Raw genomic sequence first — 60,948 nt, forward strand, 5'->3', positions numbered from 1 at the left:
ATTGATCACTTACTCTCAAAAATGTCCTCTAATCTATGTCTCCTCCCTTTCGGTTTCACCCCATTGCTTCTAGTCTTTCCTTGTGCAAATGAGAATAGGGCTGATCCCTCTGTACTGTTACAACCATTCAGATACTTGTAGGCCACTATTAAGCCTCCTCTCAGTCTTCTTTTTTAAAGGCTAAACATTCCCAGGATCTTTATTTGTTCCTCATAGGACATGATTTGCAGACCGCACACTATGCTGGTAGCTTTTATCTGAACTTGCTCCAATTTGTCTATGTCTTTTTTAATTTGGGGTGCCTAGAACTGGACACAGTACTCTAGAGGAGGTCTGACTAAAGAAGTGTAGAGGAGGATAATTAGCTCACGTGATCTAGACTCTATGCTTCTATTAATACATCCCAGAATTGTGTTTACCTTTTTTTTGCTACTGCATCACACTGTTGACTCATGTTCAGTCTGTCATCTATTACTATATCCAAGTTTTTTTTCACAAGTGCTGTTGTTTATGTTTAAACTATTTTATTAGTATTAGGTAGCATAGTAATACAACGTATGGTTCAAAGATTTATCTTGCTATGCACGAATACAATGCCTGTATACACTGAACACAGAACATCGGGTATCCTTATATGATGAGATATCAGTCAAGACTGAAAACTTAGGAGGAAGTCATTAAGGATTCCTTGTTTTTTCATGTAATAGATATTAACACAAACATCGTATCCATAGTAACTGCAATCTTATGTTTGTCAGTATAGCATTAAAAAATATAACCTTTAACAAACATTAGATAATAATCAATCTCTTAAAAAAGGAAAAATGGAAGACGTAATAGACTCAAAAGAAAAAGCAAAGAAAGAAAGTAAAAGAAAAAAAATGAGGGGGTGAAAGGGGATAGGGGGAAGATGGAGGTGAGAGGTTCCAGGCGAAGGGGTAGTAAAGAGGAGGTGCTAGGATAAAACGTATCCTGTCTGGTTGTGCTCATTTAACTCAATATTTGAGAAGTGCTGCTGCTCAGCCCAATTCCTCCCATTCTGTATGTGCTTTTTTCATTTTTCTTGCCCAGATGTAGGACTTTGCATTTCTCCCTGTAAATACCATTCTGTTAGTCGCTGCCCACTGTGCAAGCTTGTCTAAATCTTTTTGAATCCTCTCTGTCTTCTCTACTCTTCCTAGCTTTGTGTCGTCGGCAAATCTGATCAGATTCCCCTCAATTCCCTACTCTAGATCTATTATAAAATCCTGAACAACACTGGGCCCAGGACAGAGCCTTGTAGTACCCCCCTTGACACATTCTTCTAATTGGATGTGCAGCCATTTTTGACCATTCTTTGTGTATGATCACGTAGCCAGTTCCCCTCAATCCTAGCTGCTCTGGGAGCCTGTGTTCTGGTTGCCCAATCCCAATAAGCTAACTTTATTTCACAGGAGGCCCAATATAGGGTACACAGCATATTGTTACTGTTAACTTGATAGGGCAACTTGTTTGAGCAGAACTTGGCAAGGTACCTTTGGTTGGCAAACTAATTCTCACTATTCACAACAGCAGTAGTTCCCGTAAACCCCTTAGCCCATTTATCTAGGTGTGTAATAAGCATTCTGAATTATTATAAAGCAGGTAAAAAATAAATACAATTTTAATTTTTTTGCACAAATATGTCACTTTCATGACAGTTTTCTGTGTTTCAAGCAGGGAAAACTGGGGAGATGCACCCCAAATTTTATTGTACTAGTTCTTCTGTGTTCAGCAATACCCCCATTGTAGCCCCAGTCTACCTACTGGACACATGGCTAGGCCTATAATGAAGGGAATACCCATTGGCTTTCAGGGCAAACCTGAATAAATTCCAGTAGGTCATGTTACACCATTGGATAACAGTGATCACATGACCAAGGACCACTCACCGGAGACTCCAGTCACTGCTCCAGGCTCTCTGCTACGTTTAGTAGCCAGGAGCAAGGAGATTTTAAATTTCCCAGGCCCTCCCTAGCTTCTGTGCTTGCGTCCACAATTTTGCCGGCGGGTGCATGTGCAGACGCCAGTTAAAGGTCACTGGATAGAGATTCCGTTAGGGAACATCGTCAAAGGCATTATGGAAGTAGTTTCATCTTGAAGATGAAACGTTAACTTTTACATGACAAGATGTCAGAGGAAGAGGAGATCGTTTTCACAACACACACAGACATCCTCCACACCCAGATATATCCATCTGACTTGAAGATGCAGTTGCATGATTCGTCATCACTCCATAAAATGTTCTTCCATTGCTCAACTGTCTGATGACTACGCTTTTTCCACAGTTGTAAATAGGTTGATGTATCATGTTTTTTGCTTGGGTGCCCAATTACTTTTGGTAGTATATTGTATGTAGTTTGGTCAGTACAAAAGGTAGACTACCTTGTAAGTTCGATTGCACGAAAACCCCTGAGCGCAGATATGAAAGTAGCCATAGGGTGGTCTCACATCTATGGCAGAGATTCTGCTTTCCTGCTCCGTTCTGGGAGCAGGAAAGGGGAACCATCGAGGTCAAGTAGGTCTGTCTCTGAGCGGAACCAAATTGCGCCGGATGAACACCATGGTCTACGATGGGATCCACCCAGCTTTTGGACAGAAGAAAAAGTGCTGCATGCAGTGCTTTTTCTTTCAGTATTTTCGCCGTCTGGAGGTTCCGATGCAGATGTGTTTCTTGTTAGTTGTCCTTGACTATGCATACTTACACTCCCTTTTGTTAGGGGTTGGGTAACAGTTTCTGTTTCTTTTGGCTTTTCACCTCGTTAATTCTAGGTATGGGATGCAGTTGTAGCTGGTGCTTTTTATGACAGTACTTGCTCTATGACTATTTTTAGACCCCCATCTAATGTAAGGGTTGGGGTATTTGTAAGAAGCTCCATGATCTCCAGGCATCCTCCTTGCAGGCCTGCTGCAGCCGCCCTGTCTTGAGCAGCTCCCTTTGCTTGCTGCTGTGACGTGCTGAGCGCATAGGGAAGTGAAAATGAAATTGCCTTTTTCCGAGAATGGCTGGGCAGGAGGGCGGTCTCACCAATGAGAAGGCTGCAGTCAGCAGCAGATCCTCCTCCTCCCCGTCCTTGTGCTGAGCAAACATGAAACAAACAAATCCTGGGAGGGGGCACTCTTCTGCCTGAGCTCTCTCACTTTCCTCTCCTTGTTTTGCTTTCGATCTGGAGCCATCACTTTTAGTTTTGATCCTGCGATCATTTACTACTGGTATGTAACTTGCATTTTAAAAGCGCCTCTGAGCTCTGATCAGCAGGGCTTCCATCGGGGAAGACCACAAAAGAACACTGTGATCTCTCCCAGCTCTTTTAAGCTTAACTAGCAACGTCTACATTCTACTACCAACACAGGAAGCGGGCAGTTAGGAAATAAACCCTCTTTAGGAAGCTTTAGAATGTAGGGCTGGAAGAAGGTGAAGTTTTAATTTCGCTTTTGGATTGAAGCTTTGCTGTAACTGCTGGGCTGGATCTCCATGAATGTCCTCTCCAGAATAGGAAGTATGGACTGCTGCAGGTAATCGGCTGCTTCGGGATTAGCTGCACGCTTTGTGTGTGCGCTCGGAGGAACCAAGGGGCAGCGATTGTACAGTGTGAGCAGGACTGCTGGCCACATTTGTGAGCAGCTGACAGCCTGCTATTCTATGACATGATGTAAAAGCTGCCAAAATAGCTGTGATCTCAGAAAAGGCACACAGTAGGGAGACGTGGTAGCCGCATAAGGGGGGATGCAGTGGTGTGGTTATGTATGTCATTATGCCATATGTATCTAATGTAGAACATAGAGCTATTCCATAATGTGGCATTGCATCTCATTTGATCTACCAGCATTAGCCATGTTTGCAGTGCGGTGACAGTGCCTGAAATAAATGCATTTCAGATCATGCCTCCCCCATAGGATCCTCATATGCACTTGTCATTTTCCTAGCTATTTGCAATCAACTGGATTGGCTGAAACTTTTTGTCCAGGCTATACCCTATTATTACATTTTATGCACCTGCATATATGATTGTACACAGATCTCTTATGTTGTGGATGTAAGAAGCAGCCAATGTGTATTGGTTGTAAACACAGCTGGGCAAGGGATGCAGCTCCCAGGCCTGGGCACTAGTCTTATTAGCTGCATGCTCCTCGCACTTCTAGGACCCTACTTGGATTCTGCTCAAGCACTTGCTTAATGTCGCCTTCTTCTTGTCACTGCATAGAGTTAAAACTGCCAGGGGCTGAAGTGGTTAAAAAGCTCAAAAGCTTCTTCTCTCCTTTCAGTCAAGTAAGTTTGTTGATGGATGTCTCCCGTGGCCAATGGGATTGCAGGGCTGGGAGCAGATCAACCAATCCCTGCACTTGGTAACATGTCAGAGGGAAGGAAGGTCTGTGTGCTGGTAACTTGGAATAAGCAGCGGGGGAAGGGACCTGCAGGCCCAGACTGGCTGATTGTGGCACCATTGCTTCTATCTGACACAGTTCCCTTGTCATCACCGAATATCCGAAGCCAGAAATATATTCATGTGTGTTATGCTTTAAGAGTAATACAGGGCAGGTTCTCAGGGTCTAGTGTCATATTTACTGAACTTGGCTGTGTTAATTCGGCTCGTTCACATCAGCATTTTGCTTTATGTTTTTAATGGATTTGTTTTGCTGAAAATGAAAAGAATAGCTGTCATAACTCGTTGTGACCAGTGTGATACCATGGCGTCGTCCACTGCCTACGTGATCCACACGCCAGCGCGTGCTCAGTGACATGCAAGTGTTGGACACTGACATGAGGTTTTCTCTGCTGGTGTGTGGATGGAGTAGTTGGCTGGGAGGTGTGTGTCTCGGCCGGCGAATCAAAGCATATCTGTGCACATTTGTTTCGGCTCCTCCTCATGATGGATGCCGGTTATTCTTCTAGCCCGAAGGTGTTTCTGATCTTGTCAGCGTCTCCTGTTCTGTTCCGCTGTCAGATCAGTCTGTGTGGTGTTAGGGATATTTGGGGTGTTGAAATATTGTCAGGATAAAGATGTTACATCTGCTTCATTGCATGTTAACATATAAACTGCATGTATTTATTGTAGCAAACATTTTTCATTGTTTTCAACTAGGGACAGTCGGTATTAGTGTATCTTGATGCCACCGGAAGACATATTTGGCACCGGAAGGCCTCAAGTTCGGCACTAAGGAGCAATTCCAGCAACCTCATTGGTTCTGATTCACAATTCCAACAACCTGATTCGTTATTTGGGTTCCCTGATTCAACCTGATTGGTTGTTAGTGCCGAACTTGAGTGTATTATAGATATATGCCACCAGAAGCTAGGAGTTTGACAGGAGGAACGCCCCTCTTGCACCCCTAGCTCCCGATTGGTCCAAAAATACCAGGTCCTGGAAGGTACTTGTTATGCATTGTTGTCAGCCAGTGCCGCTATCTGTCGGCTATCCCCAGCGTCAGTCAGCAGCGCTGCAATGGACTGCGGGCTGTGGCCGGTGCCTTCGATGGCACAGCTCCAGTCACTCCAGCGCCGTTCACCATATCCTTCAGCAATGCAGGCCACCGCTGCTGACCATCTTCTCCCTGCAATGCAGGCCACCGCCGCTCCCCATGTCCTCCACCATGCAGGGCAGCGAGCAGCGCATAGATGTGCCGAACGCCGGCTGTGTGTGCTGCGTTGCATGAGGAGGCGCACCGCCGACAGTGGGGCACATCCAAGGAGCGCAGGTGCAACCGCAGAAGGGAGGCTAACTAGCATGGGTGAGGCCCCGGGATGTGGAAATTCACATCTGCCGAGCCATGACAGAGTGACGGCAGCAGCAAGGACCTTAATTCTGGGCCGGGATCCAGGAGTAGAGGGGCAACATCTGCATGAAAGTGACCTGCCAGGACCTTCAGGTGTAACGATCTGTACAGGCAATCAGGTACAGGGGTCGTCAACAAGCTGTCACTCTTGACTCCACCAGGACTTCTTCGTGGCGTCAAGATACACTAATATCGGGACAGTCTGGGTCACCCTAGGTTCCTGACGTGGGGTTGCCCTCATGAGGGTGAGTGCTCCACTTTTAGGTAGGGTCACATTAGAAGGTTAAAGTCAGATTCCCACTCCAACCACAAACACTTTTTGGTGTTTTCCATGTTAGTATATGGTGTGTATATCTATCCTAAACTAGGACACTAAAATGTTCGAGCTGGACGAGGTGTTTTTGCTTCCAGCTCAGATGTAATAAAAGCGAAAAGGAACCAGATGGAGTTTTTTTGTTTTCTTTTTACTGATCCAGTAGACAGATCTGTCAAAAAAACCAGATCATTTCTATGAGTTTGTTTCTGTTTCGTTCTGTTTACATCTGTGTTTATTGGTACCATTTCATCACTAGAGGATGACCTTGTCTTTCTTTCCTTCTGCACATGCTCATTTAACAAACAGACCCATTAAATGGACAACAAAAAATGAAAAGTCCACAGCATTTTAACAAGGTTTAACCATCTGGTACGGAAAAGACATGCAGTGCGGATTTTAAATCCACAGCATGTCTACTTAAGGGGCTGACTTTAAGGCAAGGATTACACGGCCGTATGAGGAATCCGATGCCACCCGCAGCCGATTTCAGATGTGAGTACACCCCCGTGACCCTGCGTAAGGTCGCATAATTATATTGCCCATGTCGTTGCTTAGTGATGATGCAGGCACCCACAGCCCGTGCACAATGTAATTGCATATGGGCTGTAGGTATATCCGTGATGAAATAGAACGTGCTGCGTTCTGTTTTCCACTAGTGGATTACTCAATTTCGATATGCTAATGTGAGCATAATTGTGTAATCCAATGCATTTGACTGAACAGCATATTTCCGTGGATCAAACGCTTGCGGAATCCGTAATTCGAATCTGGTCATGTAAAAGTGGATTTTATCTTTTGCATCACAATCCGCATGGAACACGTGGAGATTTTGACACTAATCTCCACCAAAATTCACAGTGGATTTTCTGCTACGTGTGAACATACCCACGGGCATTGGTCACACGGTGCGAAGTTTCAATGAAAATTCAAGTCTGAAATCCATGCAGTGAACATACAGTGCGGATTCTAATTAATGCCAATAAGATAAGAAAGAGATGTGGATTTCATCAAGGGATTTGCGTCAAAAGAATAGTGTGTGAACTGGGCCTTAGGCCAAATGTCCACGGGCACGCACAGATCCATGTGCTGAATCCCGCAGTGAAATCCAGCTGTGCCCGCAGACATAGACAGGAAAATACATTTTCTTACCTGTCCAGATCCAGCGCAGGTTTCCTTCGTGCCAGCCGGATCTTCTTTCTTAAGCACGGCGGATGCGTCTGGATGCTCCGGCGATGTGCCGGACATGTGCAGTGCAAACTCTCTTGCTTTTCCGCAGATCCGTGAAACGTCCACAGTGACAGAGGGGATTATAATACGGAGTTAATGTGAATCTATAGGACTAATCGTATGGCTGTATTTTTTTACAGTCACTTTTTGAAAATAGCAGCATGATCTATTTCTTCCATATCTGCCTCTGTATTTGTATTCTTTTCTATTGGGCAAAAATGGATCCATATTTGCCCTAAAGAACATAACAGAAATACGGAGGCAAATACTGACTGTAATTGGTCAAATGTAGTTGAAACGCTTCTGTTTTCCTTTTTTTTTTTTTTTGTGGGATAGACTGACCTAGCACACCACTTGCTTTAAGGGCGCATGGTCCAATCTATTTTTCATTTCCTCATATGTTTTTATCTCCAGTTCCCATTATTTAGCATTGATGCCCATGTAGATAGCATCAGCTCTATAGAATAATGGTCAGCCAATGTTATTGCATAGACTGACAATATTGAACTGGGGAATAGTTATCAAATGCGTGAGTGGTCTTCTATAGCTCACTAGTAAACAAGTGGTTAATATAGTCTAAAGTTCACCATGTTTCTGTAGCATCAGCAACACCCACTCTTTATCTATTCGGGATGTATGTGTCATGGCCTATCTTTTTGCTTGTAGTTTGGATATTGCTTTTATCAATGAGCTCAGCTGTGATGAAGGTTCCTGAAATGCTCAGATAAAGAACTGAAGTTGAAAAAAGCTGAAGAATGTGAGCCTGAATGGGTTACTGTTGAGCGCCGCACTCTTGGAGAACTGGTCTGACAACTGAAAGTCCTGAGTGTATAATTTCACTTGGGTCCAACAAAAGCCCTGAAACAGCCCGAGCGGAGAACACAATAATAGGCCTTCAGCTTCTAAGTTCTCTTTTTCCCAATTCTAGACGTATTTGGGGTGTATGGACTTCCCTCCTGTGTTGTAGGCAGTCAGTAGGGTTGTACTCCATAGGCTGTATTCACATGGGTGGTTTCTTTTCTTCTTTTTTTTTTTTGTCCAAAATGGACAGAATTTGCATGGGAAAAGAACCTATTTATTGGAATGGGTTGATTCACATGGGCAATTTTTTGCTCTGACCAATAGTGCTAGTTAGAAAAATTGCTGCTTTCCCTATTTTTGTACAGTTTAAAATCGCCCATTATGTTCTACGGGAGTGTTAAAAAAAACTACATCGCAATCACCTGCTATTTGCATGCAAATGCGATGCGTTTTTAATGTATGTTACTATGGGGACCATGTAGAAAAAATAACCATAAAGCGCAGAGCAGAGAAAATTGCAGAAAAATGCGCATGGTAAGCGGTTAGTTTTTCACTTGCTAAGATCGCACTTGCCCACATGAATACAGCTTAAGGGCGCATTTACACAGGCATTTTGTTACCGCATATAACGCAGGCGTATTTCCTGTGCATAATAGGTGGGGAATGGAGGCAATGAAAATCTATGGACTTTCATTCTTCCATTCACACCAGCGTGTGGACACAATGTATCGATGCACAAGAGAAATAGTCGCACCATGCTCTATTTCTCCATATATCAAACGCAGCCCTTTAATGTGATACATATAAAACACTGTCCATACACATGCATTAAAAGGCAGAGTGGGAGATTTGAAAAATTTAGTCCGGTGACCCTGCATGCAGCAGGTAACTGTATTGCGTATGAGTCCAGTGGCACACAGGCATTCATATACAGTATCGGTTTTTTGTTTGTATTTTCTGCACCGCCGCTTGGCGATGACACAGGTACCTGCAGCCCATACCCAATGCTAGTCGCGTATGGGCTGCAGCTTGCACGCCTCTATTGACATCACTTAAGATCATGCGCGCAGAATACGCAATTCGTATCTACAAGTGTAAAGTAAAATTAGAAAATACGTGCGTTTCAATGCCCACGGTTTACCATGGATTGATTGCGCGAACGACGATCGCGGAATCTGCATTTCAAATTCGATCATGTGAGACCGGCCTAAGCCTGACCGGTAGTGAAATGATGAGTGGTTGTTTGGAAGTATACTATGCTATACTTGAGCATGACACAGTTACAATGCATTACCACGTATACTGAGGCTATATTCACGCCTGCGAGTGCATGTTGGTCAGTGAAAAGCTTTCATGCGTGCGAAAAAAGGTGTGTTGTTCACTGCTCTGTGCTTTCGGGTTCTGTTTTTTTTTTTGTTTTTTTTTCTCATTTGGTCCCTATAGTGACCTGCGTTAAAAACAGTCGCATGCAAATCGCATGGCATGCATTTTTCTTTTATGCTCCTGTAGGGAATAATAGGCAGTTCACACAATCACACGAACGTACGACATGCAGCAATGTTTTTTCAAACTCAGTCAGTCCAGGTGAAAAATCACTTGTGCAAATTAATCTATTCAAATGTTTGGGTTCTTTTCCTGTCCGGGTCCCATCCATCAGAATCAGACAAAACTCGCATTGGAGAATTGCCTTAAGGGCTTATTAACACGAGCGTAAATCGGACGCCGTTTTCACGGTTGGCCGATATATATATCCTGCCATCTGGTGCATTGGATTCCAATGCATCAGATCACGTATTCCCGCAGCGTAAAAGCGCCCAGCCGGCCAATGAAGTTCTGGAACTGTCTTTATGCCGAAATACGTCGGCCGCTGCATAGACTCCTATGGGAGCCAATGACAGTGGCCAGAGAAGGGAGGTGGGAGGAAGTTTAGCAGCGTGACTGCTAAACTTCTTCCCCCTTCTGTTCTCCTCTCTTCTCCCCTCTGGCTGTTTGCAATGGGAGGGGGTGGGATGGGGATGGAGCTAAGCTACGCCCTGATCCGCCCCCTCCTATTGCTGGCTGCGGACAATGGGTGGGGAGAGAGGGGCAGAGCTAAGCTGTCTCTCCCTGCTCAAGGGCATTGTCGCCTCGGTGTATATGTGCCAGGCCTGGGCCGTCTGAACGGGCGCACAAACATTAAATTTGTGCGCCCGTTCACACTTTTTTATGGCACAGCTGGGTGCATGTGAAAATGCCTACGGCCATATGAAGGAGCCCTAAGCCCCATTTACACACAGATGATTGATCAAAATTTGTGAGAAACTAACAGTTTTGAGTGATCATTTTGCATTAGCTACATTTGCTTGTATTTAGAGAACAGTGTGTGGTCTGTTCTCTAAACACATCACTATTGTTCTCCAGCAGGACAGCAGCTGAAAGAATGTTATCGGCGCTGCCCGCGAGAACTCAGCGTGCGGTTCCTCTCATCAGGGATGACAGATTTTAAGCTGAGCTGAACTCGGCGATGGACGAAAAGTGCACGATGGGCATACATTACACACAACGATTATCGCTTAAAAGATGGGTTTTTGAGCGATAATCGTTGTGTGTAAAAGGGCCTTAAAGGGGTTGTCCCGTGATAGCAAGTGGTGTTAAGCACTTCTGTATGGCCATATTAATGCACTTTGTAATATACATCGTGCATTAAATATTGGCCATACAGAAGTTATACACTTACCCCTCCGCTGCTGGCGTCCCCGTCTCCATGGCGCCGACTAAAGCTGCCTTCTGCCGGAATTAGACGCGCTTGCGCTGTCTGCCCTCTTCTGTCCGGCTCCGGCGTGCTCGCGCTGCAGAGGTCTTCTCGGCAGAAGGCTGCTTTAGTCAACGCCATGGAGACGGGGACGATTTATATTACAAAGTGCATTAATATGGCCATACAGAAGTGCTTAACACCACTTGCTATCACGGGACAACCCCTTTAAGTGAATACAGCCTTAACGAATGGTTATGACACACAATATAGTGACATGTGCACAGAGATGACATCTACAAAGGTTGGGTAAATACCTGCTCGCTTTGGGAGTTTTTTGAACTTATCTCTTTGCTCTACTGTGTGGGCACAAAAGGTTGTCTGATTCAGATTTAGGCCGGGCTCACACGAGTGTATGATAAAACTCTAAATGCGTAATACAGGATTTTACCGCAGTGTGAGCCGGAGTATGGCAGTAGTCCTCTCTCTCTCCCCTTTCTTCTTGTATATTGTGCGCGTAGTACACAATGGAGTTGTGCTTGTGTGAGTTAGGCTTTAGTTTGACTTATTTATTTAAACCGTTCCTGATCCTGGGCTTAGGAGTCCAGTGGGCGGTCCTATCAGTGATTGACTGATCCCTGTTTCCATCTTCCTGCAGAAGGCTGTCAGTCGCTGAAAAGACCGTCCACTGCACTCTTCAGGGCCCTTCTACACCGAATGATTATCATTCAGATTATTGATGGATCTGAACGATAATCATTCGGTGTAGACACTGCCAGCGACTGAACGACAAACGATAATTTGTTCACTTATCATTTGCCATTCAGTTTAAGCAGGCATACAAATCAAATGATGATCGGCCTGTGTAAACAGGCAGTTGTTCATCTATCTGCCTGTTTACTGGGAATGGAGTTGGACAGTTGGAAGAGATCTGCGGCCACTGTGCTCCAACTCGCTGAGCGAGCATTGCTCCTGTGTAAAAGCACTTGAGGAAATAATCGCTGGGATGACTGTTGGTCACTTGAGCCTCCGGCAATCATGTAAAGATCCCTAAGCCTAGAATAAGCAGGGATTTACATTAATTACTAGTTATACGAAATTCTTTCCCATGAATATGTGTATCAAGCCGCTCGGCTCCTCCTGCTATATGACATACAGCCCCCAAATTGGACTGCCTTTTAAATGTGATGGGTTCCTTTAAATACGTTTCGTTATTTATTGCATGCCACCAGTGAATGTCAGTGGAAATCCTCCATTCATGATTAATGCAGCCTGCCCCAAGATCAAATCTGAAGTAACACCTAAAAAAATATAGTTCGGGCACTTGCTACCCACTCATTTTCTTTTATTTGCAGTGAATTGGCAGGAAATGACATTTTGGAGGAGCAGTTATACAGGATGACTTCATCCTCTAAGTGTAGATTATCATCACACATCTTATAGCCTCATTTCAGTTTCTAGAAGACCATATACAGTTGGGAGTTTGTTGGTAGATTTTAGTATATTCATGAGTCGTCTCTAGGTGGAAATGAGATCAAGAACCTTATATATCAAGCCAATAATAGTTTGTCAAGTTAGGGTGGCTATACACAGGATGATTGTGCTTTTACACAAGAGGGATAGTCGCTCAGTGAATGAAAGTGGAGGTTGCCAGAGATCTCTTCCGGCCGCCTCCATTCAGAGTAAACAGGCAGTCGTCCATAGATAAACAACTGCCTGTTTACAGAGGCCGGCAGTCGCTTGGATTTTAGATGAGCTTAAAACCAAGTGACTCCCAACAAGCAAGCGATCCTTCCTGACTTGTCCTGTCGGGTCCCTTGTTTACCTGGGATGACACTCGCCCATAATCGCTCTTTTGAGTGATTACTCAGGTGACTATCAGCCCATGTAAAGCCACCCTTATTGGTATTAGTAGATGTCTACTGTCAGATATTTCTAGATACAGTTATGATTGAAATGTTATGAAGACGTGTTGAAGGGGTATTACCAAAATAGACTTATCACATATCCATGGGATTGATGATAAATGTCTGATTACTGGGGGTCTCGCCGCTGAAACCCCCACCTATCCCAAGAATCAGGGTCCCGTCTTTCCCTCTTCTTGCCACTGCAGGCTAGCTACACCCATCTGCAGTGATGTTGAGATGGAATGGAGCAGCGGTTGCGCATACATGGTGCCCCTCCATTTGTTTCATGGAATCTTAGGCTACAAATATCTTTTATCTTACCAAGAAAATAACATACACAAAGTCTGACCCTGGATTAAAAGGCCGCGGCATTTATTTAAACTGGGTTAAAACATATTAAATATCATAAAATGTAGACTCAGTCCGTCCACCTCAAGTCTACCAAATATAATAAAATCAAATATAATATAACCTGTAGACTTAGTCTTGCATACTGCAGTCTACAGCACCAAAGTCCTTTTAATAACCTTTCTGTCCACCCGCAGGAGGCGGGCGACATCCCCCATTTAAATTGCCGCGACAAAGCATTCACATCACGAAAAAAAAAGCATTGGGCGGGTGGGCGGGGCAACCCTAAATGCTGTGAGGAAAACTGTGACAGGATTCTGCAGCTTGACTTAAAGGGGTTGTCTCGCGGCAAATCTCAAAATGTTACCTTACCCCATTCCCCCTGTCACCCCCCTGGCATAAAATAGCAAATTAAAGCGGTTTTTAAACCGCTTGCTACAAACCGATCCAACGAAATAAGGACTTTAAAAAATCTTCTCCCAAAGATGGCCGCCGGTCCTTTCCCAGGGATGCACTGCGGTTTTCTTCCATGGTGCACTGCGGGTCTTCTCCCATGGTGCACCATGGGCTCTGTGCGTTCCATTGCCGATTCCAGCCTCCTGATTGGCTGGAATCGGCACACGTGACGGGGCGGAGCTACGATGACGACGCGGTGACCAGCTCTCCGGCACGAGCTGCCCCATTCACCAGGCAGAAGACCGCACAGCGCAAGCGCGTCTAAAAAAGCAAGAAGACATCAGAATTAGACGGATCCATGGCAACGGGGACGCCAGCAACGGAGCAGGTAAGTGAATAACTTCTGTATGGCTCATATTTAATGCACAATGTATATTACAAAGTGCATTAATATGGCCATACAGAAGTGTATAACCCCTTTTAATGATACCTCCATCTTCTTCCTGCTCAAACCTCCACCAATCACAGCCTGTTGCTAGGCCTTTGCCTCACAGAGACCTTCTCTCCTGATAGGTCACCGCCATTATCCTCTCGCCCAATCATTCTCTGTCGCCAGGCTTCCCAGCTTCCATAGCAGACTCCTCATATTATAGCTGAGCCTAGAGTGACTTAATAAAAAACAGATTAGAACCCCCCCCCCAATACAAACCATTTCCATCTACCTTTTATTAAAGTTATTAACCCTTTCCGCCCCCAGATTCCATGGGGCCTCAGTCCCCTAGCGTACTTCTGCCGTACAATGGTTCTGATGGAAGTAGCTGACTACAAGTGCTCGACTATCTCCAGCAGTGCCGTTGAAGATGAATGCTTGACTGCTGCTCCATCCTAGCTCCTCCCTGTGGGCAGGTGCAGTGGACTGTGGAAACGGCACCCCATTTTTTGGGATCTGAGGTGGTCTAGGTGATAAAAAGTCAATCTTAGTCACCGAGATAAGGTTTGGGTGATCCCACGCTTTTTCATCCAAATGTTGTTTGTTTATTTTGTTTATAATCTTGAAAGACCCTGAACAGGGCGATGCAGCGGGGCGCCGATCCGTAGTGTCTTGTATTGTTGAAAAACATTTTTAATTCTGTTGGGAAGGACAGAAAAATATGATGGTCTCCGATCGCCTGTACTGATGAAAAACTGATCCGGATATACACGTGACAGAGGGAGGTTTCATCGGGATTAGCATGCAAGAATGCAACCAAATCCGGAGCAGTAGAATTCTACACCAAATCCGCAGGTCTAACTGTGAATTTTCATGTAAATGCAGGCTTGTTTTAAGCTATTTTGATTGCCCGTTAACAAGCTGACTGTTTTCAGTGTTGTAGCGCACTGTTTGCCATGTTTTACACATTTGTTATGTGGTCCAAATAGTAACATAGAGTAAGGCGAGGCTCACACGAGCGTATTTGACATGTATAATACACATTACATCGCTGCATTCAGATACATTGGTTCTCGCTGTTACACCCGCACTAGCATTTTTAATTGCGTTTAATACGCGAGTAAAAAAGAACGCACCATGTTCTATTTTAATGCGTGTTACGCTCAAAAGATGTCTATTGTTCTCTATGGGTGCGCACAAAACACTGTGCATACGCAATTGCAGTGCGTATATGTGGTGTTTATTTGCTACATCGCTGCGTGACAGCTGGAAAATTAAAAAAAAACAAACCATGAAGCCATGCGCAGACAAAACCCCCTGCCATGTGCGGCTATACGCGGGTCCACACCATGGTAATATGCTGCGTTCTATACACAGCATTTTATCACATGCACGTGTGAGCCTGCCCTGTGGGTGGTTTCACACTTGCGCTGGGAATTCCGCTTTCCTCCTCCATTAAGGTAGCAGTAAAGGAGACTCCCCACAGCCAAACGGTTCTATCTCTGGATGGAACTGAACCGCGGCAGGCAGACGTCATTAACTATAATGCGGTCCACCCAGTTTTGCGACGGAAGAAAAAGTGCTGCATGCAGTCATTTTTATTCCAGTATTTGCAGCCGGACCTGCAATGAAACCTCCAACTGGAGGTCCGACACAGATGTGAAACCCTCCTAGCTAAACACTTACATTGGCTAGCAATATTGTAGCTTAAACTGCAGTATTAAAGGGGTTTTGGGGCACAAAACGGAATGTTGAAATCTAGAGTTACAACTAAGTAGTGACAGCCTGGATCCTCGTTGTCATCCTGGGCAGCCGCCCGTCTGCCGCTGAGTTTACATGCATCACTTCCACAGTACACCCAGCAACAATCTGTTACCTACAACTTCCAGCATGTATAGAGCTTGTTCACTGGCCAGTACTGTAGCTCCGCCCACAGCTCGCAGGTCCTACAACTTATGTCCCATTTAGACAGTACGATAGTCGTGACTTCACCGCTAAGGCTATAATCACCAGTGCAGAGCGTTTAGACAGGCAGAGTTCACTACTGGATCGCGGGCTATCGGACCATTAATGCTCAATTTAATTTGTTTGAAAGAACTTCGAGTGATAATTGTCCCGTGTACATGGCCCTTTAGGCTGGGCTCACCGTAAGTGTAAAACACGTTATACTGCTGCGGAGCCGGCCTATCGCTGCGTGACATCATGCAGTGCTCACAGGATGTTGGAGGTTTCGGCGGGGAAAAGTGGCAATTTGTACATCACTGGCACCGTGTTTGGGTGGTTTTTGGCCACATGCGGTCACCACTGACCACAAGAGTATATTCACATACATTGGCGTGCGGTTGAAAACTGCATCTGAAAAACATTGAGGGGTTTTTTAATTTTTTTTTTTTTTTTTAAATGGTTTGCGGATGTGGTAATTGGCGGTTTTGATGTGGTTTTAACTGGGGATAAATTTTATTGGTACATTTGCAGAAAATGTTTATTAAAACCAACAGCAAAACACTTCCAATAACTTGCCATAAGGCCTTAGGAAAAGGGTTGCCTATAGCGAAACGCCCATTTAAAGTACTTGATATACAGGAAATATCTGTAATAGTGCCCTTCAGGCATACATCTTATTCTCAGGTTTTTTTTTCTAGTACAGAATATCATAATCTTATTGTTAGACTCTTAAGAAGGAAGTACAGGAAGGAAGTTAAAAAATTTTTAACTTTTGAACAGTACACTATATCTGCTCGTTACATGCTATGGAAAATCGCTTCTTCCTGCACATTAGCGGAATCGAATTGCGATTTCCACGAGTGGAAGAAAAAATCGCAGCATGTTCTATTTTACTGCGGATTCTGCACGGATGGCTTCCATTGAAGTCAATGGAAGCCGTCCGACATGCGGCCCTTCTGCAATTGACAGACAGCATGGCGATTCGCCGCAACCATCCGCAGTACAGATAAAGAGAAGAAAATACAGGTACGTATGGATGCCGGCTGCTGTCGGGGTTGGATTCTGTTGCGGGCTCCCGCATGCGGAATCCAACTCGTTCATGTGCATCCGGCTTTAGTCAGGTGTGGAAAAAATAGAATTGTAAGGCTGTGTTCATATGGGGCGGAAGTGCTGCGTGAACTTTCCGCATGGAAATTCTGCAATCTTATCCACACACTGCGGACCAGCCGCGCTGAAACTAACATGCCACGAATTCAAAGCCGCAGCATGTCAATTGTATTGCCGTTTCCGCTGTGTGGTGTCTTTTCTCTGTGGGGAGAGATGGACGCAGCGGAATAAACCTCTTTCAAAACCCGCGCCAAATGTCCCGGGACTTTAGCTGCGGATATCTTGTGGAATGTCCGTGCAATCCCACTGCGGACATTCTGCAGGATTTCCCCTCGTGTGAACCCAGCCTTAATAGTTTATTTTTGTCAGTTAACAAAATGCAAAGTGACTGAACAAAAGAGAAATCTAAATCAAATCAATATTTGGTGGGATCACACTTTTGTCTTCAAAACAACATCAAATTTTCTAGATACACTTGCACACAGTTTTTAAAGGAACTCAGCAGGGAGGCACAGATCTTTTATGGATGTAGACTTGCTCAAATCCTTCTGTCTCTCTATGTAATCCCAGACAGACTGAATGTTAAGATCAGGGCTCTGTAGAAAATAGAACATGCAGCGCATTTTTTTCCACAAATTAAATGGATGTGCAAAATATGCGCACTTTGAAATCAAAGGGCTCCATTTACTGCGTGTGACGTATGCAAAATGTGCACGCAGAATACGCAGCGCAAATACGCCCATAGCTGTAGCCCTAATATGTACTAGTAGTTGTGATCCTCCTGTTCATTCTTGCGTCATCCGTTTCTGTGTTTAACACATTTTCCATAAAAGCCTATGTCTTATGCTAGTTTTGTTTTTTCTTTCTTTGGCAGAGTTGTTGAAAACGAAACTAGTTATTTTCAGCCTTGGAGTCCATGTGACAGGAAAAGGGTTAAAGTGGCAGTTTCAGAATCTGCTGTGCGCAGTCGGTGTGTTGGGACTTGTACTGAGGTTTCACTAGAGGCTGCAAGTCCTGACAGCGCTGAGATACATCTGTGTGCAGTGGGAACAGTGGGGCATTCATGACACAAAAAACACATTTTATCTTTGTTTCTCTGTTGGCAAAAATGATGCCATTTCACTGGATGTGTGGCATAGTCCAAAACATGGCACATGTATGATGTAGAACCTGGGGTGGTGTGCACCAGCTACAAGTGGCCACAGAAGTGTAAGGGACTGAGTAGTGGTCCCTACCTTGTGTTCACCAGCCCAGCGAGCTCTGAAAGGCGTACGCTCTTTTTTTATTTATATATTATGCCACTTATAGCAAAACTAGGAAAAGGGGTCTTGTTGCCCATAGCAAAATCACTGATGTACGTATTTACCTGTGCGGGTCTTCTGCGTCCCATCCGGATCTTCTTTCTTTTGCACTGCAGATGTGTGCGGAAGCGCAGTACGTTTTTCTTTTTGCACTCCTGCTTTCTCGCGGTATCTGCGGCCCATCCACAATTTAATTGCGAATGAGCCGTGGATCGGATGGCTTCAATGGAAGCCGTCCTTGCGGGATCTGCAATAAAATTGTGCATGCCGCGATTTGTTTTGCGGACCTTTTCGCATGCTTCAATACATTTGCGGAAGCCAATGTATCCCTGTGGGTGGCTTGATTTGCGGATCTTCCCCGCAGCTTCTGCAAATCAAATCTGCCTGTGCACATGAGGCCTTAGACAAACAGACAGCTCATGTACTGCACATGGTTGTCATCAGAGCGCTGTCCTTTCTTCTGCTTGTGTTCCTTTTTTTTTTCTTCTTCTTTGTACCCCCATTGACTTGAATAGGCGAGACTCCTCTGTGAATCGTATCAGAATAGTGCATGCTGATGGTTATTTTTCTCTTGATTCATGTTACTGTATGAAAGTAAGTGTCTTGCAAGATGAGCCAATCACAGCCACTCAGTGATTTTATTCACTGAGTGGCTGTGATTGGCTCATCGAGCGCTGGCTGTGATTAGCTGCTGGCGCTCGATGAGCCAATCACAGTGCTTGCTTTGCTGGAGGCTGGGTATTCAAAGCCCCGTGACCAGGAAAGCTGAGATGGCAGACGGGGAGGACTCTGCAGCTTGCCGCAGCGCCGCCGGAGACCACCGGCAAGCCACGGACCAGGTGAGTATAAGCTCCCCCTTCCCTCCTGAAAATAAGACACTATGCCTCTTTTGGGGCAAAAAAAAATAATAAGACAGTGTCTTATTTTCAGGGAAACACGGTATACATCCATGATGAAGAGGTTAACTTTGTCTTGCTCTAAAGCCAGTTTCACATCTGCTTTGGAACATCCAACCTGGCTACAAATCCTGGAAGAAAACTGGGCAGTTGGGTAGTATAGACGGTGCCAGTTGGGATATACAATTCAACGCAAAGTGCCCATGTTTTACATGCAGCTATTCTTTCTGACCTCCATATACACGTGCATGGATGTATTCGCATTAGGAGAGTGGAATAAACCAGGCAGCTCTACTAGCGGTTCATCTCCAGTAAGAACAAAGAATCGGGCATGTAAAAGTAAAAAGTGAGAAAACCCCTTTAAGAACATGAGGTGTACTTGGGTTTAGACCTTGTGCATATAACTTGCATGACGGCACACAGATTATGTAGGTTTCCATACAACACTATTAGGCACCCTGTGTGCCGTTGTATTTTGCCTCTGCACATCACTGTGACCGCAATGCTTGCAGAATATAGTAGACCATGTACTACATGTATCATATGAGCTTCTTGTCGAACAGATGGTTTACTTGTCTGTAGGAAAAACCAATACTTTCAGTTGCTCTTTCATTTGCTTAGTATACATACATTATAGTTCTAAGTGATCAAAGACATAAAGGAGAAGCACGCATATGAAGACAGCTTCGTACTTGGGCATTTCTCTCTGTTACCCGGACTTTGTAGTTTTGTGTGCTTGGAGCACCAGGTGAGCGAGTCCATCCATTACTTTTCCAGAAGTAACGATGTCAACATTCATGTCAAATTTCCCTGTATTGTATAAGGGTGAGGTTGACCATGAGTCCTCTATCCAGATCTTCGTACGTTCCATTTCGAAAAGCCCTTTTCTGCAATTAGTTGTTGTAGGTGAACATTGAGAGAAGATAACAGGGACCGCACGCTGTGTTCTGCGCAGGAGTCAGAGATTACATTGTATTCTGCCAACGCCACATGCGAGACAATGGAGCTGTGTGCAGGGCTTGGATCACCTTTGCAAAAATGGGTATTAGTGTCCACTAATACTTTATGCAAAAGATTCGCTAAAGCTGTCAATCTTACAATCTTTTGAAAGATTATCTTTACGTGTAAATGGGCCTTTATCCTACACTATATGTGCAATACTTTTAACATAGTTCTCTGTGTGCATTTCACTTTTACTGTATACTGCTTACATTAATTACACTACTGATACTTTGTACAATCAGTTTGTTTGAGTTTATGGCTTTTGTTGATTTGAGTGGACATGTTTCCTAGCCATATATGTATTCTGGTATTTCTCAGTTTTGTCCCATTAGGCCAATAATGTACAGATATTTTTTTAACTATGATTGAATTTTTTTTCCACCATCATAATTGTAGTGCTAATAACTACTAGGCAAAAGTAATTCTTAAACATCCTTGATACGTTTTTGGACTAGTGAAGCTGCGGGCCATTCTAACTTTTTTAAATGCAAATTAAAGTGCAGGTAAAGACAGTATATCTAGTGATGCAGAATGGGGTCACTTACCACGGGACACTAAGGATGTTTTTTCAAACGAGCGAAAGTGAACGATAATCATTCAGTCTAAACGTAAGCCAACAGCTAAACGACTAACGAGAATCGTGCCCTTCTCGCTCATCGTTCATTTTATGCAGGCATGAAAATCATTGATGGCTCGTTTACTTCTAGTTCCATTTAAACAGCAATTGTTCAATCTTTTACATTCACTAATGTGAAAGACTGAACATTACTAAACAATTCTTGTTGAACGCGTCAAGGATATATCTGCTTGCCTAAACGGGCTGAATGAGAGTGAACGAGCTAGCAGTGACGTCACTCGCTTGTTCGCTTGTGGAAACGAGAATTGGCTCGTCTAAAAGAAGCCTTATGGTCCTTTTACACAGGCAGATTATCTGCCTCTGCAAACAACCATTGGTCAACAATGAGCATGTGGTTCAGCTCTTATTACCTCTGCTGTATGGGGATGACCGATCGTTAACACGGTTGTTTATCCCTGTACAACTGTCATTGGCTGCATGCCTCCCAGTTTACATGTAGAGATGTGCAGCCAAGCAGGGGACATTTTTATATTTGCATAAACAAGCCAATCATCTGATGAATAAGTGTCATCTTATTGTTGGTCCCTTTTTATTGCCAATTGTGATTGGTCCTCCGAGCGCTCAGGCCCAATAATTGGCCCATGAAAAAGGACCAGTAGGGACTGTACAAGCACCCATTCCTGAACGTTGACTTGTGTCAACATGTTAGTGATCATCCAACAAGCAAGCAAATGCTTATTTGTCAGCTGATTGCCTCTTTTATGTGGACAAAAAAAAGTGATCGCTAGTCAGCAGCACATCTCTCCATGTAAACGACAATTACTATGTGGGCATGAGCCACCATATTGACTAGCAATGATTGCAACATTTAATTGCACTGGTCAACATACTTAGCATTGTCGAACACGCCTTACCAGTCAGGCAATATATGTGTACACAGACCCTAAAAGCCCTTTTACATGCAACGATTATTGCTTAAACAACTGCACAACTGAACGAACTGCCAACATTTTTGAATAAAATTCCACATACAGATAATGGCTTTTAATCATCTACATTTGCTCCACAAGTTGTTTGCTCAGCGGAGACCTGTGTTTATGTGATGGTTATCTGGCCTGCAGGATCCTATTGTCTCCTCCCAGCAGAGTACATAATGAGTAAACAGTGGACTCATTATGTATGCAAGGCAAACAAAACCCATCATACAGCCGCTCAAAATTCCATTCGAACGGAACAAATTTTGAGCGATCAAACAATGGTTTTTATGCTGGCTGAAAAACACCGCTAAATGACAATTGAATAGTGCGCAACTGCCCGCTCACTTCCGGCTGTTTGAACGAATTTTGAGCGATAATCGTTGCGTGTAAAAGGGCCTTTATGCCTTGTTCATATGTATGTCAGAGCTTCTGTTTGCAGACTCCATTGCAAATTCTGCTTAATTAGTGGAAAAATGGCACACAGCTATTTTTTTTCCTAAACAAAAAGAGACCCCCATTATAGGTCCTGCTGATGTTGGGCACAGAACAGATGTGTCGCCACCAAGTCTAACAGCAGAGCTTCATATAAGCAATGTAAGCAAGACCTTAGCTAACTAGAGTTCCAAAAGGTGTCCCAGTAACCTCCTAGTTGCCCCCAGTGTGTGTGTGTGTGTGTGTGTGTATATATATATATATATATATATATATATGACCGTTTAGATGGCATTATAATTGTAGCTTTCAGCCGTCACTGCATGTAAATATTATAATGAGCTTGGGTAGATGAAATGTGACATTGCATTGAATGAACGTCAATGTGGTCGTATTGCAACCTAATGCAGCCGCAACGCAATAGCCCTATTGTTGAATTTGGCACAACTCTTTTGTTGACCAAAAAGCACCCGCGGTCTCTGCCAACTATTATATTACAACTGACCATTTACTACACCGCTTGTAATAGATCATGTGAAATATATACACACACTAATAGTAGTCGCTCTGTTCCTTCTCCATTCTATTTTTTTTATTTGAAGCGTTTTTGCTATTACTTTCTTTCATGTGGATTTTGCTAGCATTGCCAAGCTGTGGTTCATATTGTGCAATCTGCTCTGATATAAACATTAATTGGCTTACTGATTACATTATTGACCTTTATCACTATTAAGGATAAACGGAAACAGTGACTGCTATTTAGTAATCAGCGTGGGAGCAATGGTCACATACTCAGACGTTACATAATACGGGATCTCGTAGTTGAGCCATTTCTGTAAGATACGTAGTGTTTAGTACAATGTGCAATCTTCATTTATTGCACTTTTTTTTTTTTTTAAATAGTAGTTTATAAAATTGTGACGCATTAGTTAAGTATTTTGTTCCTTACACAATACTTTACTAATGCATCACAATTTTATACAATACTTTGCTTGATCATTCAGCTCATCATCCATTTATGCAGCATAAACGATGGACAATGAACTGATCGCTCAGCGTAAATAGCAGCCATTCAGTACTGAACGGCCGCTATGTTAAGTCAATGGAGAGGGGCGGGGGAGAGTGAGGAGTGAAATATCTTACAGCCGCCCCTCTGTGAGCCAGCGATACTAGCTCCTGTGCAGGTGCACGAGAGCGAGTAGGCGTGGGGGCGAGTGTCGGGCATCGTTTGCCCAACATTCGTCCCGTCTAAATGGGGCTAGGACATGTGTCTCAATATATCATCACTGGCAAGCTGGAGGGTCCAGGTAAAATATTAGGTTGTGGTCCCGTACAGGGTTGCAAACCGCAGCTGAAAAATGAAAGATAAATTAGTAATCTTTGTCTGTAATTTAGATATTTACATTAACATTTTAGCAGTATTTACAGTAAAAATCATAATAATCAGACTTCAAAATATGGATGCATCTATTTTCTTTTCTTTTTTTGTACTTGGCCAAAAGCTCATTATTTATATAGGGAGTCCATTAATTTATGCTCGGTTGTCAACTTTTGTCCATTGTGCTTCACTTGGGTTGGGGAACTTGCATAAAGAGCCTTTTTTGTCTTATGTATTTTTTGGTATTTATGGCTGTCACTAAAGGGGTTTTCCAGGCAGCACCTGCTATCCTTGCCTGCCAGGATACAACTGGGTCGGAGTAGAAGCCGCTGCTCTGACCCCTGTGCAGTGGCCGGCGCTTGTAATTGCAGGCGCAGCTCCCATTGATTTCAATGGGACCCCAATCCTGAAAATATAAGCATCGGCCACTACACAGGGGTTGGAGCAGCGGCTTCTGACCCCAGTGTATCCCAATACTGACAGAAAACCCTTTATAAGTACTTCTCTATCTGCTGATATTGTCCCAGCACAGTAAGGCGAGTCTCGCACAGGCGTTTGCAAAAACACTGCGTTTTTAAATGTAGCATTTTACAGCGTTTTGGAACGGCGTTCTCAAATGCATTAGCCAGCATTTTTAATGCACCACATCATTGCAATGGGTGTTGTGGTGCGTTAAGTGCCGAAATGCACTAAAATAGAACTGACAGCGTCTGGTGCAAAGCTTGAAATTCAGCGTCGAGATTTGCTGCATAAATGGGCGTGCTACGGATTTAGAGTTTGTGGTTTATGTGAAATACTTTGCAAATTGCGTTTGGAATTTTTCTGCTGCTTGTAGATGCTATAATATTATTATTATTATTATTATTATTATTATTATTAATAATATATATATATATATATTTTTTTAAATCTTGTTCACAAATAAATAAGTAATAAATAAAAATTAACTCACCTGCTCATTAAGCACTCATCCAATCAGAGGCAGCGCTTTCTGGAGGCGGGAATTTTTAAATCTCCGGCCACCAGAATACAGAAGAAGACTGACAGAGAGAAGAGCCAGACAATACTGTCACAGTGTTCGGTGATGAGGAGACGCCCCATGGGGATTAACGGAACCCTCCGGGTGTCCCCTAATCCCCTGTTACCTCTGTAACATCACACAATGTAATTATGCGCAGCTCGCGCCTATACAGAGTGTGGTTCTGTCTTTAACGCGCAGCACGGCCCTTACAGGTGCACATTCTGGGCACGCATGTCCTATCTTTTGCAGGTGCGAGTATTTTGCGCCTCTAAAAAAACGGACATGTGAACACTTTATAGGAAACCAATGGTTTTAATAGACGCTATTTTTTTGCTCGCACATAGAAGCGCAAAAGAACGGGCTCGTCTGGCCGAGGCTTAAAGGTGACAAGTGAGCCACAGGAAACTTCAGCCTGCTTTGTGTGTTGTAGTGGCCAGTGGAACATTTCGAGATCATTTTCTATGTGGGTACATACAGTACATCAAATTAAAAAATGGCACCAAAAAATTGCATATAATTAAAGTTTTATTTGAAAGCAATGTCGGAAGTTTCTGTCTATTCCCTTTTTAAGGCTAGGACAACGCGGCCTCATGTCACATGTGATCTCTCTTCCAATGATTGTCAATGGTGTCACATTGCAACTTAATGTGTGATTGTTCCCCCGTGAGCGAAACCAAGTAATCTTGTAGATATGATACCTTTTAACGGCTAACAAAAACACGTGATGTTACAGCGAGCTTTTGGGGATATCTCACCTCCTTCGTCAGGCTAACAAATGAAACTAGTTTGGATGGCACATAATTATAACATACAGATGCAGAGGGGAGGAGAACACATTCATCTTGATCTAAATAAATGTTCACACACAGAAATTTGAGACTGTTTTTGCACTCAAAACGTAAAACAACAAACTGAGCTGAGCCATAAATCCTAAATCAGTCCACCGTGCTAAGGACAGTTTTATGATGTGTCTTATCTTTCCTTCAACGTAATATGCAACTTAATTTGTAACTTAAGGTCTAGTGCCCACGGGCGTGACAGGCTCCGCAAGCGAAATTCCACAGCTGAGTCCGTCACGGCGGCCCCCCAGAGACCCCATACTCGCCTCCTGGATCCGCTGTCCGATATCCCACATCCCGTGCCAGCACGCATGTGCAGTACAGCGCATGATGCGCTGGTAGCGTCATATGAGGTGGTCGTGGGTGGGCGGGGAAGTGTTTTCACGCTATCTACTGCTGTGCTAAAGAGGAAGATGGCGTGACGGACGGCTTTCATTGACCGCAATGGAAGCCGTCTGCGAGTACGCCCGCGGCAAATAGAACATGCCGCGGGTAATTTCACGGGGCGGAATTCCACGGTGGAATTCTGCACGGTGAGCATTGCACTATTAGGTTCAAATCTGCCCGTGGGAATTAGGCCTAGTATGACTGCGAAACGACAGTCACAGAAAATCCAGCTCTGTGTGGATTTTGGTTGCAAGTTGCATGTGACTTTTTCCACCATAGACTTCAATGTAAGTCACGTGACTTTCCTGCCATTTGGCTTTCATTAACATTCAAATTATAGCTCTGAAAGAGACAGCAAGTCGTGCGACTTCTTTGCAACATGTCGCCATAGCCTTATTGTCCTTCACAATAGCTTCCTGCCTGTTGACTGTTGCCATTGGGTAAAGTTTACACCCTTGCTCATACTGAGGATATTGTGAATCGCACCAGCACTTTACAGGGGGGAGGGAAACTGAACTTTTGGAAGTTGTGCAAAATGTTATTTGCCTTTTGATGTGAGCGCAGCTGTACAAGCCTTTACAAATGCTGCGTACCCTTATTAAGTTATACTTGTTTGATCTTTATTTAACTCCTTCTGTTGCTGGGCTGTAGGTCACATTAAGGTTATACAGAGCAGAGCGTCTGATGTGTGGAGTACAGCACATTGTTAACGGAATGTTCTATCTGGCTTCTTTCTCCTCCTTCTTTCTTTTTCCTAGTTATCCTATGGAAAGCGTTTCATGCGAGCTCCGTAGACAGACAGCCTTTCTGAACCTGTGTGATGCTATTACATAGACCCTACCCCAGAAACTGTCTAGAGAGGGGCATAGAATCTCCTCTCATAGCTACTAATGATGATCACGCCTCCTCCTGACTGTATACTTATGGTGTGTAGCTTATTTAGGAGAACATAGAAGGTAATGATAACTAAACTGTCCCCCTAGCAGGTAGAAATGGTATAGCCTTTAGCTAATGCTATGCTGTTGCATCATGGGATTGATTTGAAGCAAAGTATAAAATCAAAACAATTGCACGGTTTACGTTTTTTTTAATCTCCCATGTTTCCCTATGGAGCCTCCTCTTCATTGCACCGTAAAGCACAAACTCTTGATTTTTGTGCTATGTGTTTTTAACATTAGACAGTCCTATTGACTTTCGCACTAAAAAAATCGGGTCAAAATCACGCAATAAATACATGCGAGAAAATTGCAAGTGGCAGTGATGTTTTTGCGAGAGGAAGCGGCGTTTGTGCTCAAAAATCGCCGGCCAAAAGTAGCGATTTTTGCCGCGATTTTCTTGCGCGGATATTGCGATCACCAGTGTGAAGGAGCCCTTCCTGTACAGTCTTACAATCGCTCCTCTGAAGGCAACCATAAGGCTGATGTGTCCCTCGCTGAAAATGATTTTGACACCCCTACAGTAAATATTGAAAGACCTCTTTTTATACGGGACCAGTATAAGCCATAGCAAGGGTGACGTTCAGTACCAGAGGGAAAAAAAGTTACAAATCTAATCTATTGATATGCCTTAAAAATTCATGAATGCAAACCTGATGGTTCCTGCTTATGTGTATCAAACCCTCCAAAAATTGGACTCTTGCTCATAGCCCTTGCTATGACTTGATCACCTGAGATCCGGCTCCGTGCATGCAGGTGCGTCCGTATACTTGGTGAATTGGAAACAGATGGTGCGCTACATATCTTTTTACCTTCTTTGTTTAAATTAAGCCACCAGAAATCTTATATCAGTATATAGAGACAAGCGCAGAACCTCTTTGTCCACGCAAAGTACATGATAAAGGAGTTGGGTTTGGGTGAAGCGTACTACGGGTGTGTTGTGTCATAGAACTGTCTCCTTAGTAAAGTACAAGTCAGCAGGTGTTGGAAGCGTACGCCACTGATTAGAGCCCTGGTATACGGCCATAGACATTCTATACTTAGTGTGGCATACCAGAACTGTTCCTCTCACTCAAGTCTAAGACACTTCAGCGTTCATCATGCTCACCATTAGTGATTTTGTCTTATATATGCAGCTGTTCTTCCTTTTTGCATGCTTCATTGAGAGACTTATTGCATAGCAATCAAAATAATTTAAAAAATGTTTTCTTACAGCTTCCATTTAGCATACCTGGAAAAATGCCGGTGGAACGAATGCGGATGCGGCCCTGGTTAGAGGAACAGATAAATAGGGACTGTATTCCAGGCTTAAAATGGTTAAACAAGGTAATTATATATTGATAATGTTAATGTATACATATTATTACTTCTAAATAGCAAATGTTACACTGAACACTATTTCACAGGGAACTGGCCTGCCAAGGAGTAGACCTAAAGAGTTGTTACTCTGGCTTCAGACTATGTCTATCAGTCAAGCGCACGTGGATCCACTTTGCCACACACCAGTTTGACTTTGGGCGATCTAGGGGGGCAGAACTTCGTGAACCCAGGTTTTCATCCTTGACCCCTTTAAGTGGAATTTGATGTTCTCTACAAGCTGTTACTCGCACATAGTCTCGGTGGTGTGGCTGGTGGCGCTGCACTGGGCTGATGCCTGGTACCTGATTGTGAGAACAGATACTAGAGCTGGTGTTGTAGAATTGGTAGCGAGGTCCAGGCGGAGGGTCAGGGCAGGCAGCAAACCCAATACACAGAGCCAAGGCCAGGGAGCACAGAAGTCAGACAGAACGGGTGAACAGGCAGGAGGTCAGAACTAAGATGAACACTACAAGAGCTTTGTCAAAGAGGCTGAGGAGGCCCGATCGCTTAGGCACCCTCCCCATGGAGACTGCACATTGCAAGTCTTGTTGTGTGAGACGAAACTAGGACATGCTGTGATTTTTCTATCTCGTAGCATTGCTGCAAGAGGAACCTGGTCCATATAAATAGACCCATTGAAAATAATGGGTTCTATTTTTGTGCATCTTACAAAACTTGCGCGCGAATAATAGGTTGTGTAAATACAGCCTCACGGAGAACTTCGTACGTGAAGGAAACCATCACACCGGCCTGCAGTATGGCTCTACAGCATATTGTACACAGTATAATGGGCAAAACTGACATGGTTGTGTGCATGGGGCTTTAAAAGTTCCCCATTACACTTCCTGTACAAATATTTTTCTCTTATCGAATTGCTATAAGGGTGGTTTCTGTCTCCCATGTAGTGTTATCAGTGCCTACCAATTGGGTATAAAAGTACAACTAAAAACATTCCAGTTGGTAGTTGTGTTGCTGAACGTTTCTGCTGTTTTATACTATGTATGGAGCATCTGGAATTTCATTAACCCCTTAAAGGGGTTGTCCCGCGGCAGCAAGTGGGTCTATACACTTCTGTATGGCCATATTAATGCACTTTGTAATGTACATTGTGCATTAATTATGAGCCATACAGAAGTTGTAAGAAGTTTTTCACTTACCTGTTCCGTTGCTAGCGTCCTCGTTTCCATGGAGCCGACTAATTTTCGGCGTCTAATGGCCAAATTAGCCGCACTTGCGCAGTCCGGGTCTTCTTCTTTTCTCAATGGGGCCGCTCGTGCAGGATGCCGGCTCCGTGTAGCTCCGCCCCGTCACGTGCCGATTCCAGCCAATCAGGAGGCTGGAATCGGCAATGGACCGCACAGAAGCCCTGCGGTCCACCGAGGGAGAAGAATCCGGCGGCCATCTTCAGCAGGTAAGTAAGAAGTCACCGGAGCGCGGGGATTCAGGTAAGCGCTGTGCGTTTTTTTTTTTAAGTCTCTGCATCGGGGTTGTCTCGCGCCGAACGGGGGGGGGGGGGGGGGGGGGTTTGAAAAAAAAAAAACCCCGTTTCGGCGCGGGACAACCCCTTTAAGGACCAGAGTGTTTTAGTCCTGAAGGACCAGACACTTTTTAGGGATTTTACTCCTGTGGTAGTTTTGCTGCCCTGTTTTTTTTTTTCTTCAGCCACCATGATTATTCTTGCTGCATTATTTTTTCTGTGACATATCGGACTATATGTATTTATATCTTTTTTTTTTTTTTTTCATTGACATTTGTTACTTTACATTTATTGGAGGTAAAAAGCTTTAAAAAAAAGATTAAAAAAAAAATAAATTATAGTCTAGTTTTAAAATTAGTATGATTACACTAGAATAAAGTATGGGAATGGGATCCTCATTTTGTTTTGGAAATTTTGATATATAATTTTTATAGTTTTGGAGCACAGGGCGCATACGGTGACTGTTTTGGTTGACGTCAGCAGTGGGTAATTTTCTTTTTTTATGTATATATTTTTATTTTATTCTGTAATTTTTTTTTAAACTTATTTTGTAACTAACTTTTTTTTATACCATCTGTGTCTCCCATGATGTCATATAGGACCTCTGGGGGTCATTCACATTGTCTTTTTTTAATTTCATACTTTTCCACTGCATCTGGGGCATCCATAGGAGCAGCAGCCATAGGAGCCCCAGTTACAGGGGAAAACATCCACCTGTAGTGACATCAGAGTCTGCTAGGACCCTGCAGCTCTGGTGTTACAGGGGGGACCCGGCAGTCACGTGATCTCCGGGTTGCATAGTGGAAGTAATGCTTCCACTTTCACTTCTTAGTACATAGTGCTCATTGAGCACTAGGTAGCCTAGGAAGGAAAAGGCAGAAGCAGTTAAAAACTACTTTTTCCTTCTTCTCTGGGTCCTCAGCTGTGTCTGATAACTGAGGACCCAACCTGCACCTGCTTGATTGCAGGAGCAGAGGTTCTAATCCTGCGTGGAACTTCTGCTATCGGCTGGGATTAAAGCCCAGGACCAAGCATCGTAAATTTACTGCGCTTGATCCTTACGTGGTTGTTAGACCTTCGTTTTCTAACCCCCTCAAACGCTAATATTTGAAGCCATGTAAATGAATGGATATATTCACATGAGATTATATTATATGAATGTCATATGCCAGGGTGTAATGACTGAGACACTTTTGCAGCACCCAAGGAGTTTATGCACAAGCAACTAGGCCACTTGGCGTACTATCTGCATCTCTCTATGTCTGATTAGGCAGGAGGAGCAAAAGTAAAATGACCCTTTAGTGAGACTTCAACGTTTTGTTTTTTTTTGTTTTTTTTTAACCATCAGAATACTGTTGTATAAAAATAGCCATAAAACAAACATCACATAAGTAATGAGCACAAAATAACTTATAGGGGTTGTCCCGCGAAAGAAAGTGGGGTTATACACTTCTGTATGGCCATATTAATGCACTTTGTAATGTACATCGTCCATTAATTATGAGCCATACAGAAGTTATTCACTTACCTGTTCCGTTGCTAGCGTCCTCGTCTCCATGGTGCCGTCTAATTTCAGCGTCTAATCGCCCGATTAGACGCGCTTGCACAGTCCGGTCTTCTCCCTGGTGAATGGGGCCGCTTGTGCTGGAGAGCTGGTCCTCGTAGCTCCGCCCTGTCACATGTGCCAATTCCAGCCAATCAGGAGGCTGGAATCGGCAATGGACCGCACAGAGCCCACGGTGCACCATGGGAGAAGACCCGCGGTGCATCGTGGGTGAAGATCCCGGCGGCCATCTTGCTAAGGTAAGGAAGAAGTCGCCGCAGCGCGGGGATTCGGGTAAGTACTAAACGTTGTTTTTTTTTTAACACATGCATCGGGTTTGTCTCGCGCCGAACGGGGGGCCTATTGAAAAAAAACAAAAAAAAACGTTTCGGCGCGGGACAACCCCTTTAACAGTAAACATGTTAAATACAGCATCTGACAGCTACATAACAAACACATGGGAAAAAAGCAACAGAATGTCCGTAAAGCACACTTGGGGAGGATTATGAAAACTGGTGGGGATTGGAGCAACCCATCATATTGCAGCTTTCATTCAAAAAAGAAGCCTCTGAAAATTAGGTGAAATTTTTCTTATGTTGGCCCATTTTCTTCATGTTTTACTGTATTGTATTTGTCACTTCCTTGATGGATCATAAGAAGTTTATAGACAGCTACAAACATTATCCTCCCTCTTCTGACTTCACAGGAAATTAATTACTCAATATTTTATGACTAGTCACAATTAAACCTCAAAATGTATTCTGTTGGCTCTGTCCTGTGTTTTACTGAGCATTCCATATAATGACGAGTGAGTGCATGAAGACCGATTCATTGGTTATTATATTGTAGCTAGCTCACATCTCGGCAAGGACATGCAGGATAATCATTAACTTTGCTTCCATGCCTGTCTGTCAGGTCAAGGCTTGGGCTGAGCTGGGTGGAAACACTTCATGGCTTATCTAAGTGTTGTGGAGGAAACAGCAAGCTGCGACATGAAAGGACTGGAGTCAATATAAGATAACATGTACAGGGGGCCGAGTACACCAAACCATGTATTGTTTGAACAAGCCCGCGATGTTTAGAGTCCAGGCAGCTTGTTTATGACGTGTTACTTCTGAAACATCGCAGCTCTTTTGAATATAACATGCACATGATTGTGCAACAAATCTGCTGTATGTAAATACGCCCTAACGGTGCGTTCACACATGGCAAATTTTAGCGTGACTCTAAACCAAAATCTATACCATTTGGTGCAGATTTTGACAGCGATCCACAGATAATCTCATTCTTTCAGTTGGAGTGCTGTAGATCCATGTCAAAATTTGACACCGAATGTTGATTTTAGTGCAAATTTTCTTTTGCAGAATATCCTCAGTGTGTAAAAGCTCTGTTCACATTAAAGTTGGGGCATATACATTCAGCCTAATGTGTGAGTTAGACATATGCAGCTCCCTACCTAAATAACAAGTTGCATCAAAAACCTTTCTGTCATAAATTGTCTGTTTAAAGGGGCAATTTATGCTCATGTAATTGCCTGTGTGTGTCTCGTCATTTCTGTAATATAATTTTATTTAAAAATGTTGTTGTTCTACAACTTCAAATCAAGTTTGAAGTGGCAGCCAATCGGGGTCTCCCTTACAGCCCTTCTGCAATCCACTGCTTGTTGATAGGTAGGTAGCTTCTGTAGTTGTTGGGAGGCTAGGATGTTGTCTTTGCTGTGGGGAAGGGGCTATCTTCACAGGCTGTGGCTGTACATTCATAGGCCAACAGATCTGCAAACAATGTAAACGATATCCACATTTTCCAGCTCTCTTGCTTTTACAGAATGTGTGTATGCACATTACTAACCATTTGGCCAGAATGTCTGTCACTCAATGCCTATTTCCCGGGACAGCAGAAGGGGTGGACATTCAGATACTACTTTCCTGCTGGACCAGAGACAGATCAGCATGGGAAGTCAGGGAAAGGAAGTGCAGGACAGAAACTACTGGCAAAATGAAACGCACACCCTGAAAGTAAATTGCAGGACAATGAAAAAATGGAGAAGACACCTAAAAATCAGAACTTATAAATATGAACCAGGGGGCAAAAAGCATCAAATGAATGGATAAAAAGAAGAGGATATATTTTCGAAAACTAGTTGAAAACTTAGGTATACTTTACATCTGTGGACAGGTCAGCATAGACGCCAGAGACCTCTGCCCAATGTATAGACTGCTTGTAGAGCCCATTAACAGTAAGAATAGAACATTAAGTCCTCTTAACACCATAGTGGCACTACAGGTTAGATTGACTATATTTTTGGAGGGGCAAGAGGGGGGAAATTCCAAATGGTGGAGGCAAAAAGTGGTGTGAAAGAAGCCTAAAGCTGATCCTACGTTTTAGATGCTCTTGACCCTCTACATACATAGTACCCTTGGCTTTGCCATCCGTGCCATTGTTCTCAATAGGGATGTTGTGGGACGCTCGCCTCTATTCATAATAAATGGCAGTCGTTCATAAGGGAGGACACTAGGGCCCAGCATGCCAAACTGCATCCTGCAAAAATAATGAGCATGTAGTGTTAGTTCCTATTTTGCCCAAAATACGTAAGCTCGCAGGCCCATCAAGGTTCCTAATGTCTTGCAAGTCCCTACATTAACCTAATGGGCTAATCATAGACAATAGCATCAAATCTATTTGAAATCACATAAAAATGCCATATTGACTGCTACGAGGGTATAAAAGTGTTAATCTTGAAGGAGACAAAAACCACTGGACAGAAGCGTCCAATTTGTATCACAGGGGAAAAATTCGTTTTTGACCCCCCCCAGAAAAGGCGATTAGTCCTAGGACCCTGGATCAAACAGCCTACTTTTTTTTTTTTTTTTAAACCAATATCTAATAAATATTCTAAAACATATTTAAATACTAAGATAATTATTGTAATCTAGGATTTTGTCCTTTTCATCTCTGCTCTCATGGCTACCATTGCAATTATACTGTTATAATATAATTATTTCTTTTACAATATACTTAAACAGTATGCTATTGTTAGCGCAATATTTGCTAATTGGTATGTTTTCAGGTGGCCAAATTCAAAGAGTTAATGCTCGAACCCAAGGAATCTTGCAAACCGCGCACAGCATTGAATGTGAATGTGCTAAGAAGTTGTCTGATTTTATTAGTTAATCAGCAGAAGTATTTATACAAAGATATTTGAAACAATGATAGAAGACGCCTCACTTGTGAATATGCCTAATTTATTACAATTTATTTATTATCCTTGGTTATTTAAAAACTCAACAAGTGCAGTGATGTCTCTCTGAAGGCAGGACTTCTCTCAGGCTCATTGAACTGTTTCTCATGAGACTTCTCTACATGGCCTTGGAAAACAGCCTTGCATTCCTGTGATTTGTTTGCTATCATAATATCTGAATATGTGCTAAGGAAAGGCAGAGACATGGAAAAGAAGAGCAGGTTACAGGATAAAATGGAGAATAGAAAATATTGTGGCTTCTCTCACACTATATCTATGCTGTTGGTCCAGAAAAAGGCAAAACCCCCTGGACACATTCAGCCAGTTTTGTGTTGCATGAAAAAATTCCTTCTTGATCCAGGAAAAGGTGATTAATGCTAGGACCCTGGATCATACCTTACTGTTAATAATAAAAGTGGTAAGACTAATATGTATTATTTGTATAATAATGATACTTTTTCAGCAGGCAATTTTTATTTTTTTACTCCGTAGTAACCACAAAAACTTTGGTCGCTCTACCTTAACCGTTGTTTGGCCTAGCACTTGGTACCGATATTCACAGTTAGGGCTTAGTCACACGGGTGCATCGGTGCCTGTTTTACGGCAGGAAGAAGACGCCCGCACTTACGGATGGACGTCTCTCTGCAGCGCCGGAAGAAAGAACATGTGACCGACTTCATTGCTGATCATGTGTTCTTTCTACGGCGCTGCGGGGAGTCGTCCGTCCTGAAGTGCGGCCGTCTTCTTCCTGCAGTAAGGGCGCAGTCACACGGGCGCTGATGTGCCCGTGTGACTAAGCCCCTGGACATTAAACACATGATGATTACTATTATGTGTTAAAGGTCAAACTCAGTTAATACTGGTACCAAGTGCTAGGCCGGACAATGGTCAAGGCAGATCGACCAAAGCAATGCAAAAATTAAGCATCTGTGTTGCTACAGAAATACTATACATTTTTTACTACTACTATTATCTTGTTATCCTTTGTTATCATTTTGCTATAGTTTTATATGATCTTTTATAACTAAAGTTGTTGATCTAGAAGAAGGTAAAATCCCCTGGACAGATGCAGCCAATTTGTACCACAGAGAAAAAAAATCTTCCTTGACACCAGGAAAAGATGAGTTCTAGAATCCTGGATCAAACACTGTACTTATATTAATAGTTATCTAATTGACATTGCAGTACATTTTTAATTTAAAGCTTTTATTCTTTTTGGTACTCATCTAATAACTATTTACAATTATAACCATTATTAATCTTATTTTATTACAATAAAATTGTTACATTTACACTATAGCTATAAATACTATACTGTACCTATGCTGTTGATCCAGAAGTAGGCAAAACCCCCTGGACACATCCAGCCAATTTGTGTTGCAGCTGAAAAACTCCTCCTTGACCCCGGTAAAAGGTGATCAGTCCTAGGACCTTGGATCAAGCACCCAATTTTTATTAACTAATGTCGTGTTTTATTCTAATTATTAACGTCCTATTAATAGTTAATAAGGATAATAATCTAATATTAATTATACTACGATATATTCTTTCTTGTCTTGGCTGAATGCACGCTACTCTCTGCCCAATAGGCTCTTAAGTAAGCTAAAGTGTATTGTTCATCATTATCTATTGTACCACAACATTACTGATGAAGAGGCCAAGTGCCTTGAAACAGGTTTATCGGCTGGTTTTATCATAAATAAAACAAGAGAAGTGGGAATTCACCTGCTGTCGTCTTGTTTTTGCATCTCGGGTGGTTGCACTGTTCACCAGCTATTTTCAACTTGACTACAGTGTTCTGCTATATTGGTAGGCATACTGAAGAGTGTTTTGGTTTTTGTTTTGTTTGTTGTTGAGCAGCATCTCAGTGTTGTCTCCATTTAATCGTTCCCCTTTTGTAGTCTGTTTTTTTTTTACCTTGCGCTAACCACGTAGCTCATCTAGACTTTACCACAGGATTGCTCCACCCAATTTTTTTCTCTGTAGTATGCCAAAGAATGTCGAATATATGTTGGGATACGGTTGCCTCAACTAGATCAACTGTGCTTTTTTAGCACCTGTGCGAATAAAAACAAAAATAAAGGCCCATTTACACGAGCAGATAATCACTCAAAGATTGCTCAAACGACAGTTTGAGTGACAGCTTTGAGCGATCATTTTGCATAAAAATTAACTGGTATTTAAGGTGCTACGATCGCCAATTAGTGGTTTGTTTTTTTTTGTAAGCGATAATTATCCAGTGTAAATGGGCCTTAAGCTGAGCCATGATAGATGCAGAACTTTAAAACTTTAATTAATTCTGCACAATTTGTGTAGCCTGATAGTCATTGACTATGAATGGCTATGCAAATAGTGTAACATGCCACATGATCATTTGGCATGTTAAATACAGAACTAACACACTTCAGTTTGGTAAACACTTATTCAGGAGAGGGGACGATGCCTATTGTTCTCATCTCTGTCCCTGATTACTCACGGATTGACTATCCCGAGCGCCTCGCTACTAACAACTGTAATGGCCGAGCCTCAATCGATCACTCTAGCAGTATTGCAAGCGTGGAATCCTTAGATTACAGGTGGATATGTACCCAGCTTTCCTAGGCTTCTGCATGCATGCGAAGCGAAAGCTCAGATCACGCCCCTGCTCCGTTCTAACCACTCGGCACTTTACAATACCCACACAAATACACACTGCCACCACCAGTTTGTTACAAGTAAACTGGAACCCAAAATTATGAATTATGAACACAATCTTCGGTGTGTGATTCGTTTTAAAACGGACAAGGCTGACTTATAAATTGCAGATTTATTCTAAAAAAGGTCATTGCAAAGATGTACAATAAAAAAGTTGTTACACAGGTGTATAGAAAAATACCATATTAATACACAACAAGCAGTATTTTGAAACAAACAGGAGAAATTAAAAGAAAGTTACCATTCTTTGTGTTGAGTCACACAGACTTACAGGGCAGCTAGCATGCATAGTGCACTCCAAGGGGCTGACCCTTGGGTTTGTGTAGCCTCAAAGCATAAAGGGTCCCCTAGAACACAAATTCTCCCTGCCCACTCTGAGGTCCTTTTGGAGAGAGGTGTGTTGAATTTGTATGAACTTTGAAAAATCATAATTCCCTTTTTTAGCCATATCTTGGCAGGAGGTCCTCTGATCGTGAATATAGGCCCGGCATATTTTTAGTTATTATTTTTTGATATCAAGCATGACACGTAAATTATGCCCTGGTATGCAGATGTGCCATTTCAGGGTGTTACCGAGTTCATAGTGCAACATGTGTAGATGCGTTTTTTGTTTAGCTGGCCAGTCCGATTCTGAAAATATAATTCATATCGGGCTGGGACCCTCAGACCCCTTCTGTATTAATGGCTAGTTTTATTGCCAGAGGAACAGGATTTCTTGGCTTGTTGTACATAAAAAGGCTTGACAGATGCAAGGGAGAGGGGAGTGAGATTGAAACATAGGAACTCATCTTTCCCAGTATCCTGACAAACACAAATGCTAGCTAATTACATACAATGGCTGCCATACAGCCAGCATACTGAATGGGCTAACATAAAAATGGACGCAGAGGCATACACAGAATGTCTAACGGCCTAAAGTCTCTACATAACAATATCTATCTATCTTAACACCTCCTCCTTTTTTAGACAAGTGACAGTGGTTGATCTCTACAGATCACTTCCAAAGCCCATCCCTGTCAGCTCAACTTTCCTAGTGTCCTGGGTGGCAGCTGATTGATACTATCAATCTTTATATCACACTATGAATTTCATAGTCTGATAATTCAATATTATCAATATTATAAAAAAGGATAATTCTAATAATTGTGATATCTAAGAAGGTCAACTTTAACTTATTTGGCAGTGTGTGACAGAGGTCTTAGCAGCTCCATTGTGTGGAGACCAGTGTTCTCTACTGTTATCAGGCTGAGCTCAGGCTGAGTGGTTGGGTATCAAGTTTTGCTTTCTGACTGCAAGATAAGAAAGTCCAGCAAAGCACACAGCTTCTGATTTATAAAGAGCAACTGGTAACATTCTCTATTACCCCTTATTGACCAGCCTATCGTGTTTTTACCGAAAGATGAAGGGAGATTAGATTTTACAGCCAACACCCGTCGGCAACAGCTCCGATAAGCCGCGCAGCTCATTGGAGCTGTTAGCGTTTTAAATACCACTGTCAATTCTGCAATGAGATCGCAGGGAGCCATGCGGTTGCCATGGCAGCCAGGGGCCTTCTGAAAGGTCCTAGGGCTGTCATGGCAGAATGCCTATTAAGCCATTCCAGTGGGGTGGCTTGATAGACTGCCTGCCCGATCGCAGTATGATATGCTATGGCATTACATCATACTACAGAAGCGATCAAAGCATCGCAAGTTGTTGCCCTCTCCGGGGACTAAAAGAAAAATAAGATCAATAAAGTCTTGCTAATTATTAAAAGAATAATAATAATAAAAAGTTTAAACTCCCCCCCACTTTTACCATATTTATAATAAAAGAAATTAAATAAAACAAAAATACATATTTAGTATTGCTGTGTACGTAAAAGTCTGATCTATGAAATTAACACATTATTTACCCCACACAATGAACGTCGTCAGGAAAAAAAAAAACAATGCCAGAAATCCAGTTTTTTGGTCACACTTTCTCTAAGAAAAAACACAATAAAAAGCGATAACTGCAAGCCGTTCAGATTCTTCTTCCTGTTATGCAGCTGCTTTCTTCTTCCTGCAGGTCAATGTACACTACCTCATAGTGACGTAGCCTCCATTAGCCCAACACAGCATCTGGCGCTTCCTGCTAGGCAGTGAACATTAAGGCCTCATGTCCACGGGGAAAATCAGGCCCGCCGCGGATTCTCCATGCAGAATCCCGCAGCGGGTCCCTCCTTTCCCGTGGACATGAGGCCTAAAAAGAAGTATTACTTACCTGTCCAGACGCTGCGGATCTGCCCTCTGTTGCGGCTAGATCTTCTTTCTTCGGCCCGGCGGATGTGCTCGGCACGCCGGCAGCATGCTGCGCGCATGCGCCATGTTCTCCTTTTTTTTTGTTTTGTTTTTTTTAAACTCCTGCTCTCCTGCGCCGGAGAGCAGGAATTGCGCTGCAGGTGTGCCGCGGATCCGGACAGCTTCCATAGGCTGCAATAGAAGTCTGCGGGAGACCCGCACTAAAATGGAGCATGCTGCAGGTGTTTTCCCGCACATGCAGTCCGCGCCTCGGGAAAATGACATCCGCAGGTATTTAATTACCTGCAAGTATCCAATGCATCCCTATGGGGCACGGATCACGCTTGTGGGTGATTCACTGCGGATCTGTCCCCGTGGACTTGAGGCCTTAGTCACTATGATGTAGCATACATTGACCTGCAGGAAGAAGACTGCAGCTAATGGATACTTTGTCACCGGAAGACAAAGAATCGGCCGGCTGGTAGTAAGGTGAACCAGGGAAAGTGCAGGAGTCAAGAGAAAACCAGCGAGGAGAAGGTGCGGTAAGTAGACTGCCTGGGGAGGAAAATAAAGTATTTATTTTTTATTTTTTTTTAAATGACAGAACCCCTTTAGGTACAGTGGCAACCCAGCATTTAGTGGTAATTCACAGGAGGTTACAGAGTATCAACAGTAGTGTACAAGAACACCTTACACTTATATCGAGGACCACTTACTAAAAGGGGAAAGTAGACAAAACATTAATAAGTAACAAGAAGCCAGTAGAATACGATCAGGAGCACTCACTGAAACCAATATAATTGGTGGGAGTATTGGAGGTATAGAGTCAGTGCACGCCTCAAGGAACCGAATCCCAAGTTCTAAACGTAGTCCATTGGTAGCATGTAAAGGCAGCACTCCAGACAGCAGAATGATGTAGTCAGCAGACTTTTATTTTAGCTCATGGCATGAGCCCAGCAGCGACGTTTCTACCTTTCAACATTCTATCCATTTTGGACACCTCTATGCTCTATTTTGGATTTGAAAATTTTTCTGCAAACTTGTGAGCTTTTTTTAAAATCTGATTCTGATAATATGTTGTGAGTTTCTATTTAGTTGCATTCATTCTTCTAGTTATCTCCAGGGATAGATTAGATAATCATGGTTGAGTAAAAAAAATATGCATGATTTCTAAGGATTGAAGCATTTACGCATTGTTATTTCTACTTTCAGGAGAAGAAGATATTTCAGATTCCATGGATGCATGCAGCTCGACATGGATGGGATGTGGAGAAGGATGCTCCGTTATTTAGAAATTGGGCAATTCATACAGGTATTGAGCATGGACACTTCTCTGCACTTAAAGGTCATGGAAACCTTGCATGAAAAATCAACACACACATATCTTATCTGGGTTTTTTTGCTTTGAGTTTTCCTTCTCATGCATTTAGAAAGCTCTCCTGCATTAAAACACATTTTAGAAACTTCCCCTTTCCAGTACTGATCAGCTGATCTGTCTCATGTACATGCACATGCTCAGCTCCTCCTCCCCTCTTCTTTTTCAGAGGCAATGTAGTATAACCACACCCACTCAATACTACACAGCTATCTCATCCTCTCTCCAAGTAGCTGCTGGTCTGCTCCCCTTCACTGCTGATTACAGCAAAATAATTCACCCAGAGTTGAGTATAGCCCTTTGTAATAGTACTTTTCTCTGTCCTTCTGCTCTCCTTTACTCCACAGACCCTGTCATAGAGCCCTCTTTAATAGCTCTGTAGAAAGTCAGTGATTGCACATTCACAACAAGGGAGCAGGCTAAGAGAGAAGCTGTCAATTCCTCCAATCTGCAGTGCAAGCAAGAAATTTAGAAATTTTTAACGAAAACCAATTACAAAAAGTCTTCACTTTCAAAGACACAATGGTTAAAAGAGAAATGAAAAGAGTGCAAAGGTGTACATAGCTTTTAAGTGGACTACAAACTATGAGGCATGTTTTATTTTGTGTTTTTAGGAAAATATCAACCTGGGGTAGATAAAGCAGACCCGAAGACATGGAAGGCAAACTTCAGATGTGCGATGAACTCCTTGCCAGATATAGAGGAGGTGAAGGATAAAAGTATGAAGAAAGGAAACAATGCCTTCCGAGTGTACAGGATGATACCAGTTGCAGAAAGACCAGCAAAAAGAGGTTTGACTTTATTTTGCTCCTATCTGTAATCTTTTACCAAACTGACCAACAGAGAAACTCCTCTGCGTGTCTCCACAGACATGAAATTGGGAGAATAATGGAAGATTAGAGGTCACAAACTTAACTGTTCCCTGTGAGGCAAAAAAGTCACAAGTGACCTTATGACTACAGTGTGATTTCTTACCAAGGTTTTTCCCTGTCTGGAACTATTGTTGTGTTGTGATCACCATTAATTGAGATTTTAATGTCTACACTGTTCCTTACACAAAAGAGCCTAATGCATAAACCCTGGCGTCGTCCAAAGATCTTCATTATTGTCTTAGGGAAATAAAGGTAGAAAAACTGAGATCAGCTCCTTTCTGCTGTGGTGCAAGGTCTGCGGGTATTTCCTCGCAGCCATATCTGTGCAAGGAAAAAGTCTCAATCTGTTTAGCAAGGGCGTTGATGGAGTCTTTAAAGATCAGGGTAGGTATATAATATCTCTGACGTATAGGTAGAGACTGATTTTAATAGGAGTGGTTTGGGTGGCCTCCCGGGGGACCCCTGGCCTCTCAAACCACCCCACTAACTTTACAGGCTATCGGTCACTTTCACAAAGAAGCTGTATTCCAGATACTGCAACCTAGTTACACTGCACCCTGTATGTAGCCCACGCCTTGCCCTCTCCTGCTCTCAGTACAGCACAGGTTAAAGCAGGGCTATGTACGGGTGCTTCATCTGATATATAGAGCTTCTTTTGTGTGAGTGACTATGCAGTGGCTGTAGACCAGTGTTCCTCAACTCTAGTCCTCAGGGACCCCCAACAGGTCATGTTTTCAGGATATTCTAGAGCAGTGTTCCCCCAACTCCAGTCCTCGGGGGATCCCCCACAGGTCATGTTTTCAGGATTTCCTCAGTGTTACAATAGTGATGTAATTATTATCAGTGCTTCAGACATTGTCACAGGTGTTCTTACTATAGGATATCCTGAAAATATATAACCTGTTGGAGGTCGCTGAGGACTGGAATTGGGACCCCTGCTGTAGACTATAGGGGCATACAGGTGCCTGTATTACTTTGGTTCCAAGGAGGAGGCTCTATTACTTTGTTAGGGCTTTGAAGGGGTTCTTTTATTTTGTGGGAGTTTTATTTACCCATGGCATGAAGTGGGCATTACTGCCTTGTGTTGGGGAGGGACTTCTTGTCGTGGGGGAAATTATTACTGTTTGGGCACTTTTCTGGAGAGCACTAATACTCTGGGTACAAAGGATTGGCAGGGGAACTGAGAGGGGGTATTGATGATAGCAGAAGGATGGGAAGAATGTGCAGAGACGAGCATGGGTTACCATAGCGGTGGTTTTGGGCAAAGAAATGTGGTGTCACTGACTAGTCGCAGTGCACATGGGGTGCAGGGGGGCGATTTGTGTGAACTATTCGAAGCCTATGGCCTGCTTAATCTGCCACTGTGTATAGGGCTGGCACTTGTTCTGTGCAGCAGAACATTACTTGGAATATATCATCCAACACTCTCTTGTATTCCTCTTGGTCCTCCCTAAGTGTAAGTTTTGCTACCAGAATGCTACAAGGGCCTAATTAGTATATGGGCACACATAATGTACGTGTGAAAACCTAATGATCAGAAGTATTAATGCACATGACCGGGTCGGATTACGCATGCGGGAACCTGCAGCAGGATCTGCCTGTGGCCCCCGCGTACCTGAAAAATCTGTAATGCAGATGACCATAGACATTCGCCGTCAGTCATGCACAGTACGGATTTTTTTATATGTATGTATTTGGTATTTCCTGTACAGATGCTAGGTGATGCTGCGGGTTGGACGGCCTCCACTGACTTCAATGGAGGCTGTCCACAGTAAAATAAAGCATGCTGCAATTTTTCCTCCGCTCGCTGAATACACAATCTGTTTTCATGAGTGTGAAGGAAAAAAAGGGGAAGGTACATGCCTTTCAATGCAAGCGATTTGCTGTGGCTCCTCCATCTAGGCGCCGACCATGGATTCCGCAATGGGAATCTGGTCGTGTGAAGCCAGCCTTAACCCCTTAGTGACCGGGCTTTTTTGCTTTTTTCCATTTTTGTTTTTTCCTACTCCCTTTTAAAAAATCATAGCTCCTTTATTTATCCATCTACGTCGCTGTATGAGGGCTTGTTTTTTGCGGGATGAGTTGTATTTTTTAATGGCACTATTTATTGTACCATATAATGTACTGAAAAACTTTTAAAAAATTCTTAGCGGAGAGAAATGGAAAAAAAAACGACATTCCACCATCTTTCGGTGCGTCCTGTTTCTACGACGCACAAACTGCAACAAAAACGACCTGATATTTTTATTCTATGGGTCAGTACGATTACTACGATACCAAACTTATATAGTATTGTTTTTGCTGTAGTACTTGTATTTTTTTTTTAAGATATTAATTTTTTTTCAATTATTTTCTGCGGTCATTTTGTGCGCGCGATAACTTTTTTATTTTTCCGTCGACGTAGTTGAGCAAGGGCTCATTTTTTGCGGGATGTCCTGTAGTTTCCGATAGTATCAATTTGGAATACATACGACTTTTTGATCGCTTTTTATTGCGTTTTTTCTGGGAGACAGGGTAACTAAAAAAATGCATTTCTGGCGGTCTTAATTTTTTTTTTTCGGACGACGTTCACCGTGCAGAAAAAATAATGCACTACTTTGATAGATCGGACTTTTACGGACGCGGCGATATCAAATACATATTTTTATTTTATGATATAGATTTTTTAATAATAGATATGGCAAAAGGGGTGTGATTTAAACTTTTTTATACCTTTTTTTTTTTTTTTTTTTTTTTTACAATTTAAAAAACTTTATTGACCTTTTTTTTAACTTTACTTTGAAGTCCCCCTGGGGGACTTTAACATGCGATGCTTTGATCGCTCCTGCAGTATGACGTAATGCTATCGCATTACGTCATACTGCTTTTTTACAGGCAGTCTATGAAGCCACCCTGTGTGGATGGCTTGATAGGCAGTCTGCTAAGGCAGCCCTGGGGCCATTCATTAGGCCCCCGGCTGCCATGACACCTGCACGGATGCCCCGATCTCACCGCGGGGGGGCCGTGCGGGACCCCCAAACAGTGTTCGGGGGATTTAAATGCCGCTGTCAGAATTGACAGCGGCATTTAAAGGGTTAATAGCCGCGATCGGCCGAACGGCCGAGCGCGGCTATTGCCCGCGGGTGTCAGTTGTAATAAACAGCTGACGCCCGCGCTGTATGGAGGGAGATAGCGGCGCTACCTCCCTCCATACACGTCCTGCAGCTGCAGGACGTAAAAACACTATGGCCCAGTCGTTAAGGGGTTAATCCAGGCCAGCATACCAATTACATTTTTTATTTCATTCTTCTAATGAGGTTTGCAAAATGCTTTCTTAAGTAATTCTGAAAATACATTTTGTTACTTACCTTTCACTGCGCACAAATTACAGTGTGCTTTACAGTGCCGAGTTGCATTCAGTATTGGGCAGACTGCAGTACTTCAGTGTCACAGTAAGCTCCTGTTCACACCTATTTTCCCTATGTCAGGGCGTTTAGTTGGGCTTTGCATCTAAAATCCCCAAAACGGAACCCCAGGATGTAACCCAGACAAAATCATTCACTGCTTTGATGAAATGGATGGACATCAGCATAAAATGCTGCAAACAAATCGTTATTTGACGAAATGGAGACTTCCTGGACTCTGTTTCGCAGATTTCATCAATGGCAGGAAATAGTTCCGTCCAGGGGTTACATTTTGGGGATATTTGATGAAAAGCCAGACAGAACCCCTGTATGTAATGCAGGTGTAAACAGGCCCTACAAGCCCTATATTTTTAGAAGTGCAGTCTTCCTGCTGAGCGCTGAACAGTAAGACACACAACTACCTCTCACAGTACAGAAGAGAACGTTGCATTATAGGGGCTCAGTTTAGTATATGATGTGCCAAATTTTTTTAATGAGAGGGGTATTTTTATGTTATAAAGTGATGGCGTATCCCTAGGATATGATATCACTTGATGATGTTTTGAAGTCCAACCTGTGGTTTCCCCACCAATCTTGAGAGTAAAGAGGCCACACTGCTGGTTTAATTTTACCCTGCAGAGCAGCGCTCCCGGACCGCCACTGGATCTGCAGAGTCTGCATGGCCGGGAGTGCAGCTGTGCTAAGAGTATATTAAAAGGCACACAGCACTAACAAGCCTTGCGGTCCCTTGATTCTTTGGTTTGGTGGCAGTCCCACCTGATCATAAAGTAATGGGACACAGATGCAAAGAATGCCTATCCTCAATCCTAAGACTCACCTTAGATGTTTGTGCCATCATCTCTTACATTATTGGATTTTTCCAAGAAGCTGAAGGCTACACTGGTACCTTCATTATTTTACTTAAACGGGTACATGGCTATAACAAACGAAAGATGGAGGGAAATTGATTTCAAAATGATACATGGAACGATATAGTGTTTCGACACACCCTCCCTGATGTTTACTTGTTTTGATTATGTAAAATGAAAAAAAAGAGTTAAAAAAAGGGGGGGGGGGGCTCAAGGGTAATTTTTATTGATGACCTATCTAGCATGGGCCTTGACGAGCAAGCCCCTGGCGGGTCCGGGTTCGATGCTCGAGACCCCTGCTGACCAGCTGACTGCTGCCCGATGCAATGCCACAATACAGTGTACGGAGTGGAAGCAGTTAGCTCCAACCCTTGTGTAGTGGCTGGTGCTAGTAATTTCAGTCGCAGCTCGCATTAAAATCAGTGACTCCCCTACACGCCTAATGTGGGTAAAAGCCATGGACGACATTATGCACATGGAAGAGCTAAGGGCAAGGGATGATGCTAATTATTCTGTCCATTACGCCACATGGGCGACGTGGATAAGCTTCCGCACATCCCCCAAACTCGACACATGGGTAGCCAATGGTGTGTTCTAACCTTAAACAAAACCACTACACCTTAACAGGATTATTAACATACACATTAGGATGGCCGCCGCCGGTCGATTACGCACCCGTCCACCTACAGGGCTGCTGGTGCTCCCCCCCCCCCCCCCCGATAACCCCTTCTACTCCTCTCTACTCTTCCCTTTTTCGCCTACCCCCTACTGCTCTTTTCTTATCTCTCTTCTCTTCCTACTAACAAGGTCGATGTCGGGACCTTAAAAAGCTGACATGAATCATACCGCCGGAGCTGGGAGAGGTCCCCCCCCAGGCACCTAGAAATACCTATATCCTAGCTTTCCGATTATAGTTTGTCAATTAAGGTCAAGACAGAGGGCACATACATCTGACTTGGGAACTCCCAAGGAAGAAATAAGATAATTACCTAAAGGAGAGACTGCGGGTACTGTTAGATACCTGGCGATATTGTACTGGGTTGACGTTAGTTTACTACTAAAATTTATATTCTTTTTCTTATTGAAGAGTTGTTTCATGACAAATGTGATTGTCTGTATATCTCATTGATATTCTAATAACATAAACAGTGAACATTAAAATCAGTGACAGCTGCACCTGTAATTACCTGCACCATTCACTGCACAGGGCTCCAAACTATATGCTTCTGCTACATACACTGTGTAGCGGCGCTGGCAGTGGGTGCCAGAACAGCTGATCGGTCGGAGTCCCAAGAGGCGGAACCCAGAAGATCAACTATTGATGACTTATCCTATGAATAGGTCATTAATAAAACTTGCCCAGAAACCTCCCTTAACTACTGCTTATTTTACAGTGTTTCATTGTTGCAACTTCCCCTTAAGATTACTATGAGACCATTTATAAAAATCCCTTTTTACTTCCTTAGCTCTGAAATGTTTCTTCCCTTACATCTAACTATGTAATACTGCCTCCTCCATTATTATAGATAGTGCCAACAGCTTATTACATGCAAATCAAGAAGTGCCTATTTACACACAGAGAGGAGTTGATATAGTTTCTTATGTGGCAAATCTGGTTGAATTGTCAGCATTTATTGCAACTCATGGGTACAAGGTCCTCTGTTTTTTGTGCAGATTTTTTATAGATCCTTATTTTTCCTTGCTGCACTCCACTTCCTTTCCCTATAGATTAGGATACGTTAGGGCTATCCAAGAGTAGGTTTCAGTGAGGGAGGGGATGACTCTTTTTCGGGGCAGGTGCTCCATCATCTATGAAGGACTAAATGAGGATGTATTTAGAAATATACTAGTTCCCATTCATGTCATGTCTTTTTATTAATAAAATTTTTTTTTGTTTAGTACAGTGATGGGCAACCTTTTGAGCTCGGTGTGTCAAAATTCACCCAAAAACCGAGCACAACTCGGGTGGTGTGTCACTTCGAGAAAAAAACCATAAATTTGCGATATTAATAGTTTAAATAACAAAAATGTATAATTGTAATATATAACTGTATTTAATAAACCCAAAACACCCATAGCACAAGCCCTCGCCTCTCCCAGCCACCCCCTCACTTATCTCAGTAATGATGAGCCCCCAGCAGTGACAGCGGCCCCCCACAGCAGCCCCCAGCAGTGACTGTGCCCCCCACAGCAGCCCCCAGCAGTGACTGTGCCCCCCACAGCGGCCCCCAGCAGTGATAGTGCCCCCTGAGACCCATATACTTTCCCACTCTACCTCGTGGAAGCTCTGCTCCTCCTCTGCCCGGTGCGCCGCTAGCAGCGATGATCTCCGGCACACACTGACGTCAGTGTGCTGCCGGACGCCTCCTCTCCCAGACGCATATTAGCCTTTTACACCCCACCTCCATACCATTCGCAACCTGATTGGTTGTTTGGATTTACTCATTCACGGTGATTGGTTATTTGAGTTGGCTGATTCAGGGTGATTGGTTATTTGGTTTGGCTGATTCACGGTGATTGTTTTTTTTTAGGTTGACTCAAGTAGAGGTTGGGTTTAAAAGGCTAATATATGTCCCCCGGACGCTCCTGCGGAAACAAGTAATAGGAGACGTTAGGGGAGGGGGATCCCGGCTGCACACTGACATCACGGTGTGCGCCGGGATCAGTGCTGCTTAGTGAATACCGGCAGGCGAGCCGCAGTCCCTGCTGGTATTTACCACTAACGGGGTGAACGGCTGACAGCGGCCACGTGTCTGCAACTATGGTTACGCTTGTCAGTGCTGACACGCGTGTCATAGGCTTGCCATCACGGGTTTAGTATATTTCGGATAGGCTGCCTCCTCTCTGTCATTCTTTGTTCAGACGCAGTTGTCACAAGATAATCAATGCTCTTTACCTTCCCTGTCAGTGCTTTTAATATTATGGCGTGTAGTAAATAAATAGCAACCCTAATGGGAAAAAGTGTGTGTGTGTGTGTGTGTGTGTGTGTGTGTGTGTGTGTGTGTGTTAGTGTGTGTGTTAGTGTGTGTGTTAGTGTGTGTGTTAGTGTGTGTGTTAGTGTGTGTGTTAGTTAGTTAGTTAGTTGTTCAAAAGTTTGGGGTCACCCAAACAATTTTGTGTTTTCCATGAAAAGTCACACTTATTCACCACCATGCATTGTGAAATGAATAGAAAATAGAGTCAAGACATTGACAAGGTTAGAAATAATGATTTGTATTTGAAATAACATTGTTTTTACATCAAACTTTGCTTTCGTCAAAGAATCCTCCTTTTGCAGCAATTACAGCATTGCACACCTTTGACATTCTAGCTGTTAATTTGTTGAGGTAAGCTTGTGAAATTGCACCCCACGCTTCTAGAAGCATCTCCCACAAGTTGGATTGGTTGGATGGGCACTTCTGGCGTACCATACGGTCAAGCTGCTCCCACAACAGCTCAATGGGGTTCAGATCTGGTGACTGCGCTGGCCACTCCATTACCGATAGAATACCAGCTGCCTGCTTCTGCTGTAAATAGTTCTTGCACAATTTGGAGGTGTGTTTAGGGTCATTGTCCTGTTGTAGGATGAAATTGGTTCCAATCAAGCGCTGTCCACTGGGTATGGCATGGCGTTGCAAAATGGAGTGATAGCCTTCCTTATTCAGAATCCCTTTTACCCTGTACAAATCTCCCACCTTACCAGCACCAAAGCAACCCCAGACCATCACATTACCTCCACCATGCTTAACAGATGGCGTCAGGCATTCTTCCAGCATCTTTTCATTTGTTCTGCGTCTCACAAACGTTCTTCTTTGTGATCCAAACACCTCAAACTTGGATTCATCCGTCCACAACACTTTTTTCCAGTCTTCCTCTGTCCAATGTCTGTGTTCTTTTGCCCATCTTAATCTTTTTCTTTTATTGGCCAGTCTCAGATATGGCTTTTTCTTTGCCACTCTGCCCTGAAGCCCCAAATCCCGCAGCCGCCTCTTCACTGTAGATGTTGACACTGGTGTTTTGCGGGTACTATTTAATGAAGATGCCAGTTGGGTACCTGTGAGGCGTCTGTTTCTCAAACTAGAGACTCTAATGTGCTTATCTTCTTGCTTAGTTGTGCAACGCGGCCTCCCACTTCTTTTTCTACTCTGGTTAGAGCCTGTTTGTGCTGTCCTCTGAAGGGAGTAGTACACACCGTTGTAGGAAATCTTCAATTTCTTAGCAATTTCTCGCATGGAATAGCCTTCATTTCTGAGAACAAGAATAGACTGTCGAGTTTCAGATGAAAGTTCTCTTTTTCTGGCCATTTTGAGCATTTAATTGACCCCACAAATGTGATGCTCCAGAAACTCAATCTGCTCACAGGAAGGTCAGTTTTGTAGCTTCTGTAACGAGCTAGACTGTTTTCAGATGTGTGAACATGATTGCAGAAGGGTTTTCTAATCATCAATTAGCCTTCTGAGCCAATGAGCAAACACATTGTACCATTAGAACACTGGAGTGATAGTTGCTGGAAATGGGCCTCTATTCACCTTTGTAGATATTGCACAAAAAACCAGACATTTGCAGCTAGAATAGTCATTTACCACATTAGCAATGTATAGAGTGCATTTGTTTAAAGTTAGGACTAGTTTAAAGTTATCTTCATTGAAAAGTACAGTGCTTTTCCTTCAAAAATAAGGACATTTCAATGTGACCCCAAACTTTTGAACGGTAGTGTGTGTGTGTGTGTGTGTGTGTATGTGTGTATGTATATATATATATATATTTTTTTTTTTTTTTGGTGTGTGTGTGTGTATATATATATTTATTATAAATATATATTTTTTTTTTATTTCAGGAAAAAGAGCAAAAGCAGAAAAAGAGGAAAAGATAAAACAAGAGAAGGTGTGTATTTCCTTTGCTTGAAGCTTCTTAAAAGATAAAATATTAAAACACTTGATGGCATTTGTATCATGAAGGCAGCACCTCTGGCTACTATGTCTCCCATAGAGATATGTTTGCTGCAGGGTTTGGCCCACTATAGGATCTTTTACTGCCCCTAGACTGTCATATGATCCTGGGACCTGCTTTAAAATAAAGGGTCCATGAGATTTAAGTAGTGTTAAAGGGGTTGTACCCAAATTTCAAGTTATCTCCTATCCACAGGATCATGCTTCATCTTATAAAGGCTGCAAAAGGGGGTTATGGTGGTGGCGACTTGCACCATGGGGTACCCTAATTGGATTTTTGCTATTGGAACCCTGTTTTATTTATCCCAATGAAAGTGTGAACCCTCTGTAACAATATATTAAAAGGTAATTGTGCACTTTGACTTGGCTAAAATGTTCAGTAACATTATTACTCTTCTTCTACATCTGGGGCAGAACTATAGGGGGGTAATATTACTAAAGAGTTTGCTAGTCAAGTAGACCCAGATAGAGCATAACGACAGATTGTGCGCTCTGTTACAGGGTTTTCCCATTTAGTGTTATGTTATACGTATGGATAAAGTATCTCTTTAAGGGACGTACTGCATGTGAAACTTGTTTTCAGATGTGGAGTTTCACTATGATTCATTGGTGCGGGCTGAGGGTATTATAGTAGTTTTCATACAACTTGAGGTTCTTTCATGTCTGCAAGGCTCTCTTTATGGCCAAAAATGTGTCTGCGTGATATCAGGCTTACTAAAATACATAATCCACGTGACCGAATGTATACTGTCATCTGTTAGTATGTTCCAGTAGGCCTGAGTACATGCAGTTATTCAGTATTTGTGTTTGATACAGGATGAAGCAAGCCAGACAGCGGTGCCATCCATGAATGGGGCGTATACAGTTACCTATCCAATTACAATCATGTGCTCAGCAATAAAAGCAGAGGTGGACAGTACTGTAAATATCCCAGGTAGGTATCCCACACGCCTGTTTATGGGAGATAAAAAATGAAATGAGCATGGAATCCTTTGTTTAGGCTTTTTTTTTTTTACTTTGTCCTCTAGATTGGTCATCCATTATTAAAGTTAAAGAGGGGTGGCATTACAAAAAAAGCAGTATTTACCATCTGGGCATGGGATAAGATAAAAAAAAGGGCAGCACCCTCACCTGTTTTCCGTAAGCAATTCTGTACAAGATGTCCTACTGGAGCCAAAAAATTGCATTGCACTCACATATAAATACAATTTTCATGGGAGTGCAAGGCGTTTTTTTCCCCTATTTTTCCTATTGGAACAACATGCGATTTTTGGCAGTTTTACAAATGCACTATTGGTCCAATTTTCTCAGACAGGTATCTCACTCTTCTGTGTAAATACACCCTTGGGGCTCAGTCAGACGAGCATTGTTTACTTGCTGCTAAGTAACATGTAAACCATGCTGCTAACAACCCTGAAAAGATCACGTGAACGGGCTGCTTCTAGCTCTGTGAAGCAGGCTGGTCACATGATCTGTGGTGTGGGCTACGTGCTTTCACGGCTCCCATAGGAGTCTATGGAAAGCACGCTGCACCACAAAGCTGACAGGCACTCGCTGTCCTTTCTTTGTTGGAAGCACAGATTCTGCGCTTCTAAAAAGCGTCCAACCTATTAGTTCCTATAGTAGCACTGTTTTCTCGCTGCTGTAGTAGCAAGTAAACCACGCTCATCTGACCGAGCCCTTAGAGATGATTTTTCATGGGACAAAATACAGCCCCATGGTATATTGTAACACAGTACTGCATATACACTTCCTCCAGGATTGTATTCCCCAGGGAAGTGACCGCAACTCTGATTCAATTGGGGAAGTTGTTGCTTTTAAGAACACTAAATGTTCAGTGACAACTTTATAGCAGGTGGCATGTTTTAACAAAGCCCTTTCAATGTCAGGTGGAACAAAGTCCATAAAGGGTTGACAATCCCAATGAGTGGTTTTAATGTCACAGTGTATTATTATTATACTACATCATTTTAAAGAGAGGTCTCTGTAATAAGGGTGCACACTGTTTACCAAGCCACCACTAGTTCTGTCATGTCACTAAGTCCTGTACATGCCAATAAGAGGAAAAAATGCATCCGAACAAAAAGAGTCCTTTAACCCTTTTCGATCCAATTTGTATCCTGGTTTTCCTAGGGGGCTTACTCTTTTTCTGCCATTATACAACGGTGCTATATGCTGGCTAAAGCCAGTACTGCATGAGGTGGCACGTGTGATAGGCTTCGACAGTAGAGAGGCTGGCAATATACAGTAAGAGAACCCCGACGGCCGTCTTCCGACATCAGACCTGTGCATCCTTAAATCATAATGTCTTCAGACATCAGACAGTGGATCGGAAAGGGTTAAAACTGACTCTCTCAAAATGTATAACTGCTTGAACCTAAAGCTGGCCTTACACCATTAGATGTACATCAATTGAACATACTAATTATCTAATGTTCATAAGAGCCACCAGATTATCTTCCTCTGACAAATGTCAGAGGAGTTTATAGAGAAGCTATTGAAAATTAGACACCGGTGGTCTATAACTAGTATATGACTAGTTCAATGCCGGTGCTGCCTATTAGAGAAACGAAAAGACAAGAATCCAGTTGGCAAAAAGGTTTCTGTTGCATCATGCTGATGGGGAGGCCAGGATTTGGTGCAGGCAGCATGAATTGATGAACCCTTTCTGTCATCTGCTCAGAGCCTCCATCTAATGTGTGGAAATTCTAAGAGGTTATTCTGTCCGTGTTAATATTCCTGCAGAAGGATTTCAACACCTAGTAGAATCCATTTTACAACCAATTGCTGCCAAAGGAGGTCCAGTGCGCTACTAGATGGGTGTCTCTAATAAAGTGACCGTTCAGTGTAAGTTTTACTACCATCCTTGTTCTAATATCTAATTTTTCACTGTAGTTGATGGCCCGACGTACAACACTAATATGGTGGAAGATTTGATTGTCTCCAATCCCCCAGACGTTTGCCAGGTTGTTGAAGTGATGACAGAAAGCGATGATCAGCCAACTCTTCGGGCACAACATTACCCTCTGCAGATATCACCAGCTTCTTCGTGCGCAGGTGAGAGATTTTCACGTACAGTGTCCTCTACTAGCCTTTTTGTCTTTCTGGAAATCCAAGATACAGTCACGCGACTTGGATGCTCCTTGGTTTTTGTGTTTCCAAGTCCCATCATGTACATCATCTTCTTTCCGTTGTTCTGGCTTGGTCAGTGTATGCCATGTAACTAGTGACATAGCGTTCATTGCCCAGCTAGATGCTCTATTTGGCATTCTATCTCTTGCCATCCCATCCTGCCTGTGGGTGAAGGGTTTGGGACGGTGTAGTGGGTGAAAGTAGCTTTGGCATAGAAGCCAGCACTACTACTAATGGTAATTGACCAAAGCTAGAAACGGAAGTGATGTTGCCAAAAGTCTTGGACCACAACAAAAAAATCGGGTGTGTGACAGAAAATCCAGCTATACTGAAGGGATGGCAAAAGGACATGAAAAGGGTACTTAGGAGGATTTGTATACCCATTGCGGACACTACCAGAGAGGAGAATTTTATTTTATTTTTTTCTGGAGTGAGAAAACCCTTTCAAGTAAAGTTATATCTACAGGGTGGAGACATGAAAGTGTTTTCCCCAAACTTCCTGCTTGATATACTAAATGCCTCAACTGCCCAATTGTAAGAAGGCGTGGAGAAACTTCGTTCCAGAAACTCTATAAAAACTATTGTTAAAAGGTAAAGAAAAAAAATAATTCCAGTGTTATAGAGAGATGAGTGACAACTGCGCTTGGAACAGTATTGTCTGTTGTTAGTCACCTTTGGAATTCCAACATTTATTAGATGATCACAAGAGGACAACTCGGGTACTTACCTTTTACAGGTGACTTTTTCCTACCTTGTAGGGAGATATACTCTTTGTGCATACGTTGCAGTCACACATGGGCCATAAAGCCTGATGGATCCCTCTCTCCCACAAGGGGACAGATGCTATGAATGAGTGTTACAGATTCTTCATTTACAGCTCTGCGTTCTCATGTAGTAGAATTGAAGAATGGCGTTTAGTGACGGTCTCTGCTGGGGCTGTTTCCTCTGCTCTTCTGAGATTTATGGCCTATTTAATGGGGAATTCTCCTCTTGCACCATGGTAACCAGCTGAGCATCTGTCATGCTAAACTAGACCTCCGAGAGCACAAATTGATTTATCTAGGTGATGTTCAACCCACCATTGTGCTGACTTCTGTGCTACTGTAACAGATCTGTTTACTGAAAGAGAAGAGCAAGACTGACACTTATCACTACAATGTAATATCCATGCAGTAGTCCATAGGCAGTAATATAGCTCCATGACACTAATGCAGGCGTAATGGCGCTATGTTATATAGATGTGGTTGAATTTGGCATTTAACGCTATGGGGCTACCTTGTTTAAGTATTGTGATACTTGCTAAACGACATGAGGTGCCATTAATTTGTCTGACATTGTTCATTTCACAGATGATCAAGGAAAAATCCAGAATTGTTAGGGGGGCTTTACATGGGACAGCTATCGTCTGAGTAGTCACTCGAAATAGTCGCTAAAGCGTATCAATGACTGTTTGTGTGTAAAGATGAGCAAGCACCCAAATGCTCGGGTCCGCGTTATTCAAGTCGAGCTTTTCGTAAAATTCAAGAGCTCTACTTGAGTAACGAACCCCATTGACTACAATGGGAGACTCGAGCATTTTTGTATGTGGAACGCCGGGTACCGAGCTTTTTTTTTTTTCTTTCTTTCTTGGTCCCTCCCCCTCTCCCTCCCGACCCAAAATTTTCAGATGACGCGCGCTGCGTTGTGGCAGGGAGGGGCCAAAACAGGCACGTCACAGCGGGGAGGAGCCAAAAGCTGGGGCGGGGTCAAACGTGATTTGATGCTCGCTCGAGTAACGAGCACCATCGAGTACGCTAACACTCGAACGAGTATCAAGTTCGCCAGAGTATGTTCGCTCAACTCTATTTGTGTGCTTTTACACAAAGTAAATGTTGTTCACTTGTTACATTTTGTGAACACTGAAACAGTTGTTTAGAACATTTACACGGGCTGAAATCGACTAGTTTGGGGCATGATGCCCTTTGGCGGGCATGTATTTGAAACTTCAAGCTCTCCCTAACGTAAATTTGTTGGTTGGCGAGTTCACTAAAGACACATAAATACATGTGAGCGGTTTTTGAGTTAAACTTCCTGCTGCTCTTTCGTTGGACCAAAACCAGCCGGAAACCGTAGTAACGGGTCACTCGCACGTACTTATGGGAGCTAATGAGTGTTAAGTGGGAGGGCAAAATGTTCAGAAAAATGTGAGAACCAATCGGCATTCGGTGGAAGGCACCGACCAAGCACACAGCTCTCTGCAAAGTTACTTATCATCTGTTTACACCAGATGATAATTAATTAACTAGCGGCTATTTGTAGGTGAGCTAAAACAAAGTGACTATTGACATGCCTACAAACCGGGTCGCTGAAGTCAGAATGTATGTTTAAACTGAAGATCTGTTGCTTATATTCACTGTATTCAGCGACTATTTGCATGATAGTTGTCCCACGTAGAGCCACCCTAAATTAGTTGCCTTTTAGGCTACATTCACACAGGCCTTACTTGGACAATGAAAGGCATGAGTTGCCAGTACTAATCCACATTAGTTTATCAGTGCAAAGCCTCAAAACAATATGTATGGGCGGCTCTGCTACCGTGCATCTGGTAATCCCTGATGTTTGTTATTTATGTACAGTCACATTATAATAAAGCGCAGTACCTCATACAGATATTAATGCACTGCATGGTTTTTAAATTTAATTTTCTCTTTTACTCGGTAGAAAGTGAAACCGACAGCGTGCCCAGTGATGATGAGGGTTCGGTGAGTGTGCCTTATATGTTCATAAGCTTGTATGTAGGAGTGTAAGTGATGTATTTGTCAATCTCCTCATTGTTCATTCCATGCATGCTGTAGCCCCCATAATAAACATGTCAACTGAGTATGTGTGTCTATGGGGAAGGCTTATACAAAAGACTGTCATCACAACGAAACATTGGCTAGTTAAAACCTCTCTGTACACAGTGAAACAATGTGTACACGGTTACCTTCTATTCATTGCACAGTTGAATACACATCAGCAGCTGCCAGGATCCTGTTGAACAGCACATGTGAGCATTCGTGGCATGAATGATACAGTGTTCAGGGCCTAAGGGGAAAAAGAATACCGCAAACGCATCCAAAATTTGTTGGGTGCTCCCTTTTTGCAACTGATAATTTGTTTTGCATAAGGTAGCAAACTTTTCAGGCTGTATTCATACAGGGCACTTGGGGTGCGGTAAAAATGGCAATGCCAAAACCACATGTGTTCTTGCAACGATTTGAATGTATTCATCATAAAAGCCGCATCAAAACCTCAGCTGCATCAAAAAATGCTGCAAAAATGTGTGCAGTTTTGCCAAGGTGTTTTTTACCTTACACAAGGTAGTTAGGATGAATAAAGCCTTCTAGTCTTATTAGGATAATGCTAATTTGGCAATTGGAATAATCCCTGGATCACCAACCCTTCTGAAGTTATTAATGTTAATCTATAATATTGTATTGCTGAAGAAAGACATCCAGGCCCCTCTTGAACTCTTTTAGTGAGTTCTCTATCAGCACGTCCTCAGGCAGAGAGTTCTATAGTCTCACTGCTCTTACAGTAAAGAATCCCTTTCTATGACTGTGTAGAGATGTTCTTTCCTCTAGACACAGTTACAGTCACAGTTCTTTGTGTAAGCAGATCATGTGAGAGATCTCTGTATTGCCCCCTGATATATTTATACATAGTTATTAGGTCACCCCTCAGCTGTCCTTTTTCTAAACTAAATAATCCTAATTTTGATACCCTCTCTGGGTATTGTAGTCCACCCATTCCATTACTTTAGTTGCCCACCTTTGTACCCGCTCAAGCTCTGATATGTCCTTCTTGAGTACTGGTGCCCCAAACTGTACGCAATATTCCATGTGTGGTCTGACCAATGACTTGTAGAGCGGTAGAACAATGTTCTCGTCATGTGCCCCTAGACCTCTTTTGATGCCCCCACATGATCCTATTTGCCTTGGCAGCAGCTGCCTGACTCTGCTTGCTCCAGTTAAGCTTACAGTTAACTAAAATCCCCAAATCCTTTTACACACTGAATGGGTAATCATCACTGGATATCCAGTGTTACCCAGTGGTTTCCTATTCAGTGTGTAGTGGTGACATGCGTGGTATTGTCCCTGCCATGCTATCTCTACAACACACATCCAGAATATGGCCCTGTGCATGAGCCCTCAGGATCACATAGTGTATATGTCTCATAAAAACATTTAGCATTCTGTTAGAAATAATAAAACAGATGATAAAAAACCCTTCATAATGCGGTATATCACTTTTATCTCATTAAAGTAGATGAACCGCTTAGTATCAGTTTTTTTACAGCCTGAGACCCTGAACTGGTTAATGTGATAGGTTAATATTTACTGACACAGCTGTTTGCTTTGGGAGGAGGAAGGAAAGCCGGGCTCAAGTGAAATGCAGGTGACTTAGTTATGGAGTGTGCTACATACATCCTAGAGTGGACACATTATTTCATAGGCCTTCATACAGTTCACATGAAGAAAGTCAAGATAGTGGAGGTGGAAATGAAAGCTATTCGCAAATGCTTTTAGTAAAACACAATACTATGTTCCATAGGCACCGGTCAGTGAAATAACTTTCAGTATGTTAGCCCTTAAAAAAAAAAAATATATATAAATGTATATGTGTGGTTGAGGTAGGCCTCAACCTTGCTGGGAGGTAAAAAGATGATTGGGGAAGGCAATAGCAAACCACCCCACAAAAACAGTCTGCCTTGGGTAACATTACCCAAGGAATCAGTCACCAGGGGACTTTACCTATATACAAAGTAGGTATAACTGCCATATCATTATTCTTCTACACAAAAATCAGTAAAACACAAGCAGGAGATCACAGCTTGGTAGTTCATCTTCATAACGCATCGGAAACCACCCAGGCACCTGGCATGACATTATATATCGTATCGGGGTGAAATGACCGATCCTAATTTTGTCACTATTGAGTTGTTTCAAGTGCCGGTCAAGGTCTTTAAGCTTGGCCCCCAGTTCGCCAATCCCCACTGAGGCCACCGCTGCCGACTTGTGCCTGAGACGCCGTATTTCAACCTTCAGATCTTCATATTTGCCAATTTTTTAAAGGTTTGAAATACAGCATCCCTGTAGTATTACTATATGATGTATTGTTGAGGAATAGCACTAACTGAATTTTCCCCCTTTTTGATATCCATACTAACATACTTTTTTCTTTTCTTTTTTTTTTTTTTTTTTTAAAGAGTCGAGTCCAGAGTTGGAAGATTGTTGAAAATAAAGAATGTGTACGGACAACAAGCCCCAGAGCTTTGTACAATCTCCCTGGCATGGCAACATTTGTAACGTCCAACAAACCAGACCTCCAGGTCACTATAAAAGAGGAGAACTGTCCCATGCCCTATAACGCATCATGGCCAGTTTTCCCAGAAGGTAACCCTTATACACAGGCAACCAACATCACAACATTAACCAGCAGTCGGAAAGACCATGAAACCAGAGCTACTGTTATTAAGAAAACCTCAGATGTAACTCAGCCGAGACTCAAGACGTTCTAACAAGGACTTGTGTTGTGAATAGTTTTTTTTTGTTTGTTTTTTATCTTTGTCTGGGAGAGAAAAAAAAATAGTGTCATAGTATTTAATTCACATTTGTCTGCCTTTGGTGCTGTTTAGTTGAAAGATCATCAGTGAGTGATGTAAGTGGTTGTGGATACTTAAGGTTTTCTCAGGAGTAAGGCCTGCAAAAAGGTCTAAAAGACAAACCGAAAACAGGACCAAGACTGCGAGTCATCATAACAATGGCCTTAGATATCGATAAACTATATTCATTTTCTTTAAAAAACAAAAAACAAAAACATAAATCTATATTGTAAATATGTATATTATATGCAGCCGTTTTAGCACATTTGCATTTTGCTTGTGCACCTTAAAAACAAGCACTTACACGGAAAACATGGCTGTCCATAGTACTGCTGTAAAGTCTGTTTCGCCACAGGCCTTCATAGTCCTGGTTGGTTGGATCAGGGGCGTCGTATAAGATTACTCAGTCAAAAAGTTGATTGTAGCAATGGGCAACAGAGATTTTTTGCCAAGGACTTCGTACACGAGGCCCCATGATTATTCATAAAGGCAAAGCAAAGAGGCAACGGCCTGCTACTGAGTAGCTTGTGTACTGTAAATTAAGACTACAGGTTTTATGATTGAAATAATTATTAAAATAAAGCTTATCTTGTGAATTTGCTCCTACCAGAGGTACAGTAGGAATGTAGGGCTCTTCACAGTTCTTACAGCCTCCTTTCAGACTTTAATATTAATATTATGCAAATTAGAAAAAAAATATAACAAGTCTCTCCCAAAGTTTTTTTTATTGTTTTATACAGGGAATATTTAATTTGAAGTAAATCTAAAATGAATATAATTGTTGTTTTTTTAAAAAAAATCTTTTTATACAACAGATTTATTTTATGATTCAGTTTCCTGTTTGTTAGCAGAATGTCCAATTTTCAGGCACATTTCCTAACTTTTTGTTTCCTAACATGAAACTGATTTATTGATTTAATATGTAGAATGCAAATTATCCTGTGGATTGAAAAATAAATATTATTTGCAGTTCTTTAGCTTTTTTGCAGTTTTTTAGTTTTGTTTTTTTATGCCTTTGCAAATCTGAATGAGGTGTGAAAGAAGAGCGACTTGCATGTTCTCATGCATTACAAATGGTAGGGGAAAAAAGTGTAAAATCGAATGCTTTAACAGTCAGATGTGAAATTTCTCCAACCTATGCAGATATTCTCGTCCAAGGGCTGCACTATTCTAGCAGATGATGCAAGTATAGGCAATTTCTCATTCTAGTTTTTGAAAAACCAACAATTTTAAAATTGGAATCATTTGAAAAAAAATGAAAAGGCAGATACTGATGACATGAGATTGCGATGTCCTCTCTAACACATCCATATTATGGACATGTTACAATACGCTCCTCTGAAACTGCCCTAATGTGCCCTGGTGAGAAGACTTAGTGTGTCACTTGTAAGGGATATGGATACGTTAATTGGCAAATTTGGGAAAAATGTCACGTTCGATATGGTT

The 60,948-nt window shown here is 42.7% G+C and overlaps 1 protein-coding gene across 2 annotated transcripts; it reads left to right on the top strand.

The window, feature by feature from the left end:
- Positions 1-3,084: 3,084 nt before the first annotated feature.
- Positions 3,085-60,474, top strand: IRF2 (interferon regulatory factor 2). Of its 2 annotated transcripts, none has more exons than XM_066573474.1 (9): positions 3,085-3,231; positions 27,961-28,071; positions 40,530-40,629; positions 41,307-41,483; positions 50,633-50,679; positions 51,561-51,678; positions 53,640-53,801; positions 56,577-56,617; positions 59,107-60,474. In XM_066573474.1, exons 2-9 carry the CDS (start codon positions 27,985-27,987, stop codon positions 59,416-59,418), a joined length of 1,044 nt encoding a protein of 347 aa, XP_066429571.1. In that variant the 5' UTR covers positions 3,085-3,231; positions 27,961-27,984; the 3' UTR covers positions 59,419-60,474. The 2 variants fall into 2 exon arrangements, with proteins under 2 accessions (XP_066429571.1, XP_066429572.1); XM_066573475.1 differs by lacking the exon at positions 3,085-3,231 and adding an exon at positions 3,269-3,534.
- Positions 60,475-60,948: the final 474 nt, after the last annotated feature.

This window comes from Eleutherodactylus coqui, chromosome 7, assembly GCF_035609145.1.
Source record: "Eleutherodactylus coqui strain aEleCoq1 chromosome 7, aEleCoq1.hap1, whole genome shotgun sequence".
NCBI classification, from domain to species: Eukaryota; Metazoa; Chordata; class Amphibia; order Anura; family Eleutherodactylidae; genus Eleutherodactylus; species Eleutherodactylus coqui.

Excerpts from the sequence above, each read along its gene's own strand:
- IRF2 (XM_066573474.1), top strand. The coding sequence starts at position 27,985 with ATGCCGGTGGAACGAATGCGGATGCGGCCCTGGTTAGAGGAACAGATA. Across the intron at positions 50,680-51,560 it reads AAAAGATAAAACAAGAGAAG|GATGAAGCAAGCCAGACAGC; the intron begins GTGTGTATTTCC and ends TGTTTGATACAG. Across the intron at positions 53,802-56,576 it reads ACCAGCTTCTTCGTGCGCAG|AAAGTGAAACCGACAGCGTG; the intron begins GTGAGAGATTTT and ends TTTACTCGGTAG.